The sequence below is a fragment of the Dryobates pubescens genome, chromosome 4 (assembly GCF_014839835.1).
Source record: "Dryobates pubescens isolate bDryPub1 chromosome 4, bDryPub1.pri, whole genome shotgun sequence".
Taxonomy (NCBI): domain Eukaryota; kingdom Metazoa; phylum Chordata; class Aves; order Piciformes; family Picidae; genus Dryobates; species Dryobates pubescens.
This window is the reverse complement of record NC_071615.1, coordinates 3,038,526-3,108,173: the sequence shown is the minus strand read 5'-3', so window position 1 is coordinate 3,108,173 and position 69,648 is coordinate 3,038,526. Positions and strand designations below refer to the sequence as shown.

The window sequence follows — 69,648 nt, the reverse complement described above, 5'->3', positions numbered from 1 at the left end:
CAGACACCCTGACCTGAAATAGTTCCAGGGATGGGGAACCTGCCACCTGTCTGAGCAGCCTGGGCCACTGTCTCACCACCCTCAGTGCAAAACATTTCTTCCTTCTATCTAGTCTGAATCTCCTTCTTTTAGTTTCAGACCATCATGCCTTGTCCTATCACAACAGGCTTTGCTTGCACCCCAGGTGTTACTGGCTGGAGGGGATGTTCCTGCCCTGGAGCCCTTGGAGGACCTGGGATAAGGTCCAGAGGGACTTTGAAGAAGGGATGATGATCTCTCTGGACTGTGACAGCAGGGCTGACCAGGCCATGCTCCTACACAGAGCTCAGAGGCTCCCAGTTCCAGCCTCTGAGTTTCCATCCCCAAGACCAACTTGACCCTCTCCAGACACCTTCACGCTGACATCCCTCACCACCAGCTCCAGCCAGAGCCCCCAGAGCACTGCAACCAGGGGATAGGGACAGCACCTCCCTCCCCTCCTCCCCAGTACCCCAGGCTCCCTGGGGTGGGGGTCCCAGGGGTGGTTCACAGTACCTCTGGGAAGACCAAAGAGCTGAAACCCTGCATTGAGGGAGAAAATGCACAAATTAGGAGTGGGGATAGGGATGGGGGGGGGGGGGGGGGGGGGGGGGAGGAGAGAGTTGTTTATCTGGAGCTGATTTTGATTTCCTTCTTTCAAACAGCAGCAGGATGCTGAGCCTCGCCTCATTATGCAAATAGAAGCAATTAGAGCTCACCCAGGCTCTGCCCACGTGAGGGGTTTATGGCACTCGCAGAAATCCTTCCTGCTACATGAGAGGAATAACAACAGCAGCCCTGCACCCGCTCCAGCCCCCCACGGCCGGGAGCCCACGATGGGCCAGGTAAGGGCAGCCCCTGAGCCAGGACAAGCCCGCCCCCCTCCCCCCACGACCCTGGCCCCTTCAAAGCCCTTGGAGAAGGACTTTCCTAAGGAAGAGTCTCCTACTCTTCCGTGGAGACACTAACCCCGCTGGCAGCAAGTCCTCTCCTGCAGCAAGTCCTCACCGGCTCTCGGGGTGGGATGGGAGAAGGAGATGGAGCAGGAGAGCACAGCTGGGAGCATCTCCAAGGCCTTTTCCTCAAGTCAGAAAGTCAGTCCCCGTCAGGACAGCGCCACGCTTCGGGACCGGTGCCCCCAGAGGATGTGCTTTGCTGAGCACCAGCGGCAAGAGGCGAAGCAGTAACACTGAAATCCCCTGAACTGGGCTTCAAAAGCAAAGCAAACTCACCCAGGCTCGCCACACCAGCCCCGCTCCCACCTCGGCTGCAGCAGGATGCTGGTGTGGGGAGCCCGTGGCAGGGGGGTGGCTGCGGTCCCCATCCTGCTCCTCGCCTGCCTGGGGGCACACACGGAACGGACCTGCAGGGACCAGACACGGAGCATAAATCAGGGACAACTCAGATAAATCCATCATCTTCCTCCTGATTTACTTCAAGGTAGCCAGGAGGATTTATTCCCAGTACCTGACTCGAGTTCCCTACCCCCAGGAAGTCTGGTAGAAAACCCAAGCCAGGCTCTTTTTGTATTGATCTTTCTCCTAAATCTTTTCTTCTTTTCTTTTCTCTTCTTTTTCCCCTTTTGGATGCAAATGGAGATTGATGAGCCCAGGCAGGCAGCTCTTCACCTCTGAAGGCAGTTTCTATCGGTGTTCCAGGTGGGGGGAATGAGCAGTGGGAAGCCTGCGAATCCTGCTCCAAAGAGACCATCACCCATGGCCGGGGGAGAGCTCCCAGGCACCTGGTTCAGCCCAGAAACTTCCTCATGGACCATTTCCCATCACGGCAGCAGCTAAACCAGCGAGCAACCCTGGCAGGCAACCCTGAGCCTGTGTCTCCATCCCCGCACAGGCAGCTCTTCCCAGGGCTTGTAGGTGGGAAGAGCACCCAGGGAGCCTTTCCCATCTCCCCCAGCTGGAGCTGCACAGGCTCACATCCTAAGGCAGCCTGAGGTCACCATGGAGAGATGTGTTTCTGCAGCCAGAGGGTGGTTTGGGAGCAAGATCCTCACACCTGAAGGATGCACGAGTGACCAAAGCTGTGACCCAGGCACCCAGCAGAGCGGCTGCAGCTGCCTCGGGACACCCCCATGCTGCCCTCCAAAAGTGGAACTCTTGCTCCGAGCTTCTCCACGCACTGAAAGCACTCAGCAGCACCAAATGTGACACCAGACACGCAGATGGGGACCCTCCCTGGTGCTACCAGCAGACGGCAGAGTCCTGCTCAGCCTTCAGCTGCAGCACTCTGGAGCTGAGCTGCCTTTTTCCTCAAGGATTTGATGCTTTCCAGACCTTCTCCCCCTAAGGTGCAGGCAGAGCCTGTGGGCAGGGACTGCAATAAGAGTTGGACACAGTGATCTTAAACATCTTTTGCAGTCTAAATTCTATGGTTCTAATCCTGCAGGCAGTCTGCTTCTCAGAGACTTGATGATCTTAAAGGTCATTTCCAACCTAAATGTTTCTCTGATTCTATGCTGCTGCCTGTACAGCCTTGCAAGACCCCATCTGAGCAATGCCTTCACCCCTTGATGGGACTCACATGAGGGCTTGGCCACACAGGGTGGCTCCAGCACAGCCAGAAAAGAGGAGCAAGATCTTAACCCCCCCCACTCATGGGTCCAGGGAGGAGATGGAAAACTGTGTAGGGCACAGGCCTTTAACTACCTGAAGGGAGGTTGTAGCCAGGTGGGGGCTGGTCTCTTCTCCCAGGCAACCAGCACCAGAACAAGAGGACACAGTCTCAAGCTGCACCAGGGGAGGTTTAGGCTGGATGTTAGGAACAAGTTATTCACAGAAAGAGGGATTGGCCATTGGAATGTGCTGCCCAGGGAGGTGGTGGAGTCACCATCACTGGAGGTGTTTAAGAGGAGACTGGATGGGGTGCTTGGTGCCATGGTTTAGTTGATTAGATGGGGCTGGGTGCTAGGTTGGACTGGATGATCTCAAAGGTCTTTTCCAACCTGCTCTGGTCTGGTCTATTCTATTCTATTCTACTCTATTCTATTCTACTCTATTCTACTCTACTCTACTCTACTCTATTCTACTCTACTCTACTCTACCCTACTCTTGCTTCCCTGCCAAACAGTGCATTCAAGGGGAGCTGCAGGCAACAGGAGCCAGGAGCCATGGGGAAAGGGCTGAGTCAGCACCAGGAGAGGACCTCCCCCTTCCCCCCCAGCCAGACCAGTAGGCAGGCAAAGGTTGGGCAGGAGCTTCTCCTCCATAGCAGGGCCGAGCAAATCATTCCTGGCAGATAAATAATTCAGCAGGAGTTTCGCCTTCCCCTGGCCGCGCGCTGCCAGCAATTACCTGCGATTATTTGCCACAACGAAGTTTTAGCTGAATTATTCAGGCAAGTCGTGGTTGGGCTGAGGAAAAGCCCGAGGAGAGGAGGCAATACCTGAAACAACAGGAAAGATCAGCATCAGGGTGATGGGGAGGTTATGATTATTTAGCATCTGTAGTGCAAGAAACAACCCAAGAGCTCCGGCGGGTTTTCTGCTTCCCACCAGCAAATTCATCTGCTGGGAGAGCTGCAGGAGAGGGTGCTGGGGGAAAAAGAGGGTGCTGGAGGAAAAAGAGGCTGCTGGAGGAAAAGAGGCTGCTGGAGGAAAAGAGGGTGCTGGAGGAAAAAGAGGGTGCTGGTGGAAAAAGAGGGTGCTGGAGGAAAAAGAGGGTGCTGGTGGAAAAAGAGGGTGCTGGAGGAAAAGAGGGTGCTGGAGGAAAAAGAGGGTGCCAGGGGAAAAAGAGTGTGCTGGAGGAAAAGAGGGTGCTGGAGAAAAAAGAGGGTGCTGGAGGAAAAGAGGCTGCTGGAGGAAAAGAGGCTGCTGGAGGAAAAGAGGCTGCTGGAGGAAAAAGAGGCTGCTGGAGGAAAAGAGGGTGCTGGAGGAAAAAGAGGCTGCTGGAGGAAAAGAGGGTGCTGGAGGAAAAAGAGGGTGCTGGAGGAAAAGAGGGTGCTGGAGGAAAAAGAGGGTGCTGGAGGAAAAAGAGGGTGCTGGAGGAAAAGAGGGTGCTGGAGGAAAAAGAGGGTGCTGGAGGAAAAAGAGGGTGCTGGAGGAAAAGAGGGTGCTGGAGGAAAAAGAGGTTGCTGGAGGAAAAAGAGGTTGCTGGAGGAAAAAGAGGTTGCTGGAGGAAAAAGAGGGTGCTGGAGGAAAAAGAGGGTGCTGGAGGAAAAGAGGGTGCTGGAGGAAAAAGAGGGTGCTGGAGGAAAAAGAGGCTGCTGGAGGAAAAGAGGCTGCTGGAGGAAAAAGACATGGCAAGCCAAAGGAATCCACGTTTTTGTTTGGATGAACATCTCCAGGACTGGTTTAATGAGATGTCTGCCTGCTTTGCTCAGCAGCAGGACTGCTCAGTGGCTCTTCCACAGCCCCAGGAGCCCGTGCCATGGGGATACCCACGCGAGCCTGAACTCATCCAGAGTCACCAGCCTGAGGGGTTGGTCGCTGCCTCCTGCGCACAGAGCAGAGCTGGCCTGCAAAGACACATGGAGATGAGCTTTGAGGGGGAGGGAAGAAAGCCACCCCCAATGTTCTCAATTCAAGTGAAAAACACTTTCTTGAAGGACAAAGCAATGCTTCCAGCAGAAGAGGAACAGGATTGCAGGGACACAGGGAATGAGAGCATCAACAACCAGCAGCAACAGCCTCAGGCTGGAGCTGCTCCTGGGGAGATTTGGCTCTTCCCCTTGCCCAGTGCAGAAGATCCTCCAGAGCAGTGATGGGACTGGCTTCTGACTCTTGCCCAGGCAGCTCCATCTGCCTTTTGCTCCTAGAAGAACAAGCTGGTGAAGGAGAAGATTCAAACCATGCAGGGCTGCCTGCCACCTTTACCCAAGATGCAGCCACGGATGCTCCGGTTGGGCTGGGATTGCTTTTCTACAACAAGAAGCAGCACTCCAGGCCTCTAAACATTCCAACTGCAGAGAAAAGCTTGGTAGGTGACTCCTGAAGGCACCCAGAGATACTCAGTGATCTAATATTAACAAACACAGCCTTCTAGTTGGGTTTTTTTAAGCCCATCTTGTGATTTTAAGGGTTATTGACTCCTCAGGGTTAGCAACCCAGCACACCAGGGCTGGTGGTGACTGTCCCAGCAGCACAACCAAGGGTCCTCATCCCTTCCCATAGTGGACAGCAGCTTTGGCAGAGCTGGTGGCTGCCTTCCCACTGCCACTGTGGGCACCACACAGTGTCCAGGAACTACATCAAACTCCTCTCCCAGCTCCCTCAGAGGGCTCCAGTCCACACTGCCACAGTGTCCACTCATAGAACCATGGAATCAATAAGGTTGGAAAAGACCTCAAAGTTCATCAAGTCCAACCTGTCACCCAACACCTCATGACTACTAAACCATGGCACCAAGTGCCACGTCCAGTCCCCTCTTGAACACCTCCAGGGATGGTGACTCCACCACCTCCCTGGGCAGCACATTCCAATGGCTAACAACTCTGAAGAAGAAGATCAACCCCCACCTGGCTACAACCTCCCTTCAGGGAGTTGTAGACAGCAATAAGGTCTCCCCTGAGCCTCCTCCAGGCTAAACAATCCCAGCTCCCTCAGCCTCCCCAGGTCAGGGCCTTTATTAAACTCCCATCCTCCCCAGACCAAGGCTTTGCAGGACTCTGAATTAAGCATCCTCACTCTCCCTGAGCCACCTGCTGTAGGCTCTGGATCAAGGGAATAGGCAAAAAGGAGAAAAGCAGCAGAAATCTGCACGACTGGCCCCTGCCGTTCCACCAGAGCAACACATCACCTCCAGCTGGGCTGAGAGCCTCATTTCTTCTCTTTTCTCTTCACTTGCTGGTCATGCATTTGAAATTATTTTATGAAGGGGGGAAAAAAGAAATAAAAGAGAAAGAACAAGAAGGGATCCCCCAGGGAGATGCTAACTCCAGTGCCACGGAGAGGCGTGCAGAGAAGGAGACACCAGACCAACACCTGCTGCTTGCTGGGCCGCCAGAGCCTATCCAAAGGAGGACAAAGCTCCACTAGAAGAAGGATGAAGCCCACAGGAGAGTTCTCCCTCTGCCTAGAAGGGACTTGCTAATGAGAGTCACACACTGCCTTCCTCCACTTCTTGTTTCTCATCCAGCTCCCCAGGATGTTCAGACAAGTGGTCCTCAGCCTGCAGGCATTTCCACCTCACCAGGGACAGCCCAGGCAGAAGGTCTTGCTGAGTTCTACACTCTTTCACCTACATTTGATGAGGCTGCCCAGGTGCCTTCAGGGGGCAGGGGCTGTGTGGGAAGGCTGCAGCTAGCAAAAGGCCATTGAGAACTAGGACAGGAAGACAGCAGGCAGGAAGGCTGTGTGGGGATGTTGGAGTCCCCCTGATTAGCTCACATCAAGCATTTCTTCAGTGGGACCCAAGTGGGCCACTGGGTCATGCCTCTCCAGTGCTGCTCCTTCCACAGCTACCCAAAGATGATCAATAAGGTTGGAAAAGACCTCAAAGATCATCAAGTCCCACCCATTTCTTGTCTTCCAAAACTACCATTCCTGCTCTTCCTCTCTCTGCAAGGCTCCCATTGCTCCTGCAGAGGCTCCTGGCACCCACTGGAACCACAATACCTGAGCCCAGGGTCTGAACACCTTCACCCAGATCAACCAGGCTTGGTGATCTTGCCCCATTGCTGGTTCTGGAAAGGCTGCTGGGTGCTAGGAAGGCTGCCCAGGAGTGAGGACAAAGTAGTGTGCTAAGATGTGACATCTGCCTGGGGAGAGGGTAGGGCAGAAGACCCAAAGTAACCACAGAAGCAACCTCAGCATCCATCCTATTGCCTCACCAGCTGAGCTAGAGGTGGCCTGGCTCAGCACTTTCCCAGGGCTGGGGTCTCCCCTGCAGACCTCTCCAGGCTGGAAGGTCCTGTTGATGCTGGGGGTTCCAAAGAATCTACTCAGCCACCTGAACAGAGCTGGGATGGGAGTCAGCACCTCTTCTGCTGAGGTCAGGCACTGGCATATGAATGCACCATCCTGGAAGGAGCCCACAGTGTATTGGGGAGCAGCCCACAGCCATCAGAAGACCTGCCCCATCCCATCCCATCCCATCCCATCCCATCCCATCCCATCCCATCCCATCCCATCCCATCCCATCCCATCCCAACCATGGGAGGCCAGCTCACCAGGAATGCCCTGTGTCAGCATTTTGCCACTGATAAATAAGGGAGGAATGTGGCAGCTCTGGCCCCCAGGATTTGACAGAGGAAAAACCAGGGCCCTGGAGGTGCTGGTGCCCTTGCCCCTGCCTCTGCCAACACCAGCCTGGGGGGTGACAGTGAGTGTGCCCAGAGCCCCTGCCCCTGCATGGCCCCAGGGAGCAGAATGATGCACAGCACAGCATCCTGTGACCTCCAGCATAGAGGGAGAAGCACAAACAAGAACAGCATGAGCTGTTATACCCAAAGCAGATACTTCCATGCCAGCTGATGTGCAAGGAGAGGAAAGGGAGGGGGGAGAGAAGCAGCAGCTGGGATCTTGGAGAACAATGTGGAGAGGAGAAGAAAGAAAGAAAGAAAGAGAGAGGAAGATGAGCGCGGTTGAGTCGCCTGCGGTTGCCAGCCCCTTCTGGGGGGAGGGCAGCAGGAAGGTTACTGATCAGCCAGATCTGAAGCCAGACAAACTATTTCCACATGCCAATAAAACCCCAAGCACGAGGGGCTTGCAGGGCTCTGGGGGCCCCATGCTGCCTCTAAAACAAAACAGAAGAGCCGGGAAGCTCACCCAGGCAGGAGCTGGCATGCGGAAGGGAGCACGGTGCTGGCATCTGACCTTTCCTTCCTCATCCTCCTCCTCAGCAGCTGCAGCTCATCCCTGCCAGCATTGCTTGGCCTGCATGCAATGGACACATGGAAAAGCACCTGGGCAGTGCAGCCTTGGCTCAGTGGGGTGGGTGATGCTCACGCCGAGATCTTGCCTCCCACGTGAGACTGAGAACCGAGAACCTCACACTCACCTTGCCCCTGTCTTTGGTAGGCTCCAGCAGGTCCAGGTCAGGGATCTAAGGCTGAAAGCATCCCCAGAGCCAGCCCTTCAGAGGGGCCAGGCTGAGGCAGCCCACTCCTCAGGGACACTGACAGCCCCAGCCCTCCCCATGCTGAGATGGGGACATTGCCCAAGCCACAGCTGACAGAGTCCTGTTCCCACCTGTGCCCTGTCACACAGAGACTTTGGCTGAGCCTCTGACTTGCCCAGGACTCACTCTCAGCAGCCACAAACACCACTGCAGTCACTGAGACCTCACTGGAGAGGAAAGCAGCTCTGTAACTCACCCAGACAAGGCACCCACCTCCCCAAACCAGAGTGGCTTGTCGGGGGAGGCCACAGCACCACCCAGCCCAGCTCAGCCCTTGTAGTGGCCACTTGGGTCCCCCACACTCCCATATCTCTGTGGGGAAAGGAGGAGGATGCCTGCTTAATATTAACTGCCCTGTGGCACTTGTGGATATACCAGAGGGGCAGAGGGCACCTGGTGTCTGCCAGGCTCCATGCCACCCAGTGCTCTCTCCCACACTCGGGGTGACCAACACCAGTTCCAGGCTGCCAGCAGAGCCCAGCAAGCTCTCAGCATGTCCCCAAGCCATCCATGTGCTGTCCCACAGTCCCAGAGCTGCGTCTGTCTCCATATCTCTGCCCTCTTCCTGCCATTTGGGGCAGTTGGAGAGTCAGGACTGGAGCCCCGTGCCTCAGCCTGCAGGAAATCTCTTCAGCCTTTGCCCATTTGCTCATCAAGCACAGGGACTGCATGACTGCAGCCTGCCCTGCTTTGTTGCAAGAGTTTCAGAAACTCTGAACCCCTCACTGCTGGGGAAACCTCCTGTTCTGCCCTGGGTGCAGGAACCAGGAGGGGAGGGCAGTGCTGCCATCCCCTCTGGACATGAGAGAAGGCCACTGAGGAAGACATCCAAGGACACACCAAGGTTCGTCCTTGTCTGCTTTGGGCAGATTTGGCAACTGAAGGGTTTCAGTTGAGAGGGCAGCCTGGAGGTCAGTGCCACACTGCTCTCTGCTCACCCACCACCAGTGCTCATGCCTCCAAGAAATGCTCCACCTTTGCTGTCTTAGTTAACAGTGCAGAAGGAAAACTGAGCAATGCCTTGCCCCCTCATCCCACCCCACCAGGGTAAAACCGTCAGGCTGGGCAGCTCCAGCTGCCCACAGCCGCTTCCCAGCCTTTGCCTTTCCGGGAAATCCACAGATTTCACCAGAAAGCCACAAAAATTCCTCTGCTCCGAGAGGCTGTCCCCTGGCCTCGGCTCCCACCCTGCCTCCCGCTTTCAGCACCGGCTGCTATTCTGCTCAGGTCCTCCTGGCGTGCTCCTCACCGCAGCATCCCAGCCGGCAGTGACTAACATCTGTCACATGTTTGCTCTCTCATCGTCGCCCGGAGGCAGGAAAGCTTCGGCGTGTGTGTGCACGCAGCCTTCCACATGCCAACGCAGAAGCCCCGGGTCGGAGCCCCCAGCTCGTTCTGGTGCAAGTCGAGGGGCTGGGAGGTGTTTGCAGCAAAGACAGAGCCTTGCCTGGAGAGCAGAAGGTGCTGTGGTCTGCAATCCCGAGGCAGTTTGTGCTCCTCCATCACCACAGAGCATCTGCAAACACCCAGGCTTGTGCAGTGTGGCATCCTGTAGGCCAAGCAGCACCCAGCACATGCCTCCAGCCCCCCTCTCCATGCTGTCCTGACCAGCACTGGCACACAGGGCTCACCATGACACAGCCTGCCAGCATGCTTCATCCTGCCTGATCCAGGTACTGGGTGATGCTGGTGTCAGCAGGGCTGCAAGCAAGGAAGGAGAAGGTGAATGTGGTGCTCCCAGAGGACCAGAGCTGTGGAGAGACCCTGAACATCTTGGGGCTTCTTGGAGAAGAACAGCTCCTGACAATGTAAGGAGAGACCATGTGCTGCTGCCAGGAGGTGAGGGCTGCCCACACCACCCTCATGCCAGGCTGCTGTAACTCAGGCACCCTTAAAGCTTTCTCCAAGCCTTTCAATGTTTGCTCTTTTTCAATCCAGGGCTGCAAACAGAGCTGGATTCCAATGGTCACACTCTCACCACACTCAGTGGTCCTCACCTCCCACCCAGACAGACTTAGTGGTGTGCTGCACCCAACCTGGAAGAGCTGGGAGGCTGGAGACACACAAAAGACCTCTTCATCATCACCTACCACCAGGAAAGTGGTTTGTGGAGCTCAGCAGGGCTTACATCTCCCCAGCCCCACCGAGGCCATGGGCTTCTGAGAAGGTCTGATCCCAGAAGGGGCATCAGGAAGCCACCCAGCTCCATCCACACCGTGGCAGGACCTGGTGCAGCCCAGGCTCTGCTGTCAGGGAAGTGCTGGCAGGTAAAGCCACGCTGAGCACAGCCATCCTGCACGGTCACTGCTCCCCTCCAGGGAATGGGAACCACAGCAGGGTTTTACGATGGCATTAAACTCGATGTTCCAAGCAGCTCTGGTACTGCAGGACCTCCTCAGAAGGGTTAGTCCAGCCTGAAGGGCAGATTTGCCAGCAACAAATCCAAATGAAGCCAGCAGCCACGGGGCTGTTTGCACACCTTCTGCCAAGAAACGCTGCAGCCTGCAGCATGAGAGGGGCATCAGTGTGGGGGTTTTATCCTCTCTCCTCTCTTTTTCCTTGTAAATTAATGACAATGGTAGCAAACTCCCCTTGGCTTTATCCTCCCCCACCAGAGCAGATTCAATTAGCAGCTTCTCTGAGTGGCAGAGGTGGGATTTACTCCCAGAACAGGAGGCATGAAGATGTAGGGCAGTGGGAAATTTCCATCTGCCCCCCCCAACCAAATTCCCCTCCCCAGCCATTCCCAGCACTGAGGATCAGATAAGCTTCCTGGCTTGGCTTCCGCACTAACAGGTTTGAGAGGCACAGCCTGTGGTTGGGATAAAGAAGCCCCAAACAGATGGTCACCTTGGGGAGCTCACACCAGATCCCTTTCTTTGTGCAAAGTGGATACCATCACCCATCCATGGGATGCTCTCTGAGTCTTAAGCATCCCTTGAAGCTGCCTTGGCACCCACTAGAGCTGGGTAAAAACTGACTGAATTGCTGCTGATGGCCAAAGTGCCCCAAAATATCCCAGGCTCAAAGTGAATTCCCATGCTACTGGTGGGCAGCTGAAACCTTAATAGGTCTTGTATCCAAAGGGCCAATCCCCAGCCCAGGACGGAGCTGCAGCCTTGGGGCATCCAAAGCATTCAGCTGGCTGGAGCAGCTGCAGCCACAGAACCCCAGCATGCTGGGGCTTGGAGAGGAACTTTGGAGATCTTTTGGTTCAAGCCCTGCTAAAGCAGGGCACCCACAGCAGGTTGCCCAGGGTCACAATGTCCAGGCAGGTTTGGAATCTCTCCAGAGAAGACAATTCCACAGCCTCACTGGGCAGCCTGCTCCAGGGCTCCAGCACCATCACAGCTTCAGGTGAAACCTCCTGGGTTCCAGTTTGTGTCCATTGCCCCTGCCGCTGGGCACCACTGAAAAGGAGTCTGACCCCATCCTCACGACATCAACACTTCAGATATTGATCAGCATTATCATCCTCATCCCAGCACCATGCCCCTCACAAGGGACCAGAGGACCCAACCCACCCCTGTATCACCCTGCTGCTGCTCTCAGGCAGCTTCCCAGCTCCAAGCTCCCAGTGAGGGCTGCTGTGGCCACACAGACTCTCAGAATCAACCAGGTTGGAAAAGACCTCAGAGCTCAGCAAGTCCAACCCATGACCTAATCCCTAACACCTCCTGACAACTCAACCATGGCTCCAAGTGCCACATCCAAGCCTTTGTTAACACCTCCAGGGACGGTGACTCCACCACCTCCCCGGGCAGCACATCCCAATGGCCAATTACTCCTTCTGTGAAGAACTTTCTCCTCACAAAGGAGAGGCAATGATGCACCACCAAGCCCTCCCTGTCCTGCAACTGCTATTTGGTTCCCTTTTAAAGGGGCTGCAGCGTGGGGCGAGTTTATCCTTCACACCAGTCTGTTTGTGGAATTGCCAAAAAGAGGGAAGAAACAAATAAAAGAGGGAAGGGGAAAAATAAAAGAGGCAGGGGGGGGGAAAAGAGGCGGGGGGGGAAAAAGAGGCGGGGGGGGAAAAAGAGGCAGGGGGGGGGAAAAGAGGCAGGGGGGGGGAAAGAGGCAGGGGGAAAAAAAGAGGCAGGGGGAAAAAAAGAGGCGGGGGAAAAAAAGAGGCGGGGGGGGAAAAGAGGCAGGGGGGGGAAAAGAGGCAGGGGGGGAAAAAAGAGGCAGGGGGGGAAAAAGAGGCAGGGGGGGAAAAAGAGGCGGGGGGGAAAAAGAGGCAGGGGGGGAAAAAGAGGCAGGGGGGGGGAAGAGGCAGGGGGGGGAAAGAGGCAGGGGGGGGAAAAGAGGCAGGGGGGGGAAAAAGAGGCAGGGGGGGGAAAAAGAGGCAGGGGGGGGAAAAAGAGGCAGGGGGGAAGAAAAAGAGGCAGGGGGGAAGAAAAAGAGGCGGGGGGGGAAGAAAAAGAGGCAGGGGGGGGGAAAAGAGGCAGGGGGGGGAAAAGAGGCAGGGGGGAAGAAAAAGAGGCAGGGGGGAAGAAAAAGAGGCAGGGGGGAAGAAAAAGAGGCAGGGGGGAAGAAAAAGAGGCAGGGGGGAAGAAAAAGAGGCAGGGGGGGAAAAGAGGAAAGTAAAAATTAAAAGAGGTAAGAAAAAAAAATAAGAAGCAAGAGAGAAAAGCCACCAAGCCCCCCTGCTACAATGACTAATTAGCTGGCTCCTGCCTCCTACCCTGTAAACAAATGTATTTGTAACCAATTTGCAAGCACTTTGCATAAGGGGCCCAGAACACTCGTGCCTGTTTGATGCATTTTGACATTAATTTGATAATAGCAGCTTAACAAGGAATCCAGGCTCCCCAGCTATAAATATGCTGCTTTTCCACTTCCTTTTATCTGCACAGTGAAATAATGTTGTTTTTCCCCCTGCTGCAGTAACCACCATCCAACCCTTTCATGAATGCCCTTTATGTCCTTTAGCATTTTCAAGGCTTCTTTTTTTGCCTTTCCTCCCCCCCCCCCCCCTTATTTCCCCCCCTCCTTCTCCTCCTGCTGGAGAAAGTAAAAAGAGGTTTATTAGTTGTATTTTTAATTCCTGTTGGTCAGGGGGGAAAGCAGAGGAGAGGACAGAGATGGTGCTCTGATAATGCTGCTTCCAGGAGACAGGGATGAGAGACTTGTTTGTTCAGAAAGCTTTCTCCATCCCTTTGAGGAGAAAGCAAGCTTGTCCTCCTCCTCTCCTCCACTCACAGGACCACAGGCTCACAGGAGGACGTCAGGGGTTGGAAGGGACCTCCAGAGATCATCCAGTCCAACCCCCCTGCCAGAGCAGGGCCATAGCATCCAGCACAGGTCACACAGGAACACATCCAGGTGGGTCTGGAAAGCCTCCAGAGAAGGAGACTCCACAACCTCTCTGGGCAGCCTGCTCCAGTGCTCTGTGACTCACAGACAAGGAGTTCCTCCTGGTGTTGAGCTGGAACCTGCTGTGCTGGAGTGTACATCCATTCCTCCTTGTCCTATGCCAGGGTATAGCTGAGCAGAGCCTGTCCTCCACTGGCACACCAGAAAGCAAATCCAAGCACAGTGAAGTGGGGACAGGACACTGGAGTCCACTCTGAATGCCAACCAGCAAAGCACCATGGCCCCCAGCTCCAAGGAGTGGCACTATAGGACCACTCTACTAAAGCTCTGCTTGAAGGGACAGGTCCACATCCACCACAGGGGAACAGCACAGAAAGGGCTGGATCACAGGGACTGAAGTGGGGCTACAGCTTGTCCATGCCCTGACAACACCTCTCTCTTCCTCCTCTCTTCCTGCTCCCTCCCAGGACTTCCTCCCTACCACCACACCAGATCCTCATTCACATGCAAGTTCTCACTCATCCATGTGTCCTCCATCTCTGTTTCTCTTGTCAGCCCCCAGGGAGAGGCTGTCTTTGGGGCCTGGGAAGTAGCAAGCACAAACTCAGCACCTTGGAAATTGGCAGCTGCATCCTGGGGCCACAGGAGAAACCTTTGGGAGATGGAGTAATTTGGCCTCTCCCCACCATACTTCCTTCTCCTTAGCCTCCACCTTGGAGTCAGCAATGCACAAGCAGATCCCAAATTGATCCCAGGGCTCAGAGGTAACACTCAGAGTGTTCCTCCTGCCAACCCAGGCCTAGAGACCTCCCAGACAAGGTCTCAGCAGATGGCAAACAAGTGTTCACTGCTGTAGGCTGTGAGGGTGTGGGAGATGTTTTAGTCAGCACCCTGCAGACCTGCCTCCTCTGAGGTGCTCTCACCCAAGACACATCAAATGCTGAAGAGCAGCTGGTGAGAGATAAGGACAATGCAAAACAGATCAGATGGAGCAGCCCAGAGAGCAGCACTGGTGCTCATCCACACTTCCCATTTTGACCTGCAGTGCTCAGGTATCTGGTAGCAAAAGACCCTGCAAAATGAGAAGAGGACTCAGTCTCCAGGCAGAAGAGAACTGCATCATCTGCTCCATCTAATTGTCCTCCCCAAGCCCTTAACAATAACCAGCTTACTTCTTTCCATGGCTAGAGATGCTGTTAAAGATGCTTCACCCCTTCCTCCTCACTGTATCTCCAGGACTTCACACCCTGGGAGCATCAGCCCCAGCACAAAGAAGCTTCACCCCTTCCTCCTCACCGTGCCTGGAGGACTTCTCCACACCCTGGGTGCATCAGCCCCAGCACTGACCCTTCTCTGCCCAACACAGGCAGGCTGCAGAGCTGCAGTTAGTAGGAACCTGCTGCTTTCCCAGCAGGCTGGTACTTGCTGCCCAGCAAGCCCAGTTAAATCAGGCAGCAAAAAGCCAGCTGGGCAGAAAGCAGAGGCAGAGAGGTGGGGAAGGGAGGAGAGGACAGCCACAGCCCCACTGTGAGGTTCCTTGGTGGGCAGGGGAATCATTGATGGCCCAGACCTCCATGTACAAAGTCTCCTTTCCCCCTCACACAGCACAAGCTTTCTTCTCCACCATGCCTTGACAGCACTGTTTCTCCCCTCCTCATGGTGCCCCCCAAGACTTTCCACCTATCCCTGTGGACAGAACCTTCCTCACACATTGGTTCTCACTTCTGCATCCTTCACCTCTGTCTTGTGTTCTTCCCTCTTCCCACAGCTGGGTCTAGAGGACAACAGGGGTCTGGGAATGGTCTTCTGCACATCCACACACTGCTGTGAGCCCAAAGATCTCTCACAGCCCAGGGGCCAGAGAGCATCTCCAGAGCTGAAGGGCTCCAGCCCTGTGGTCATCCACCCCCATCAGGAGATGGGTAGGAAAGGAGAGAGAAAATCCACAGAGCAGGCCAGCAGCCTTCCCAATGTCATTTTTCCCTTCCCTTTAGAAACATCTTGGATTGCCATGATCTAATTTGAGGCACTTGCCCAGCCTCCTCCTTCCCCACAGCAAGCAGAAGTGCCTCTCACCCCTTCTCCCTGACTCTCCTCAGAGATCAATACTCCATTTGCTCACATAATGGCTGCAAGGGTGAGGGCAAAACCAGAAACACACTGAGACATCCAAGTGGTTGCAGGAAGCTCTCTCCCAATGCCAAGGCCAGCTCTTCACCCTCATGCCTTCACTCCAGTCCCCTCTTCTGGACAACGAGTTGTCTCCCTCCTCTCCAACACATAAGCTGGCAGAGAGCACAAAATCAGCACCAAATGGGGAGAGGCTTGTTCCATCCAGCCTTCCCCAGGTCACCTCCCATCAGTGTCCTATCCACCCTGGCCCTCTCAACCGTTTCCCCCTTAAGTCCTTCCCCCTTAAGTCCTTCCCTGGGATGGTTAATGCCAAAACCCCAAGGCAAGTCCTAGAGATAAGCTGGAGGCTTAGCAGAGTCCCAGAGCACATTCTTTCCTCAGCCTCCTCCCTCCTTATCTCTTCCCTCCCTCCCCTCACAACACATTTAGATAAAAGTTATTGGAACAATAAAAATCCATAACTTAAACACAAGCATAGGAAGGATGCAGGGAAGGTCTCTGCTCCATGCCCTGGTGAGCAGACCTGGCAGGACAGAAAAACAACAGAGGAGAGGCCATGAGCCTCTCCACAATAAAACCTGGTGCAGGACCTTGGCTCCCTGTGAGGTGAGATCACAGCCCTTGTGCTCTCCTGCAGTCCCACCATGAGCCCTGCAGGCTCACTTACCTTTAAAAGATGGATCACATCAATTGTGAGTGATCTCCTGCTGCTTCACCTGCCTGAGGTGAGCTGATGTGAGCACATGGGTGTTTGAGCAGGTACATCCTGTTCCCCTCCTCAGCCAGTTAGAGTCATCATCCCTGGAGGTGTTCCAGAAGCTGTAGATGTGGCACTTCAGGATGTCCTTCAGTGGCCAAGGCAGTTGGGTTATGGCTGGACTCAAGGATCTTAAAGGGTCTTTCCTAATCTCAATGATTCTCTGGTTGTTTTGTCCCCCAGCAGCACAGCTCACGGAGGAAGACTTTCCTAAACACCAGGGAGCTCCTTGAACACCCAGCTGAGCCACAGCCACGAGCACCAAGGTGCACAGAGCACCCCCTGCAAACCTCAGACCCGGGGGATTGAGGCTGTAAACTCCATGGGCACCAACCACCCCAGCACTCCCACAGCTCCCAGGCCAGCTGGGGCTACATCCCTGCCCACCCCCCCCTCCATCTCACATCCCTGCCCACCCCCCCCTCCATCTCACATCCCTGCCCACCCCCCCCTCCATCTCACATCCCTGCCCACCCCCCCCTCCATCTCACATCCCTGCCCACCCCCCCCTCCATCTCACATCCCTGCCCACCCCCCCTCCATCTCACATCCCTGCCCACCCCCACCTCCATCTCACATCCCTGCCCACCCCCCCCTCCATCTCACATCCCTGCCCACCCCCCACTCCATCTCACATCCCTGCCCACCCCCCCCTCCATCTCACATCCCTGCCCACCCCCCCCTCCATCTCACATCCCTGCCCACCCCCCACTCCATCTCACATCCCTGTCCACCCCCCCTCCATCTCACATCCCTGCCCACCCCCCCCTCCATCTCACATCCCTGCAGCTCCAAATGCCCCCCGAGAGGACGGCTTTGGGCCTTTGGTTTTCAAGGGAAATAGGAGGCAGGAGGCAAGGAGAGAGCCCTGGTTCCAGCTCAGTTTCACTCTTTATTTGAAGTTTTACATGCCACCAGCATACAGGAAAGTTGCACATTCAGAACTCGACTCACTACTAGCACAAAGGGCCAGATGCAAACACAAGTGGCAAACGAGTGCACAGATGGAGGAGCCCAAAGCCAGCAGCTTGTCGGTCTTTGGGACCAGGTTATGCCACATTCTGAGGGCACCCGAGGCGTCAGAGGTGAACCCCACAGTTCTGAGGGCCACCTCCCTGCAGGACCATGGTTGTGACCTGGGTCTTCTCTCCTGGTCTGGCACTGTTCTCTCCCAGCCAAGCTGAACCAGCAGTGTTGGGTACCCACCTCTAGCAGAACCGAGGGTGTTCGGAGACCGCCTGCCCGGGCGATGCTTTTCTGCACTGCCCCTGTCCGTGGATGCCAGCAGTCTCCACCAGGAGGAACAACTCCCACTGCTGTTCACAGGGGGAGATGACAGAACCAGGGACTCTTACACTGACATTTTCTTTTCAAAGAAAAAGTTTTGACAGAAACCCATTTCCCCCCCACCCCCACCCCCCCCTCCCCGGCAGCCTTGGGCAGGGACTTGCAGCTTCCACTTCAAAGGACAAACTTCAAACCCCAAATCCAGTGTCCTAATGGTTTTGTGCTACATTACTTAATTGTCATACAGCTAATTAGCAATGCCTGATTTCACATTCTCTGTGCAGAGATGAAGTCCACAAGAGAAGGGGAGGGCTACTTAAAACCATAAATAAAAACAAGGCACCAGGCAGCCAGGCTCTGACGGCATCAACATCAACCGTTACACTTGACCATTTAAAACCCAAAAAACAGTGAAATAACAACACCCCCCTGCCATGATTAAACCTGTATTGAGCTGGCCTCCTCCTTCAGATCTCAGAGCTCTGCAAGGGGGGCGGGGGGGAGGGAGAAGCCGAGGCAGGGCGCTGGGGGCTCGGCCGGCGCGGCCGCCTCTCGCCGGCGGGCGGCAGAGATCTTCACCGCTCTAATTATTTCCCTATCACCCAGCAAGATCAGGATCGATCGATGGTACAGGCTGACCCTTCTCCTCCAGTGGCAGGGGGAAATGACAGGAGGGAAGGGGAAAAAAAAAAATAAAGGGAGAAAAAAAAAACCCCAACCCCCGAAAGGGGGAGGGTGAAAGGAGAGCGTCAGAGGTCAATGCCACAAAACAATAGATATTGATGTCTCCATTCATTTCAAGCAGCGGAAAGGTCAATGCCTCCCTTGCTTCGTGTTTTATGGCTGAAATCCTGCTGCTAACAGCAACAATGTTAGTAGTCAGACCTCATCCATCCTGGTTTATTATTATGATTATTTCTAACCAGGTTAGCCATTTTGAAGACTGGAGGAAAGCTGGGGAGGCAGCAGCGGGAGGCAGGGCAGGGGGAGAAGAGGGGAAGCTGCCCTGGAAATCAAGGGCAGGGATGGTTCCCGTTGGTTTTTGAGCCAGCCTGTTTCCCCCACCCCCCAAACCTGTGCTCCAGTTTGTCCCTCACTGCCCCCTAAAAAATGAAGAGGGCCTGAGGCAGCATCCCTTCACTATTAATCATTATTCCCTGTACAACATCCCAATTGGTTTCTATGGAAATGATTCTCCTGCTAGAGTACCCTGCCTGCACATCTCATCAAAGAGGCAGGAGAGCTGCAGTGGAAGGAGATTTGCCTCTGCAGTGCCCAGCACGGCTCCTCTGGCTCCAGCACAGGTCTCCCTGCAGGCAGGGGAGAGGAGCCTTGGCTGGACACTCTCTGCTGTGACCAGCCATGGAGGGACAGCATCTCCCATCAGACACAACACTTCTGCACCCATCAACTCCACCAAGGGAAAGGCCTCAGGCCCCTGTGGCTGTGGAGGACACCCCATCCCACAGCACCCTGCACCTCTCAACTCACAGCCTGCTGCTGTATGCCTGTCATGCCTCTGAAGAGCAGCAAGTCAAAGGGATACATCCTGCCCTGCCAGACTCAGGTGCCTCAGCAGAGGAGGAGGTGGTCATGCAAGTTAAAGCCAGCAGGGTCACTGTCCTGGTCCCTCTCAACCTGCATTCACAGCCCCAGCCCTGCCCAATCCTCACACCTTGCCTGGAGGGGACAGTGTCTTGCACCCCTGCAAGCCCCCTCGGGCCAGGCAGGTGAGTCCTCCTCTCCTTCCACAGATGGGGAAACTGAGGCCAGTAGCAGTCACCAGTGTGTGCCTGGCTTCCAGTTCGAGGTCCCTGGCACAGTCCTGCCCTGCTTTCCTTTCACTCCCATCTCTTCTCCTGCTGAGCCACCTGCCCAGCTGACAAGCTACTGTAGTCCCAACCTGGCCACATCACACAGCCCCTCTCCAAAGCTGAGCAGTGGATTCACTGCCATTTCCTAAAGGGAGCCTGAAATCAGCTTTGCAGAACAGCTCAGGAAGCATCCTTCAACCTACAGTCCCTCCAACAAACCTCCTGAAACCCCAGTGTCAGCCCCCCCCCCCCCAAACCCATGACCACTCCTGAGAGCCTGCAGGCACCAGCCAAGCCTTTGGACATCAGCAGAGCAGCTTCTGATTGCCCACTCCCATGGCGTTCGTCCCAGAGCAGCCTTCTCCCAAAGGAGCAGGGACACCTCAGCGGTGGGCAAAGCAAAGGTCTCTTCTGCAGTCCCCCAAAGAGCAGAGGAGTGATTTGGAGCACAGCAAGAACCAGGCCAGCAGGGCCTGGGAATCCTGCAGAGGCTCTCCCTGCGAGAAGGGCACCTTCTGTAACCGCACTCGTTTATTGTGGGCAGTGGCACCAGCAGGCTCCCAGATCACCTCATCAGATGCTCACAGACAGCAGAAGGCAGGTTTCTGGGGAGAGAAGGGGGCAGAGACCAGGGGAGAGGAGGGGGGGAATTTCACATTCACTGAAAGGCAGGAACAAAACCTCCACCTCTCCATTCTTCTCTCCTCCTCCACCGCCGCAGAGCGGAGCCTGGGTGCTGAGCGGGCTCCGAGCCCCATCCACTGCTCGGCTCAGAACATATGGTGCTGTGTTTAATAGCCCAGCTCTGCCAATTGGGGACTATTAGGGTGGGTTCTTTTCCCAGTGTAAATGTTGCAGAATATAAATTGTAATTAACACCGATGCCAAAATAGCACTTAGAGAAAATAAGCACATTATTAACATCTGGTGGATCCTGCCTGGAGTGCAGAAGCAGCGGAAATTCGCACTCACCAGAAGAGGATCTGTAGTAGAGACGTGGAGCACTGGCCCGGGGTTGGGGGTGCAAGGAGGTTTTTTTAGCTCCTTCTCATTCCTTGGGGTACTGTCTGCATTACCTGTGGGTGACCTTTCCCAGCCCTGATTGTCACTGGGAGGATTTGCAGCAGGCCTTCTGAGCCGCTGGTGGGTGGTCAGGTGTCAGAACGTGGTACCCCAGGCACCAGAGCGACGGTGCCAGACAGCATGCCTGCTTGCCTGCCCTGAGCCAGCCAGGCTGGGGGCAGATGGGCATTGCTCTGCCAAGCAAGAGGTACAGCAGATTTCAGCAGGTGACTCCAGCACCAAGACCAAAGGCTTGACACCACTGTTAAGCAACTGGTGTTTTCTGTCCCCCATCACAGGTTTTCCAGCTGGGCAGGAACAGGTGAGTTGGCAGTTCTGCCAAACTCTTGCCTGTGCCACAGAGTGGATGTGGAGGGGAGGCCCCTGCTGAGGGTAGGGATGGCCTCACTCCTCTAGCACCAAGCTCTGGGATTCCTCCACAGGACAAAAAGGTCCCTGCAGGCATTAAGAGAGCTGCCTCCATCCCCTCAGCCTTCCCCCTAGCCCGCCTGGAGGCACAAGGAGGAGAAAGCAGCTTTGCTAATGCTTCAAGCAAGGAGGAGAAAGCAGCTTTGCCAACACTCACTGCCTAACCCTCACTATTCTAGGAAAGAAAGCCAGACAAAAACTAGGCAGAGCCGAAGTGGCCTGAACTGGACAGAGCAACGGCTCACGTTCCTGCCAGAGAGCACAGCTGATTCGCTGGAGCGAGGGAGGAGGAGGGAAGAAAGCTGCTGGAGAGGGAGGAAGGGATTCAAACAGACAAGTAATATGACAAGAGGTAGAAAGAACGACCTCGTTGGGAGAAGAGGAGAGAAAACAGTGGCAGGATGCCAAGAGCAGGGCACTGGCTCCCGGCGCTCGCCCGCCTGGTGCCTCACCTGAGGCAGAGTCTCCAACGCTTCAGGAGCGCTCGCGGCTCAGCCGCACCTGTGCCAGGACGAGCAAGACCCAGCAGCACCACCCTGTCACTGGCTGCAAACTGGAGACTGCTGCTATAGCCCTGTCCCAAGTGGGGACTGGAGAGAAGCTCAGGCACATGCCTGCAGGGGTCACTTTTGGCAACGCACAGACTTGTGCTTGTAGAAAGGCCGGCAGCAACCCGCTCGTCAACACCGTAACCTGCCCAAGCACCAGGCCTGCTGCAGCCGGGCTCAGGAATCACAGCAGCAAGACCGATTTCCAGGCAGGTTCACACCTGACTGAGGGAAAAGTAAGGAGGGAAAAATCCTCCAAAGCTGTAAGATGCATTTAGCTTTCTTCTATCCCATCAGACCAGGCTTTCTGTGGCCTGCTGATAGCAGAGCAGGGAGGTGGCACCTCGTGTAGCAAATGCCAACGAGGCTATGGGGACATCCCCTTTGGATGACACCGGGCCTGCCCCAGAACAGCACTGCTCAACACAGCAGCTGAGGTGGAGATGTCAGACAGCTCCAGCTGATGGCTGTTTTGCAGAAGATAGACCCAGTGTGCTACCACAAAGTACTCCAGCAGAAGGGAAATCCCACTGCCACCCAGAAACATAGCTCCAGGAATTCCTGCCTTGGCTTTTGGTACAGCTGTCTGATGCTTTCAAAAGTGCTCAGTAAATAAGGCAATATGAAAGTGATCCAGACCACTACTGATGCCTGAGGAAGATTCTGTGGAGCAGAGAAGCTGACTGAAATCACACACTGAAAATACTTCCTAACATCTCTAAAATTAGCAGGAGCTGAAGGCATGGGATCTAAGCACAGAGCCGGAACACCACATTCCCATCCACGCTGCAAGACGGACCGCATCCGAAGCTGGAGGAGGCATCACCTACCCTGGCACAAGGATTTCCAAACCAGCTGACAACTTCTCCCACCAGACTGATGGGACAGCACCAGCAAAGAACACACCATGGCTGAGGTGCTAATGACCTTGATTTGTTATTCACAAATATTAACTGCAAAACAAAGAGTCCTTGTGGTACCTCTCAATCAAAAGCAAAACCCTCCTTTAACCATCAGCAATTGTGGGACTGCCGAGGCCTACGTGCGACACAGAGGAGATGTGATGCACTTCAGCAGAGCAACACCTGTTTGTGCCTCTTCGCTGGCTCAGGCTTTCTACTTTGCCAACAACAGACTGAAGCAAAGAATGATGTCCACCAATATCACAAAGCACACTGCCAAAGTACACAGGGGCCCCTAGGAAACACACCAGGCGACACGGGGGGAAAGAGCATCGTTGAGTCAGCTGCTCTTACCTTTGACTTCAACAAAATAACAAACCCATTCATAATTAACTGCAAGGAAAATACCCATCAGATTGCAGAAGCCTTGGAGACAGGATTTTTCAGATGCAAGCAATATCCAGCAGACTTATCCCCACTGCAAAGGAGCAGCCTGTTTCATTTTGCAGTCACACCGGTGGGAAGTGATTGTACAGCGTCCATCGAGGCGGCCGGGACCTGACGGAGGGGAGCCCAGGCACGCCAGAAGCTGCTCCGCGTGCTCACGCCGTCCTTCCCATGCTGTGACAGTCACCACCACAGGTTGGGAGGTTCCTCAGCCACTCTGCTTTTAAACAAGGTAATTTCATCCAAGTGTCGCATGGGGACATCTCTGATGACCTCTGTCAAGTCCTCGTGAAGCAGAGGGAAAATGACGACATTTAACGCCGGGCGATCCGCCTGGAAACTGAACCAGACACAGGTTATTAGCTGAGGGAAAACACAGAGTCTCCAGTGCAAGAGAAGAGGATTGCAGGGCGGGGGGCATGGAGAAGCTGCTCAGCTGGAAGTCAAGATCTCCCACTCTCTTCTCCATGTGTCAGCAGGGAGTGCAGGCTGGGCTTGCAACTCTTTCCAGCGGGCCTCTTGAGCTGACACAAACCCAGACTGGGCCTGACGTGGGGAGAGAAAGTTTTCAAACATTAATACAACATCTTGGTATTCTCAGAGGACCAGAGATCCTAAGAACTCTGCCCAAGCTGGGCAAGATAACAACTCAAACCACCTACAAACCAGCAGCAAGTTGCAGAGCCATTAAGGAAATCAGGCCAGAGCAGTGCCAGGCATTCCCTGGGGGCTGAGCCTGGGATTATCGCTTCAGGCTGGGCTGTTCTGCACGCAGAGGCTGGGCTCTGCAATTAGAGCACAAGCAAGTTTAGAAAGCTCAGATCTGCAGATAAGCAGTAAGTGTGCACACACACACACACACACACACTGCAGCCTCCATATAAATCCAAACTGCAGAAAATCTCTCTTGGCACCACAGGAACTGGCCCCAGCAGAACCACACGTGAGTATCTCTGCTCCTCAGAATTTTGGGTTCCAGTTTCTCAGTCTACAAGCTCTTAGAGAAACCTATGCTCTCCCCTTACCCTCCCAGTTCTTCATGCCAGCATCACACCACTGGGTCTGCCTTCCTGCTTGTGAGCAGGAGGCCTGGTACGACAACATGAGAGAGGAGCAGCAGGGTTGTAACTACAGAGCAAGAGAAGAGCACAAGTTAAAGCCATTTATACAGGGTAAAAAGAGCTGAACAAAAAAAGCCCAGGTCCCCATCAGCAATACTCTAACTGATAGCAACCTGGTGAGTAAGAGAACATGGGGAGAGAGGAATAGTGTTACTCAGTGGAGCATAACAAGAGTTCAGTCTTTTAAAGCTGGAGGTAAAGGGAAGTTAGGCTACAGCTTAAGCTACACCCTTAAGATTAAAAGACTTGTGACTGTTAGCCCCATGCCACCAAGATGCTTTCTCCCAACCCTGTGACAAGGCCCAGTTCATTATCACTCTAAAGGAGGCAGAGTCAAACTGGCAGCATCAGTCCCTCGAGGCTGAGCCAAGTTGTGCCAGGTCAAAAGAGGAGTTCACTCCTCAGCACACTTCTCCTACACGGATGCATGCCTGGAAAATTCCCAGCCCATCTCTAGCACTGAAATGGCTGCAGATTCCTGGCAAATGGAGATGTGGCTGCTGGCAACACACATGGAAGCCCCAGGTAGCAGTACCACCAGCTGAAGAAAATGCCAGGAGACACTGGCACTTCCTGGGAGACAGAAAGGATGTTCCCATCCCACTGATGATTTGGAGCAGAGCTGCCAAAAATGTAGTGGAGAAACTCCCATTCCAGGGCTGGCTGCTTCGTTCTGGTGGGTTAAATTAATTTGCCTGAACCCAGGCAGTTGCAGGAGTCAGGATTTCCAGCAACAGAACTACCCAAGGGCAATTTTATCTCTTTCTGCATCGCAGCCCTGCCCTTCATGCCTCGTGCCTAAGGGCTGGCAGAAAAGGACACTGCTCCTCAAGTGGATCTGGGGGCTTGTGGAGGAGCCTACAAGAAATCAACCAGCAAATAACCACTGATCTGGGGAGGCAGTTGGTAAAGCCTGCAGTGAAATTACATAAAATACAGCAAATGTCTCTTTGATAGTCCCTCCTCTGCCTCAGCTCTTCAGGTTCCTTATCCAACACCACAGTCCTGCAGAGAAAATCGTGTTAATAGAGCAAGTTTACTGAAGTTCAGTGAGGAAGAAACAGCCATCTCCCCAAGGCAAAGAAACCTCTGCCTCTCTCTCTCTCTCTGCATTACATAGGCTCTCTCGAATCAGATCTGCATGCTGCTGCTTCTCACCGTACACCGAACTGCAGTTTATAAGCAGCCTTTCCACGCAGCTATAAAAAAAGCCCAGCACCTAGACAAGTTTAGATGACAATCTGCCACCACCACAGCTGGAGAACACACACCAAAAAAAGAAACAACCCCAAAACCCCCCAAAAACGACAAAACCCAACTGAAACACCCACCCCAAAACTCCAGCGCGGTAAACCCACCTCGCCAAGAGAGCCTGGGTTTAGAGGAGAGGTTTGCACTTGAGCTTATTCACAAATGAATAAATAAATTAAAGGAAAGCTTTGTAATTTTCTTCCCCCCCACCCCAACAGGAAGCTGTATGTTACTGCAAACCTTGTAAATTCCATACCCCAGCAAGTTGACGCCGGAGAATTCTTTCCATGTACAATTTGGGTGATTTAAGAAAGAGGGAGCTGGGGGCAGGGGGGTTGGGGGGGGGTGGAAATCCCAATCAAATGCACATGGCTCACCATTATTCTCAGCTAAACGTGCGTGCAAAGCCTCTCCTTTAACTGCCTCTCTAAAGAAACACCCTGATTTTTAACGAGCAGCTGTCACAACCTTCAGCTGGGATTAGCGGCTCCCCGAAAGCAGCCTCCCCCTCCACGCACTCCCTGCTCCTTCAGTCCTGCCCCCGGAAGGCAATTCCCTTCTTCATACACCTGTCCAGGTGGGCTAGATTAAGTGAGAAGCACTTAGAGCACCGGTTTGAAAGGCCCGGGGCACGGGGAGGAGGAGATAACAAGAAGGGGAAGAGATTGAGTTAATGAGTTGCAGAATAGCTCCTGTAATCTTCCTGACGGCTCTTTCCTCGTTCCACACCTGGATGGACTTCAAACTGGAGCTGGCTCTGCAAGCGCAGGGCTCGTAAAATTAAAACCCCAAGGACAGAGAAGGATGTCGACCTGGGGAGACAAAAGAGCTGCAGCTTCAGACATGAAACCCTGCTTTTTTGCCCCCTTTTTCTCCTACCTCCCCCCCCCCCGCCACCTCCCCAAGGGAAAGAAGCCAAGGACGTGCTTGCTTGCTCTCTCCTACCAAACCTCCAGACTAAACTCATCATGATTAATTAAAGGAAAGTAAGTTTTCTAAGGCAACTGACTAGCAGCCCCTTGAAAACAGATCCTTTAATCAGAAACAACCAGTGGGATAACAAAGAAAATGCCCCCTCCCCTCATCCCCCCCTTCATCCCCATGCACATATTTTCCAGCATAGCTTCTGGTCCAGCAGACTCAGCACCAAACCAACAACCACCCAGGGGGAACTTCCACACAGAGGTCTATGAAGTGTCCTGGTTTGGATGTGGACACGTCACAGGCCTGGCTTCAGCAGCTGGCTAGACTCGTGCATGGAGCTTGGAAATGCAAGCAGGGAGCACCCTGTGTCACAAATTCCCTCCCAGCAGCCAGGGAGGTTTCACCTCACTCTGCACTTCCATCTCCAAGGGGCTGTGCGTGGCCGAAAGGGTTAACGGTGCCTTGTTATTTGCCTCCAAAATGATCCCAGAGCAGGTGTGGACTGGACACAGAAAGGCTATTTTCAAGTGAACAGCTTGGTAAATAGCCTAACACTACGGTCTCAATTACTTCCAGCCAGCATGGCAGGATCCAATATGTAGGTCAGGGACAAAGTCAAAGAGAAAAAGTCTAAAGCAAGGCTGCACTTTGATCAGATTTCCTCGATTTTAGCAAGACAAAAGAGTCCCTCCCTGGAATGCAGTTATCTGCCGGCAAACATTCTCCCTGTGCGTTTTCAGACATACCTCCAGAGAGGCCACCAGGCCCCAGGACTCCACCTGCTGATAGAGCTAAAGGGCAGCTCAAAGCCATCAGAGAATCTCATCAGCCAGCCTGTAAGGATGGATTATGCCCCTCTGCATCTCTCTGCACCACAGACCACAGAAGACAACAGCTCCGCTGCGTTGGCTGCTGCTCAGACTTACCTTCCCTCACTTGTAAGGCAGCATTTGGGACTGAAGAATGCCTTTCCCCTTGAGATTTCCAGAGAAACCCAAGCCCTGTGCCAAAGTCAGATGTTTCAGCACGTCCCACTGCACAGATGCTGGCAAGCTGGGCTAAGGGAACACAGGGTGGTATAATTAAGCACTGGCAACAAAAGCAGCTAACACCAGATAAAACAAGGAAATGTGGTGTAGCAGGAGTGGATGAAGGCCAGAGCTTCTAGCTCCACAAACAGAGAGGAGCTTATGGGGAAAAGAGGCTCTAAAGAAAGAAGAGGTCCAGGAGAAGCTTAACTTGTGGGGGGAGCAGAGAGAGGATGGAGTAGGTGTGGACTGCAGTTTGCAGGACCAATATCTGCTGCAGCCATGCACCTTCCCCCGCCTCCATGTAGACTTTCCTCGGGCTGGTGAGCTGCCTCTGGAGAGGCACAAGCTTCCCAAGAAAGAATTCAGAGCAGCTCCCTTTTTGCCATGTACACAACTCTTCCAGCCACAGGCACAAAGCCCTGTTAATCCCCTGCCAGGCACAGCCTGAGTCTGTTTTCACTGGAAGGCTTGCCCACAGCTGAAAGTTCAAATGTGGCATCAGTCCTGAAAGCTTCCGCCAGCCTACCTGAGCCAGGCTGGAAACTCCCATCCCTGAAGCGTGGCATGGTGGAACAGAGGAAGTGCCAGGACAAGCTGGAACAGCTGACACTGGCATGACCCAACACACAGGCACACATTTTTCTCATCTCTCCACGGCAGGTCAGACAAACACCTCGGATGTGTTCCACTGCCCGTGCCCTGAACTCAGGACCAGGGAATGGCAAAGGCTCTCCTTGCTTACAGTGACAGCCAGAAGTGCAGAGCTTCTCCAGAGCATCTTCCAGACATGCTGAAGAAACTGTGGGGTGGACTTGATCTCTGGAAGTCCCTTCCAACCTCTAACATTCTGTGCTGCTGTGTGTAGGACCCTTGCACCCCAGTCATGCCCCAGAAACCTCTCACAAGGGGGCTGAAGCCTCCACACACTGACTCGGAAGCAGACCCAATCCTCAGTGCCATTCTCACTTCCATCCCTGCCAGAGTACCCAAGCTGAGCAGACTTCATTGCCTAACCTCCAAAACAGACTTCAAATGTTCTTGAGGAAAGCTGTTGTGATTCCTTCAGGCTGCTCTTAACTTCACACAATGAGAGATTTCCTCCGTGAAGTGCTTTCCTTTAAGGGTGTCTTCCACCCCCTCACTTCCACAGGGACAAAGTCGAGTCCTCCCAAGGCTTGCAAGTTCCCCTCACCTAAAGCCCCACGACTACAGCCTCCAGCCCCAGACAGAAGGGTGCACAAGGCACTCTGGAAGCCATTCACACACAACACTGCCAACTCTGCCACTACCTCCAACACGGCATCCTCTGCCACTGCATCATGTCACGGAGAAGGAGCAACACACATCAGACTCATCCCCAGCAAAGGCAAACTGCATCTCTCCGCTGTGGTTTCTCTCTGCAAGGCAGGAATGACACTCTGCTACTTCTCCTGTGAGCTGAGGTTTCCATCAAGCACGCTCACAGGCACAGCTTCTTCCCTTCTTTTGCCAGCTGAACTCTGCATCAGTCAAATGCGACCGGACAATTAGAGGGGGAGGGAACAAGAACCCAAAGAGCGATGCCAAGGCGCCCAGGACACGTCCTAGGGGAGTGCTCTGCCAGAGCAAGCTGAAAGTTATTTCCTAATCTCTTCCACAAATTAAAAAGCTACTGCAATAACTGCTCAATTAGATTTATTTTACTATGGAAATGCTTTAAAGCTGCAGTTAATGCTTCCGTTCAGCCTCTTACGCCCTCGTGAAGGGAAAGCACGACAGCACTATTCCAATGTTATTACTCAGCCAAGAGAGAGGAGAGGACACTCCTTGAAACCTATTTCATGCACAAACCAATCTGCCCACTGAGGAAGGACTCAGGACTGAATTCCCTGAGCCAGCAGTTAGAACATGCCATTTGGGTCAGCCACAGGAATGCATTTAAGAAGGGGCTGAGTGAGTAGCCCCTAAAGAAGATACACTAATGTGCCAAATGGGGGGAGGGTGGTCTCACAAGCTGTGCTGGCTTGTAAAATACTTGAAACACACCCCCACCCCCCCCAACCCCCCCATAAAGAACATCCCTGGCAGAAGCAAAGGTGTCCAGGCCACACCTCGAGCAAAGTCAGCCTTTGCCAAGCCCGCCAAGGAATTCTTGGGTAACACAAGCTGACAAGGATGCAGTTTGTTATTCAGTCTGTGACAGAATGATTCAGGGGTTTCCAAGAGCAGGAAATGAAACAGACAATGAAAGCTGGAACAGGATGCTAATGATTCACTACACCAGCCTAGTAATACATTAAATCTTCTGCAATCAGATGCAGGGCCCGAGCCCACAACATGCTTAGGCTAGTGGAGTGGGACTGGCAGCTACTGAGCTGGGACCCAGGGAAGCCAGTGGTGCACTCAGAGGGACTCTTTCAAGGTCAGAAGGAAGAGAAGGTGGTGAAGAAAATGCAAAAGCAGCTTGAAAAATCTCAGCTAAGCCCTAGGTGGTGATAGCAGCTTTCTGCAGTGTCACTACAATTGCAGCAAGGCAGGTGGGCAGCGTAGCAGGGACGCTGCAGGGCTTGGCTGGCTTCAAAGACCCATTCTGCACTCACTCACTGCCCTAACAGCCCCCTCCCACCCAGCCTAACAGGGAAAAGGATTACCCAAAAGGGCTTTTCTGAGCATGAGCCCACCATGAAAATCCAGGCAAGGAGACACATCCAAGGCAACAGCAGCACGGCTGAGGGGGAGAGGCTTAGCTCTGAAGTAAGCAAAAATTCATGTGTGATAGTTCAATCCTGTGCTGCATGCCAGCAGAGGGACTGGCTCACTCAGCACTTCCCAAACACTCAGCTTCACCCCCATGCTCCCACCTGAAAGCCCTGTTACTGCCAGTGAGGCCCAGGAAGGTGCTTCACCCCTCCAGCAAGCAGCGTGGCTCTCACGACCGCACAGGGCCACCTTTTAAGGAAAGGTAAGATCCAGCCAAGAGTTTCATGTTGAAAGAGGACAAGAACTAGGAGGGGAAAATTTAGGTAATGCCACAGAAGCTTGAATAGTGAGGTCTAATTCAGACCAAAATAGCTATTCCTGGAAAGTGGCAGGAGTCCTGTTGTGCAAGTCACTTCAAACTCAGCAGTGCTCACGCCTGACACAGGCAGGAGGAGGAAGGGTAAGTCAGTGTTCCTCCGGGCCCTGGATCCTCAGAATAGGCAGACTGGCCTAAAACTGTAAAAGCCTCTGCACTCCACAGCATTGGTTAACCCTCAGAGTCATACACTCAGTCTGCAAAGCCATTTGCTGGAGCCAGGCAGCCACTGTGGCTAGAGGAACAGCGGCAGAGTGCTTGAGCTAGGACTGCAAACTCCTTCCCCCAACCACAGCTCTCAAAGGATGCTGCACCAGCACCCCAGACAGCACCTTCCATACCATCTCCCAACAGCTATCAGACCTCAGGAGATGACAGCAGTGCTGGTGGATGAGAAGCTCAACATGAGCCACCAATGTGCACCTGCAGCCCAGAAAGTAATTCACATCCTGGGCTGCAGCAAGAGAAGCAGAGCCAGCAGGTCAAGGGAGGTGATTCTCCCCCTCTGCTCTGCTGAGACCCCACCTGGAGTACTGCCTCCAGTTCTGGAGCCTCTAGTACAGGAAGGATCTGGAGGTGCTGGAAAGTATCCAGAGAAGGGCCACAAGGATGAGCAGAGGGCTGGAGCTGCTCTGCTGTGAGGACAGACTGAGGGAGTTGGGGTTGTTCAGTCTGGAGAAAAGAAGGTTGTGAGGAGACCTAATTGTGGCCTTCCAGTATCTGAAGGAGGCTACAAGAAAGCTGGGGAGGGACTTTTGAGGGTGTCAGAGAGTGACAGGACTGGGGGGGGGGTGGAACAAAAATAGAAATGGGTAGATTCAGAGTGGCTGTTAGGAAGAAGTTCCTCCCCATGAGGCTGGTGAGAGACTGGCAGAGGTTGCCCAGGGAGGTGGTGGAAGCCTCACTCCTGGAGGTTTTTGCAGCCAGGCTGGATGTGGCTGTGAGCAACCTGCTGCAGTGTGAGGTGTCCCTGGCCATGGCAGGGACTTGGAACTGGCTGATCCTTGAGGTCCCTTCCAACTCTAAGAATTCTATGATTCTAACAGAGCTGCTGGGAGATGGAAGCAGCTGGGCCCAGCCAGCCAGCCAGCCACCTCCCAAAACACTTCAGCTGGACCTTGACCCATCCCTTCCTGACCATGATCTGTGCTGTGGCTGAGCCTGGAGTGCATTTCTGTAAACCACAACCCACCTCCACGCCTTGCTGCTTTCCCCCTGTGTAAGAAGAATCCCCAGGCTTTGGACTTGCTTTTTATTGCTGCTTTCCTGATCCTTTTCAAGGTGTTTACTCAAGGCCTTTTCAAAGGCTTGCATTCTCTGTGTTGTTTGTGAAGTCCTTGAGATCGTTCCAATGGTAGGAGCTATCCAAACGTTGAAGCTAAAATCGACCAAATTCTACCAGGAACCGCACTGGAAAAGCAAATCTGTCCTTGGGGCCAAGGGGATAGCTGCCAAAGCATTTCTCATCCCCTCTCTTCCAAGCCTGTTTTCTGCTGGTATGCTCCACCAGGAAAGCAACTTCTGCACGTTGGTGAGGTGCCCACTAACCAAAGCATGGAGCTGTGCGCTCCTGAAGTCATCCAAATTCCTCGCCCGCAGGATTTCTAGGGCAGAGCAACACCGCCGTACAAACGCCAGTACTTGGTATGCAAGGCACGGGCGAGCAGGGGGCCAGCTTCCATGGCTCACAGCTCCATCTACTGACTACTGCACAGCAGCACAGCCCTGCAAACCCTCGGGAAAGCTGCTGCTGGTCCCCCGGAGCAGCCTACGGACACACGGCTCCCGGCCAGCCTGTAGGAGTCCCAGCGCAGCAACTCAAAAAGGGAGAAGTAAAGTAGGTTGAGCAGGAGCCAGCGATGTGCTCTTGTGGCCAAGGCCGTTCTGGGGTGGATTAGGAGGGCTGTGGCTAGTAGGTCCAGAGAGATTCTCCTCCTCCTCCTCAACTGCATCTGGAATAGTGTGTCCAGTTCTGGGCCCCTCAGCTCAAGAAGGACCTCAGGGAACTGCTTGAAAGAGTCCAGAGCAGAGCCACAAAAGTGATGAAGGGAGTGGAACACCTTCCTTACGAGGAGAGGCTGAGGGAGCTGAGGGCTCTTCAGCTTGGAGAGGAGGAGCCTGAGGAGTGACTTCATTAATGTTTGTAAATATGTGACAGGTGAGTGCCCAGGGGCTGGAGCCAGGCTCTGCTGGGGGCTGCCCACTGCCAGCACAAGGGGCAGTGGGGGAAGCTGAGGCAGAGGAAGCTCCATGGAAACATGGGGAAAAAAGTTTTCCCTGTGAGGGTGATGGAACACTGGAACAGGCTGCCCATGCCCAGGTGGGGTGTAGAGTCTCCCTCTCTGGAGATATTCAGAGCCTGCCTGGATGAATTCCTGTGTGATCTGCTCTAGGTGATCCTGCTCTGGCAGGGGCTGGACTGGAGGAGCTCTCGAGGTCCCTTCCAGCCCCTAGCATTCTGTCAATCTGTGTGAAACGACCCTCTGCTGCAAAGAAGCCTCTCTGCACAGCCAACTGGTCTGGGCTGACAGTTGGACATACAGCCATGGGTCCACAAACTGTGCTAGTTTGGTGTTTCTGGGATTGCCATATCAGTGGTTTAAACAGAAGGGTTACTGAAACAAAGCAAACAGGCACCTGGAGCCAAGCACTCCGGCAAAGGCAGGGTCTGAGCAGAAAAGGGCAGACATTGCTGCTGGTTGGATCTGCTGCTGTCTGAAGGGTGGCAGCAGCTGAGCACCATGTGATAGGAAAAACGATTCTAAAAAGTCATTTTACAGCAAAACTGAGAGCAGACCACTGGTCACATGTGAAATCTGAGGAAGATCAGGGAAGTGGATGCAGATCACTCCAGCCACATCTCCTCCTCTAACCACCAGGCTCTTCTCTTATGCACAGAGCATCTCCCCCCAACCATAAAGGAGATCACCCCTCCCAATCACACAGAAGAAAGAAGAATAAAGAAAAAACACTGCAATGATTTATCTGCCCAGAGGGAAACAGTCTTCCCTAAAGCTCAGAGGAGACCTTGCCCTTGCAAGCCTCGTGTTTGCTGATGAGGGCTCCAGATGAGGGCTGCTCTGCTCGCTGTGTTGCCTTGCAAAAGAGGCAGAACTGAATCAAAGGCTTTTAATGACTTCAATACACAAACTAATCTGTCCCAAATAGCAGCAAACCTCAACCAGAAAACTGCCCAGGAGAAAACTGGAGACCCCAGGGCCTGGTTTAGAGCTGTCACAAGACTAACAGACAGGAAAACAACTCTCTTCTCAGGGCAGGAGAACAGAAATACATAATACAAACCTTATTTTCCAGTCAAGGGGAAGAGTTTGAGAATCACTTCAGGCTTTAAGCCACCAGTATGAGGCAAGAGATTTAATACCCAAGCTCCCATCACCACACCCTCTATACACATCATCTTCCAGTACTGCAGCAGAAACCAGTCTGTTCTCCCCAAATCAGTCCCAGCCTCTTCTGTCAGCTGCATCCTCCTGTGCACCCATGTCTGAAAAAGGACTGAACTGCACTAGATGGCATTCTCAAGTCCTCCCAGCTCTACCACTTGCACTTTCCACTCAACACTTCTCTTTTTAGAGGCCTTTGGAGAGAGGGAATCACTTTGGTCCCATCTCCCTGCTCAAAATCAGCAATCACCTGGCTGCTCTCAGCCTAAACAAGATCATCTCCATAACCCTTGCTGGGACTCAAGGAAAATGGATCAATTCCACAGAATCACAGAACTGTTTTGGTTGGAAATGACCTTTAAAGTCATCAAGTCCAACCACAGCCAGGTCACCACAGGCTTTGCAATCCCTCTGCAGGTGGGGACTCCACCACTGCTCTGGACAGCCCTTCTGAGGAAGAAATTGCTCTTCATGTCCAACTCAAACCTCTGCTGGCACAACTGGAGGCTGCTTCCTCTTGTCCTATCACTTGTTCCTTGGGAGAAGAGAATGATCTCACACTCAAGAAAGGAAGCAGAGAAAGGCTGATGACAGCCTTGCCTTCCCTCCTCTCACCTCCTCCTTCCCAGGCATTCTCTGTTTTTCCTGCACACATTCAACAAACAAACAAAACCAAAAACCCCACCCCACACCACCTTATTTCACTCTGGCACAAGGGCTGATCACTTCACACTTGCTGCCCAATGGGCTCTTCCAATTTAAAGCCTGGATTAGACCGACGCTGGCAGCTCATTTCTAGAGGAAGCCATGCTGTGTGCTTCAGTGCCCTACCCATAGGTTTAAGCCATGAACTAGCTCACACACAGGTTCTACTGCACAGCTCTCTGCCCTTGGAGTAGCAGACAAAATGCAGCCAGGAGAAAGCCAGTTGCTGACCCCTGTCCAAAGGCAGATTTGTGCAAGGATGAGGATGGGATCACTAGGAAAAGTCTCGTGGCTGAAGACTCACTGATGGCTCGTGGAGGACTCCAGGCTTTGCTTGCCCATCATTTTGTGTACTTGGTTCCTTCCATTTTATTACTAGAGACAGTTGCATGAGAACTGGATCTCTGCTGCTCAGGAGAGCATCTGCTCCCCCTGCTTATCCTCCTCCTGAAGTCGTAATCTTACGTGACACCAAAATCGTTTCCAGAGCCACCGATTACAATGTCACAGAGGATTATGACTTCAGGTGTAGAGTTGGCAAGGGGAGCAGCAGATGCTCTCTTCAGAAAGGCAAAAAAAAACCCCAACCCCCCTTCAAAAGAGCCTGTTTTTCCTACAAATGTCTCTATTAATAAAACACAAAAGAAGAAAAAATAGCCTGACAGCCAGAAATATAAAAATAGGGGGGGGGGAACATTTCCAGGAGGCATCAGCTGCTCTTTGGAGAGTTCCCAGGGTTTGAATTATTAAGAGGTACAGAATGGAGTGAGAATCCAACCACAATGGGAGGTGAAAAATAAGAAGAGGGAGAAAAGACCACAGGAGAGCCTATTTCTGCTCAGTCAGTGGACATCAGCATCCTGGCCAGCACTGCAGTGGCATCTCAGAGGGGAGAGCTAAACAAACACACAAACAACACAACCCAGGAGCTGCAGGGCTTGGGTTCTTTCTAAGGATCCCTGAAGCACAACTGCAATCAACCAAGGCATGTGTTTCCAAGATGGGAAGCTCTGTGAGAAAGAAACTCCCAAGCAGCCCTCACGACATCACAAGGAATACACTTGGCTGTTTCCAACAGCCACTGCCCCCCAGCAGGACACAAGAGCCTTTCAGAGGCAGCAAACTGTCTGGTGTGTGGTTTGGTAGGTAGCTAATATAGTCATAGGCCCTTCTGGATTTGATCCGTGGAAAGAAGCCAAATGTAATAAGTCAGTTTGAAGCTGGAGAAAAGGCTGGGGGGAAGTGGGGGTGGGAGGAGCAACCCTTTAGGATGCAGGAATAATGCTGTGTGATTTGAAATTTTTATTAGAGCTTAACAGAGCAAAGAAACAGTAGGTGACAAAAGGAAAACAGACTGAAGGCAGAGAAAAAGCCTTACAGGGAAGGGGGGGGGGGGGTGGGAAAAAAAAGCCCAACCAAAACCAAAACAACAAAAAAACCCCACACCAACAAACCAGCCAGTGATGGAAAGTCTGTTGCATGGGAAATGTTTTGTAAGATGACTGCCACTATTAGGAGGTTTCAAAATGCCAGGAGTCATTAAAAGCTCTCTTTTCAAATGCAGTTCACGGCTCACACACAAACGTTCCCCACCACGTGAGCCTCAGAACACTGCAAGGGGCCAAGCAACATGCACTTAAGAACTGCCAAACGTGCAAAGGCAGTTTGTAGTGATTCTACCCCCCCTCCCCACCTCCTCACACACTTCCCACCCCCACCAAGAAGAACCCTTCACAACAACCCTTTAAAGGCTTTGAATTGTGCTGCCGGGGGGCGGGGGGGGGGGGGGGGGGGGATTGTCAGTAAGTGACATTTACAAGTGATTAGAGGACAGAGCATTATCTTAGTCACTTGTGAGCAAGGAGGGAAGCTTCAAGGTCAAATCTCTCCGTACTTAAAATGTCGGCAGATGTTTTGTTTGGGCAAAAAGCGTCCCTCGATTTACGATGGAGCTCTGCCTCCAGATCTTCCACTCGGGCCAACAGAGCTGCAGAGAACACGGGTGGGAATGGAATCAACAAATCCACAGAATACCTTCCAACATTTCACTGATTCACTCTTGTTAAAGCAAGAGGCTGGTTCACGTGCCAAGTGGTTACACCGTACCTCTGAGCTCCCTGGAAGGAGCGCCGCGAGCCACACCAACCTTGGCCAGCAGGGAGAGGGAGATAAATCTCCCACAGCTCCAGAAACTCCACATCAGCCTCTTTCTGCACTCACCTCCGCACAATGGACTGCTGGAGATTTCTGCAAGCAGTAAGAGATTCTCCCATAAACATGTGGCACATGATGACCTCAAGGCAGCTGGCCATGAATGACATCACTGCGTCAGACTGCAGAGTCCCGCTCCGGGAGACGATGCAAAGCCGCTGGAGAGAGGAGCAGTGACTCAGTGCCTGGAAGAACTGGGCACCTGCACAGAAGTAGGGCTGCTCCAGCCTGCAGGAACAAAGAAAGACAAGTCAATGGGCAAGCCACTCTTGGGCTGCTTCCAGACAAGGGAGAAGGCAGGCAGCACCTTCATGGAGGGCTGGAGAATGGAGCGGATAGGATAGGGTAGGATAGTAGGATAGGATAGAGTAGGATAGGATAGGATAGGATAGACCAAAACAAACCAGGTTGGAAAAGACCTTTGAGATCGAGTCCAACCTATCACCCAACAGCATCTGATCAACTAAACCATGGCACCAAGTGCCTCATCCAGGCTCTTCCTAAACACCTCCAGTGATGGTGACTCCACCACCTCCCTGGGCAGCACATTTCAATGGCCAATCTCTCTTGATGGGAAGAACTTCTTCCTAGCATCCAGCCTAAACCTCCCCTGGTGCAGCTTGAGGCTGTGTCCTCTTGTTCTGGTGCTGGTTGCCTGGAAGAAGAGACCAACCCCCACCTGGCTACAACCTCCCTTCAGAGAGTTGGAGACAGCAATGAGGTCTCCTCTGAGCCTCCTCTTCTCCAGGCTAAGCAACCCCAGCTCCCTCAGCCTCTCCTCACAGGGCTGTGCTCCAGACCCCTCCCCAGCTTTGCTGCCCTTCTCTGGACACCTTCCAGCAACTCAACATCTTTCTTAAACTCAGGAGCCCAGAACTGGACACAGGACTCAAGGTGTGGCCTAACCAGTGCTGAGTACAGGGACAGAATGACTTCCCTGCTCTTCCTGGCCACACTATTCCTGATACAGGCCAGGATGCCATTGGCCTTCTTGGCCAGCTGGGCACACTGCTGGTGTCTCCCCCCCCATCACCTGTTTCACTTACAAGTGATAACATTCTACCTGCTTGTGCCAGCAGCATGGCCAAGCAAACCCAACAGTGCCAGCTCAGAACTCTTGCTTCTAGCTGCTCTTGAGTGGGGTGTGCTAAAGGGACAAGGACACAAAGAGGCAGGAAGGCCCTGAACTGCAGAATGCCAGTGCCTGCTGGGAGCAAGCCTCATTCTGCACAAAGGACACTGGGTAAGATGAGCCTTAGGTCTGACCAGCAGATGAGAGCACAGCCTGGCTTTGCTATCTGCCATACAGAATACAATACAGAACAAACCAGGTTGGAAAAGACCTTTGAGATCATCAAGTCCAACCTATCACCCACCACCATCTAATCAACCAAACCATGGCACTAAGTGCCTCATCCAGGCTCTTTTGAAACACTTCCAGGGCCATCCACCAAGCAGCTGATGTGGATACAGGGACTTACTGCTCCAGTGCACCAAACTGGTTATCTTCAGTTTACTGCCCAGAGAGAAGCAGGGATATAAAATCCACACCACACACACATGGTGATTGTAGAACTTGGGTCTCTGAGGCAAAGGTGACCACAATCAGTGCTCCCCAGTCAGAAGGTGGCAAGGGATCTCCCACAGGAGAACCAATCCCATCATCAGTTCAACTTTTATCTGAAACACCCAGCCCCGAGGAGGGAGACAGGATCCTCTATCACGGCTATCCACAGCCCAAAGCAGGGCAAGGAAATGACATGGTGAAGCCATGCCTGACCAGCAAGCTGGAGTTCTGAGCTGGCACTGTTGGGTTTGCTTGGCCATACTGCTGGCACAAGCAGGTAGAAGGCTATCACTTGTAAGTGAAACAGGTGGTGGGGGACACCATTTGCTCCATCCTCCAGCCCCCCCCATCTTAACCAGCAGCGTAACCAGACAGCTCCTTCACACAAACCAGTCTGCAGGAAGCAGAAGCTGCTCGGGGCTGGTGCCACCAGGAGAACACATCTGCTTAGTGCAGATTTACTACAGAGCCTCAGAGCACTTGGGAATCCCAGTCATTGGGTCAGCAAGGCTAAGAGCTCCAAGAAGGTTAATCCATTAGGTGGTAAGAAGCTGTCGGCCCCAGCCCGATCTGGATAATCTCTGTGCAGGCTTTCGTAGTACCCAGGGGTGTCTCACCAATTTAATCCTGTTAATTGATAAATTCTGGTTTAGGCTCTCAGCCTGTGACTGTTGGTCAGGTAGCACTGCCTGAGGAGATCCTAACAGCCCCTGAGCACTTTCAATAGCTTTACATTAAGATAAAGGAAAGGAGAAGCCTCCCCAGTTTTCCAACGGTGTTATGAGTCCACTGCAGACTCAGAAAAGCAGAGAACCTCCTGGAACCTGGCAGCAGGTTTCTAGGTTAATCTCAGAGACAGGACAGCCACACTTGCAGTACTGCCTCTCACTCACTAGATGACAATGTTGCTTTGGAATAGCCTCTGAAGCTCATTTCTCAGCGTGGAAAATGGAGAAGGGGGGAAAAAAGGGCAGAAGCAGCAGAGCATCAGTCACATGAAAAGGAAACTACACTATGGGGAGGAAGTGCTAAACGTTAAAACCCTCTTAAACCCATATAAAACCTGAGACTTGACTCAAGAAAGAACAATGACAGCTTGTGTGGCAACACCTGGCTGTGAGGAGGAGAGATCCTTGTCCATCCTTTCTGCAAGGCTCCATGCTGCCTCCCATCTTTATCACTCCTGGCCTCCATTTCAAAGCCCCTGGAAACTACAGGGTTTAGACTGAGCGAAGGAACTCTGCAGACCCAAACTTCCTTCCCCAGATCTTAGCTCCTCCATAGCTATTTAGCCTCCTGAAGGAGAAAGAGACATAACCCAAGCCACCAAACAACTGAATTTCCAACAGGTGCCATCCATTGGATGAGAGGCCAGCACGCTCCTTCCCCCTTAGAAATGGGAAGCAGTGGACAATGAAAACTCTCCTGAAGTGTTTCAGTCACCCCTGGCTCCCTTCCCCATGGCAGTGCATCAGGAATATGCACACAGAGAGACTTGTCTCAGCTGACAAGCAATGATTTTAGTCACACTGCCTCTGTGAGCACAGGAGTGACCTTGCTGGTACTGCTGTTAGGCGTTTCAGACCCCTTTGTGAACAGATGATGACAGGGGGACTGACAAGTCCAGCAGTTTCACCAACAGAAGCTGATGGAAAGGGGTGGGGAGGGGAATAAGAAAGAAAAAAGGAAGGAAAGAAATAAGAAGGGGGAAAAAAAGGCATCTTTCTCAAGTAGCAACATTTGTGTTCATATGCACTGGTGCATGGAAACCATCACAGTTCCCTGTGCCCTTTGCTTTCATAAGCACACTCTGGCTACTGTAAAGCACCTTTGTGCACCTTTCAGAATCAGACCTTTGGCAGGATCCTTCAAATCCTAACAGGACAGAAACATCCAAGAGGACAGACCCTCAAGCTGGGATGGTGTCAATCTATTCTCTAGAAAAGAAAATAAACCAGAAAAATAATAACAAAAAAGAGAGGCAAGATTTTAATACAAACCAAAGGGAGAGGAGGATCTCACTGGGAAACCTAAGGAGAGCTCTGCATTATCTGGACATTGGAGGAGTCTCTTCCTTCCTGGAAGTTTAAGAGATGTGCATGCACACAGAGCCACAAAAGCAGCTAGAGTACATAAGCAAAGGCTGCTAGCTCCTCAATGTGCAGCATCCACTCTTCCTTATCTAAAAGGAAGGCAGTTGCAGCACAGGGGCTTTATGCTCTTAAAACACTGGTTAAAGGGCATACCCTGAGCCTTTGCCTTCCTGCCCTCCACAAGTCAGGAAGGAAAGCACCCAGTTTTCAAGCCACTGCAACTCCTTGTGACCAGAACAGGGACACAAGCAGTTTTAACACCAGCTAAAACAAACCAGGCACTGCATTTCTATAAAGCCATGAACACGACGGAGATGTGAAACAGCAGCCCCTCACCTGAGATCTCTCAAGCACTTGCAGTGTTTCAGCATGTCCATGAGAGCAGACATGTAGCCCACCTTCCCCATCATGCCCAGGTTGGCCAAGGAGAGAGTCCGCAACTGCTGGCACTGCAATCCGATGCTAACGAGCCCGGAGCCAGTGAGGATATTTGGCAGCTGTGCTAAGGTGAGGCTCTGCAAGTAAGTCAATTGGCTAATGGCAGCCACCTCTGAATCCCCCACGCTCTGCGCCCTGACACAAGGAGGCAACGAGTTGCGAATGGCTGGCTCGTTGCGGGGCATGGCGGAGGAGAAACTGGACCCAATGATTTCCAAGGTTTCCAAGAACCGGAGGCTTCCCATCAGAGCCCAGAACACCGAGGACTCTATCTTCTGATTGGCCTGCTCTGCCAAGTTCCTCGGACACGTCTGTATCCCAATGCGAACCTTCCTTCCCAACGCCTGGGGCACCAAACTGGAGGCCGCGGGAGGCTTTTCCACGTTCGCAGCAACGTTTGTGATGGAGCAGACCGGCAGTGCTAAGGAGAGCAGGTGCTTCAGGCGGGACAGAAGCTGGCACAAGTGATTCCCTATGCTCTCTGAGCTGTGGTGGTGAGCTGCAGAGAGGTTGAGGTGTCTCAGGTTGCAGCAAGACACCACCAGGCTCTCCAGAATGCTGCTGTCAATGTCGTCCTCTGCTTTGCGAAACAGGGACTCCGGAGCCAGACAGTGAACACAGCCACTGAGGTTCAAACTGGTCAGGCTTTTAAGATCCTTCCCACCGTTAATAACCCTCTGGATCAGGTGCCCACCGGACAAGGTGCATCGGCTAAAGCTGAAGTAGAAAGGGTTGTTGAACTTCAAGTGTTGCAGGAGCCCAGAGCCATTAATCCAGGCTTTGGGCAATTGTAAAGCATCCAGACGTGCATTTCGAGCCATAGAGTCCAGGAGGTTTTTAGTGGCCCCTGTCTCTGCAAAGCTACCAGGGGCAGAGATGAGGAAGGCGTGGAGGTTCTCAGGTGTCCGATCACTCAGCACAGCCAAGTACAGCCTCACCACCTCCTGATTAACGTAGCCAGGAGCCAGCCTGGCGTAGAAGACACGGAGGTTCTGGTAATGAGGCACATTGCTCTCACCTACCATCAGCTGCCCAGAGAGCATAAAACCTTCTCGGGATCGATCGAGGATCTCAAAGTAAAGCAGCAGCTTCTCCAGGCTCGTGCAGCAGGGGACGACGCCGTAGGAGGGCGTGAAGAGGGTTTGCTTCAGCTCCGAGACGCGGCTGAGAGTGGCTTTGCACTCACTGCTGAGCTGGCTGGCATCGAAGCCTGGATTCACGTCTATGGCCAGGGAGCGCAGGTGCTGCAGCGTGGACAGCATCTTGGAGAGACGCAGGGAGGTGACGTGGCACCCAGACAGGTTCAGCTTGACCAGGTTCTTGCATCGTGTTACGTGGTCAATAGTGGAGCTGGGCAGCCAGTAGCACCCAGCCATGTTCAGCTGGTAAATCTCCTTCCCGATATCCCTCATCAGTTGCTTCACTTTGTCTTTGTTTACCTGTACTCAAACAAAAAACCCACATGCAATCAGACATATGGCAGTGACTCCGTTTCCCACCTGAAAAGTGGTTAGCACTGAGATTACATGGCTCATACAAAGGTTTCAGGGTCCCTAGCACAGTCTGAGAATTATCATCCTGCTGGGAGCTGGCTTAGCCTGCCATGCTTTGGACTCTTAAGATTACACTTCCTTTAGCTGCTTAGCCTGTGCAGTTCTGCATTACTGACTGTGAGGCCAAATCTGTTCAGCAACTGATAGTCGAATGGAGGAGCAGCTCCATTTTCTAACACTCAAAGCTGTTCCAGCAGGACTAGCTATCTGCAGACTGAAGAAAGAACATTCCCATCTCCCTTCATCTAGTTTCCTCTTTGGGAAATGAGGAAGAGAGGCTTCCCCTCTCCTGCACTTGGTGATACAGTCCTTCTAAAACTTATCAGTCTTCATTCCCAAGCTTTATCTTTGTTATAACACACATGCAGTTGCTGGCTTGAGCTGACTGCATGCCTGACAGCCCTACGCACAAAGATTTTCCTGCACAACAACATGGGAGATGTATTTTGAGAACTCTGCACAGCCACGGCGACAAGTGGAAAGTCACATTTCCTGTCATTTTAGCTTCCAGAAAGACAGAGAAGCCAGTTTTCACTGACAGTATTTCATACAGCTGAGGGAACACAGAGCTGCTCCAACAAAGCATTCTGGAAAACAAATGCTTTTATAAAACAGCTTATTGTTTATTTGATTTCAGAGTTCAAGAGCATTTCATTTATGCAAACACACTGGAACCTTCCACTTGCTGGCATGGTTTTTTTTTTTCCCCCAGCAGTCAGTTTTGTCTTCCCAGCTAACAGAAGCAGCAAGCTACTCTCCCCACCTTATAGTCTTTCTGAAGTAAAACTGTATGGGTCAGGCTCTTGTCAAGGCAAAGCGTTGCGAGTTTCCTGCAGGTTCTCCTGACGTTCAGGACGAGGTCAGTGGAAGGAACGTAACTGAGGATGTGCAAAAGGATCTCATCTGAGAAATCCATCAAGTTGACACCATTGTTTTCCTCTTCACTGTCCCCACTTACAATCTCCTGAGGAGCATAAAAGGGAAATAAAAAATGAAAAGAAAAGAAAAGCTACTGGCTCAGAAATCTCATCAAAGCTTTGGAGAAAGCAGATACTCCAAGTCTTGTAAGGATTTACAAAGTGAGACAAAACAGAAAGACTTCAATCTTTAAGTACCTCCACCTGCACAAAGAAACTAAAAGCATTCCCCTTAGAAGGCAATAAGGAGGTAGAGCAAAACTTCACACAAAGCCACAGTGCCTTCACTTACTCTTTTGCTGCTGGCTGCTTCAGAATGAGGGGAAAAAGCAACCATGTTTTTGCTCATTCCACTTCTGCCACTTACTGTGCAACTGGAAAAGTGACCGCTCCTGATTCATTCTCAATAGAACACAGCAGCCTCTTTCTACGTCCTTCCTCTAAGTGCCATCCATTTCACTCCCCTTAGGAGTTATATAACCATATACAGAGCTAGATAGGTAGATAGGCAGAGATCCACCCAAACAAAACTGCAGTCCAGCATCAGATCACCCGCAGCTCCTCTGCAACAGGCATAAATCTTAACCACATGAAGCCTGACAGCTGGGCTCCAAGAAACCCTTTGCTCCTCCACCCCACTTCCTTCCTTCCACACTGGGGTGACAAGAGGCACCCTAAACTCACCGGTACCACCTTGGCAACAAGGTAACAGCGTGCACACAGCCTTGTGGCAACACGACACGGCCCCCATCTTTAAGAGCACCACCTTTAATGAAGCTCCAATTGGCATTAACGCCATGGCGCTCCCTGAAGGGAAGGGGGGAGCTGGCCCCGCTTCACAATTCCTGTAACCGTCCGCCCCCCCCCCGAAAGGCACCCCAGAGGAGGGGGCGATTTCGGTGTCTGTACCCAGACCCGCTAGACGGCGGCAGGGCCGCCTCAGGGACCGGCTCCCCGAGGCCTCCCCACGCCAAGCTTCGCAGGGATGAGTGGCATCGGAACGTCCCGGTCGCACCGCCACCATCCGAGTCCCCTCGCCTCCCCCGGGTCCGGCTCCAGCCCTCTCGCCTCCCCTGCATCCCGGAGTGGGGCTCGCCTCCCCCCCAGCCCCAGTCCGGGGAGACGCCGGCGGAGGACGAGTCCCGATTAGCGGCTCTCCGAGGGGTCGGGACAGAAAGGGAAGGTGAGTGCGACAAGAAGCACCCCTCGCCCCCGCAGCCCGCCCCGGCTCACCTCTCCACAGCGGAACATGGCGGCGGCTGCGCGGTCCTGCCGCCACCGCCGCCGCCTTCCCCGGGTACCGCTCAAACCAGCCGCGTCCCGGCCTGGCTCCCCGCCGGCCCGGCCACCGCACGGCTCTTCCGGCGCTGCCATGACCCAGCTTCCGCGGCTCGCCACACCCCCGCCGCCCCTTCAGCCGCCCCGCGCCGCCATCTTGAGCGTGGCCCTTCGCGCGGCGGGAGGCTGCTCGGCGCCATCTTGAGAGCGGCGCCGCCATGATGGGAGTGGCGAGGCCATGTTGGGCCGTCCCTCGGCTCACAGGGCGGCTGTCTCTGGCGGAGTCCTCATCTTGGGGGCGGCAGTGATCTGCGGAGAGGAAACCTTAATTTTCAGCCGCCAGCACTCCTCTGCCCCGAGGCCGCCAGTGCTGAGGTGTCAGAGACGGCAAGAGCAAAGCGAGCGGCTGCTCGGCCTTCTCCGCCCTCGGCAACTCCCAGCCGCGGGCACGGTGCCACCCTGACAGCTGACTCACGCCGGGCCCTCGCCCCGCAAATCTCTGAGTCGGCTCCCAATGTGTAAATCCGCCCTGCCAGGAGCCGCGGGGTACGGCAGTGACTCAGCGGGCGAGCCGGGGCCAGAGGGAGCCCCACCGGTTTGGTGGGACCCTGTCCCTGGGCTGCTGTGCAGCCCTCGGGGTGCTGGCAGGGTTGGCACCTTGGTGTTCCGAGGAGGTGAATTGGATGCCGTGGCCTGGCCACAAAGCGATCCAAGGGCTGGAACCCTTCTGCTGTGAGGACAGGCTGAGAGGGCTGGCGGTGTTCATCCCACACAAAAGGACACTCCTGTGGCGTTGCAGTACTTAAAGAGGTTTCTGAGCAAGATGGGGACAGGCTCTCTGGCGGTGCCTGCTGCAGCACGACAGGGACTGAAGGTTCTAAGCCAAGAGAGGCAGATTCAGGCTGTGCAGGAGGAAAACGTTTTTTACACTGAAAGTAATGAGACACTGGCCTGGGCTGCCCAGAGAGGTGGCAGATGCCCCATTCCAGGTCAGGCTGGACAGGGCTCTGAGCAGCCTGCTCTCGTCCCTGCTGCCTGCACAGGGGTTGGACTTGATTGCTTTTAAAGGTCCCTCCCGACCCAAACCACTCTGTGATTCACTGAAGCAGCCAGCACAAGGAAGGCAGCACCACACTCTGAAGACAACAGCACACGTGAACAAGTTGGTGCCAACAAGGGGTCACATGTGTCACCCCATCCCAAGAGAAGCCTGAATACAAACCTGTCAGCTCCAGGTTGTCATGTCAGCAACAATCACCTCTCTAGGGTCTAACCAGGCCAAGTGTTCTAACTTTGGCTGTGAGATATGGTCCTGCACTTTGCTGATGCACAGAGGGCTGTGCAGAAGTCACCCAGGGCTGCTGTGAGCACAGCCATTGCACACAGCCATGTCCAAGCTGCCTCAGCACTCAGCTCCTCGTCCCAAATCTCAAGTGTGGACAGGGCTGGAGGGCTGGAATTTCCAGTTACATGTATGCTGGGGGAATTTTGCTCATAGAAAATGTATTTTAAAGATGACCCACAAAGGAAGATGAATAGGTTGCTGCTTTCTCCCTGTTTGTTTCTTGCTGTTTAAGGCCATGGATTAGATTGGGGTGGACTGGGGGGTGTGCTTAGGAATAGCAAGTGTCTCAAGTCTTGATGACCTGTTTTGCTTCTAGGCCTGTGAGAAGGCTCTGAAGTTGAAGAGGAAACCCCCTCTTAGCCCTTAGATGAGAGAGAGCCTCACTAAGAGAATCTGTACCTGCTTTGTTTGTCATGTTTCACTTAACTAGGAGGTGATGACATTAAATCCGGAGGCCCTTTAGTCAAGACTGACTCATTTGACATCTGGGGAAAATACCAACCTGCCACATTTGCAGTCATCAGAGAGAGCAGAAACCACGGTGGAGGAGATCTGCATTTCCAATGCAAATGTAAATAAAGACATCAAGGCCCCTAAGAGGCATAAAAGCCCTGCCCAGAGACCCAGATGGAGCAGGCTGAGTTTGGATTAGCCACAGGTTCCCTCCAGCCCTGGGGTGAACATGGACCAGACAGCAGCTGACAGCCCTGAATAAGAACTGTGAAGAGTGATAGGTACGAGAACCTCCCAAGGAGAAAGCAGGTTTGCAGCAGATCAATAAGTGGAGCTGCTCTTGAACTCAAGATCCACCAAATAGATGAGCAATGTGGTGGGGTAGATAAAACCTGGAGGCTGAGCACAAGGCAGCAACAGGACATCAGATGAGTGGTAAATGAACAACTACACCAAACTGTGCCACTTCTCTGGGAAGTGGGCAGCCAGTGAGAGGAGAAACCCTCCCTGCTGCACCTCACTTCAGGAACACTCTTCTCAGTGTGGGCATTTGGGAGCCACCTGTAAAGAGGGGCTCAGTTCCAGGCTGGGCCATCCCAGGGCAGACTTTGTTTGGTTTATGACTAAGAGAGTTTTCTCAGGCCAAGGAAGGCAGACACATCTCATGCTGTCACAGTCCAGAAGGGCAAACAAACAAATAGTAGGATCAGGATATTTTGCTTTGTGTAAAACAAATTCTCTTAACTGTTCAAGGCCAGCCTGACCTGGGGATCCCCCTCTAAAAAGTCATTTCTCTCTTCTGATTCTTAAGACTGATACAGTCTGGACATGTCATCTCTTTGTCAGCATGGCTAAAGCCCAGCTGGACTGCAGTGGCCAGAGCCCTTGGTATGCTTGAGCAGACTGCTAGCTCCACCACTGGAAGTGATTTTGAATATTTGACATGGTTTAATACCTTAAGGCTGGCTAAAGCAGATTACAGATGGGTATAACACAAGTCAGGGCAGGCTCCAGAGCAGCAATCCCTCTGCAAAGACCAGCTTCAAAGACCAGGACTCCTCCTGCCCCAAGCACAGCTGATAGCCACAGTCCCATCCCTGGGCTTGGGGAGCCCATTGTCTGAAGCTGACACTTTGCATCCTCAGAGGGGATTTCTGTGAGGAGATCACTTCTGTTCAGGTGCTCCTGAGACTGTTGTGGGCAGCCAGCTGGCAGCTCTCCTGAAGAAGCACACACTCAATAAGGAGAGGATGGGACCCCCCCCCACAGCCACAGAGCATTCTGAGACACTGAGGCCCTTCAGGGCTAAAGCCCCAGAGCCACAACAGTCTCCTTTGCCAAGGACGTCACTAATTCCTGGCGGTGGCTTGACTCCATAAGCAGCTCAATGAGGTGACTTTCCAGGTCACTTCTTAATTGCAGGTGAAGTGCCAGTGACTGTCTCTAGCAAGAGGGAAAGTTGAGAGCTCTGGGGGAAGAAAGGGTGTAAAACATGCTTGCTCAGCTCCTTATAGCTGAGCCAGCTGCCCCTGGGCAGCTAAAGGGAGGCAAGAAAGGACTGGATGCTTGCAAGGATTTCCAGCCAAGTTCTGCTGCCTCTGCAGTCTGGGAAATTCCTGTAGGTCACCACTGCTGAGCCAGGCAGGGGGGACATGCTCAGCCTGGCCCATGGGTGGCCCTCTGGTCCTCCAATAGTGCCCTGCTATCTGTGTGCTGGAGAGGAGGAGGTGGCCAGGGGACTGTTGATTCCCTATACATCTCCTTGAAGTCTTGTCCATAGCTGGTTGTGGTGGGCTGAAATTTCCATCCCCCCAGCATTAACTGGTGGCTTCAAGAGCCAGGATAATGGCTTAACCAACTCTTCTACCACCCTTCCTGTGACATGTCCCTCAGCATCTCCCCTCCTCTGTGAAACAGCAAGGGCAGAGCTGAGCACCCTATAACACAGTGACAGAGAAACTGTGGTTGAAAAAAAAACCCCAAAACCCTCTTCCAGTGCCTGCTGTTCCTGGGAGGAAACCACCCCAAGTTCCCCCCTGCTCACCAGAGTTGGGAGCAGTGAGTAATGCTCACAGACTTCCTTGCACGGCTCCAAATTCTTTTCTCCAGCATGTAATGGCCCAGAGGAGGAATAAACCAATCCTTGCTGGAGCAGCCTGCAGAGGAGCTGTGCAGGCCACAGCCTCGCAGTGGAGAGGCATTGAGAAGGGTTGTGCCTCATTTTATCGAGGGCTGGTGGCCTGGAACAGCAAGTGAAATGAGAGGAGAAAAAAATCACCCTGCAAAGCATTAACTGACAGCAAACCTCAGCTGCTGTGCTCTGAAGCAGGAAAATCATCCCAAATCCCCTGTGCCCAGCCACCAGCACCAGCCCATTGCTCACACCCTCCCTGTGCCCACACCTCTGCCCGCCTGAGCTGCTCTTGGCTGTGGCATTTTGCTGCCCTGTGGTTTCTCCTCATGGCCACCATACTCTCTTCTCTTGTGTCTCAACACATTTTTCCAGTGGTCAGTGACCATGCTGAGGAATGCTGAAGAAAGGTGCCTCATTTACCTGTTACCATCATCCCTTCTTGCCTCCTGGCCCTTTTCCTGCTCCACTCCCACCATCCCTCTCCCCAGGAGCTGCCATTGCCTCCTCTTTACCCCATTTCCCAAAGACCTCAGGTTGTGAGGCCCAGGTTGGGCCTTGCTCCAACTTGTTTCACCTCCCCTTTTGCAAACTGGTGCTTCCAGTAGGACGTCTGCCCAGCCCAATGTCTGCACCTACAGCCCTGCCAGGCTCCTACTGCACCTGGAGTGGAGGCTGGGGAGATGAAGGGCAGAAACCGGCAGGTCCACTCCGAACACAGCAGGATGCTGGAGCAGGATCAGGCCAGGCAGAGGATTAAAGAGCCAATGGAACCTGTTCCTTGCCTTTCATCTGCTGGGAGCATGACACAATCCCAGCCATTAGCTCTTCAAAGAGAGGCTGGAAGAGCCCTGGTCAGCCAGCACAGCTGTGAGCAAAGCTCCAAGGTCTGCTCTGCCCAAGCGGCAATCCTTAGTCTCACCTGACTTGATTCTCCTTGGTTCCTGACCTGGCAGCTTTGGTCCTCTCCATCTCCTCCCTTCCACAGCAGCAGCTCCAGCTTCTGGGATGCACAGGTTTTGCTGTGCCGAAGTCTTGACTCCCAGCACAGCTCTGTGAGGATCCCCACTCCGGCTGCTTATCGTGAAACAAAAGACTGACCCATCAAAAAGGGCTGCAGCTTCCCAGGAAATTCAGGAGCCCAGCTGGGGAAAGAACCAAGAAGCCATCCATGCAAACCTCTTTGTTGGGAGAGGCTGTTAGAGGCAGGTACCTGCACTGCCCAAGGGGAATCCTAGAGATGTGTCACTCTCAAGCAAGAGCTTCCTCCCTCTTCACACCCTTTTCCCAGCCCCACCCTGCCCAGCTGGATCTAATAGCCCAGTGGCCCTGGTCTCTGAAGTCCATGTGCTCCACCTCTCTCAAGACTTTCTCTTGTTTTCACCTGAAAGCTGCTCCACCCAGCAAGCAGTCTGCCAGAACTTAACTCTTCCCCCAGCCTGAACCTAGGACTCCCTCCAGGACCAAAAGCCAGCCAGAGCAGTGAGCTCAAGCACCTGATACAGGGACAAAGAAGACTGCTCCATGGGCCAGAGACAAACCCAAGAAGCCTTGGCTGAGGGAGAAAGCAGTTGTGCATGGTTAGGGTACCAGCACCACTTAATTTCATTGAGCCAAAGCTGGTCACACTGCACTAAGACATTTCAAGAAGTGCCAGTGGATGCCCACAAAACCCAGCTCCTCATTGCACACAGGTTGGTATCTAGAGCTCCACAGCCCAGGGCAGCCTTGGAGACATGCAGGCTTGGCAAGCTCAGCTCTTCACCATTGTATCACCAGCCATCTGGCTTGGACAGCAGACAGCACCAGTAACCACCCCCAGATAGCCAACCTGTGCAGCCTGGCAAAGTGAGATCAGAGCAGAGAGTAACTGTCAAGAAGCAAGACAATGACGAGCCAACACCAGTCGAGCCTCTATGGTGTGCACTTTTATTTGAACTGGTCTTAAAGTCAGTGTACAGGTAGCCCCTCCCTCCCCCACGTACTGGCACCACTTCTCCTAGACCCTGCAGGGGGACTGTAAAGCCTTCATTCACATCTATCACTGGGGAACAGAGCCTGCTTTGCTTGAACGAATTGAAGAGAGAGGAAAAACAAAAGAGAAGAGAAGAGGATCGAGTGTGGTTTGTTTCGTTTTGTTTCTTTAAGGCGGAAAGATACAAAAAAGACACTTGTTGGGTTACATAATTTACAGACAAGCAAGTATAACCTAACACCAGTGACTGGCATCGGCTCCCTCCGAGCGTGGGCTGCTGCCTTCACAGAGGCGAGTTCACTTCCTGTAACAATGCATTAGGAACAATATTTGGAATGACTATTAATAAAAAAAAAAAAAGAGGAAAAAAAAAAACCCCAAAAGAAACAAATGTACAATCAAAGTCCTCAGATGCATTGTAGAACTTTGGGGGGGGGAGCTGGGGGGGCGGGGTGGGGGCGTTCGCTCCGACAGGTTTCGTTTCAAGACTGTTGCTGACACCTTCGCCGTTCCAGTTTTTTAATCCTGAGTCAAGCGCCAAAAACAAAACAAAAGAACAACAGATAAAGCCATGCCAATCTCGTCTCGGTTTATGAGCATTTATGGGGTTCGTTTCGTCACGAGGGCGCGGGTGGTGTTGGTAACAGTCCGGTTTAGAAGCATTTGCGGTGGACGATGGAGGGTCCGGATTCGTCGTACTCCTGCTTGCTGATCCACATCTGCTGGAAGGTGGAGAGGGAGGCCAGGATGGAGCCTCCGATCCAGACAGAGTACTTGCGCTCAGGGGGGGCAATGATCTGCGGCAGAGAGGAGGAACGGGTCAGAAAGGCGGCGTCCTTCCGCGCTTGCTACCCACGCGTGGCCTCGCAGGGCCGAGCCGTCTAGTTCTTTATCTAGCCTTGGCCAAGATACCGTGAAGTCCAAACTGGCTTAAAGACAACCTCGCAGCCCCGCCACCTCCCCGCCTTGCAGCCAGCCTTTACACTAATCCCATTATTCAGGGGGTTGGGCGGATGCCATCTTGTCGAGGCAAGGCCATTAAGGCCGCGCCAGACAGCAGCAGGGCTTCTAGCTCTCCTAGCAGGAGCTGAGCTTAACCCCCTCCCACCCGCTCTGCTTTTCAGCATTAAAAGGGGTGCCAAGAGGCTCCCCTGGCTCCATCCTACCTTGATTTTCATTGTGCTGGGTGCCAGGGCTGTGATCTCCTTCTGCATCCTGTCAGCAATGCCAGGGTACATTGTGGTACCACCAGACAGCACTGTGTTGGCGTACAGGTCCTTACGGATATCCACATCACACTTCATGATGGAGTTGAAGGTAGTTTCATGGATACCACAGGACTCCATACCTGTGAGGAAGAAGCAGGATCAAGTCAGGAAAGGCTCAACCAACCAAAGAAGCCTGAGGAGCTACTGTGGGCAACCAAGAAACCATCAGCCCTTTCAGGGGTAACGCTCTACAAAACCACAGCTCTTGACAGGCTGGAGCTGAGGCTAACTGAGGAGACAACAAAAACCTTTCTACAGACCAGCAGTAACACAGAACTGGCTGACACGGTCTCCAGGTCACCCTTTACAGAAAGGAACCCTTAAGAGTTAACTTACCCAAGAAAGATGGCTGGAAGAGGGCCTCAGGGCACCTGAACCTCTCATTGCCAATGGTGATGACCTGGCCATCAGGGAGTTCATAGCTCTTCTCCAGGGAAGAGCTAGAGGCAGCTGTGGCCATCTCCTGCTCGAAATCCAGGGCAACGTAGCACAGCTTCTCCTTGATGTCACGCACAATTTCCCTCTCGGCTGTGGTGGTGAAGCTGTAGCCTCTCTCTGTCAGGATCTTCATGAGGTAGTCCGTCAGGTCACGGCCAGCCAGATCCAGACGGAGGATGGCATGGGGGAGGGCGTAGCCTTCATAGATGGGCACAGTGTGGGTAACACCATCACCAGAGTCCATCACAATACCAGTGGTACGACCAGAGGCATACAGGGACAGCACAGCCTGGATGGCTACATACATGGCTGGGGTGTTAAAGGTCTCAAACATGATCTAAGGAGATAAAGAGAAAGGGTTGAGTCAACAGCAGGAAAAAAGAGACTTCTTGCTACAGGTCTATACCAAGTCCATGCTTTTGTCCCTAGATAAGAGACTTTACACCCCCCTCAAAGTCCATGCTTATCTTGCCTGGTCTCCACCCACACCTGCCAGGTCAGAACCCAAGCAGGAACACCACCACAGACCCATCCATGTGTCACAGCAAGGAACAAAACAAATGCCAAGTAACTAAAGTAGTCACTCAAGGCTGGTAAATGGATTAGTGTCTAGTCAGAAACAGCAGTTAGACAGTTGCTAGTTTGGTCTCAGAGAAAGCCAGCTTAGAAGAGCAAACAAAACCTGTCAAGGTCCAGCAAAGAGGAGACTCAGGTCAGGAAAGGAAAACCCTGTAAAGATGGCAAAAAGGGAGAATAGTGGTGAAGGAGGAGAGAGGACAACATAGATGAGGAGAGCTGGCCTGCAGCAGCATCTGCTGTAGCTCCAAGCTCTAGTTTTACACACCTGTGTCATCTTCTCTCTGTTGGCTTTGGGGTTCAGGGGAGCCTCTGTGAGCAGCACTGGGTGCTCCTCGGGGGCTACTCTCAGCTCATTGTAGAAAGTGTGGTGCCAAATCTTCTCCATGTCATCCCAGTTGGTGACAATACCGTGTTCAATGGGGTACTTCAGGGTCAGGATACCTCTTTTGCTCTGGGCTTCATCACCAACATAGCTGTCTTTCTGGCCCATACCAACCATCACACCCTGCACAACAAAGGACAAGCAGTAAGTACATCTGAAGGAAAAGCCCCACTGGATGGATAACCTGTTTCTCCCAGAGCTGGGTCCCCAGTCACTCTCCCACTCCATCAAGAAAGGCATCCAGGCAGCAAGTGCTTGACACACCCTGCACAACAGCTCTGCAGGAGGCTGCATTCCCCACCCATTGTGCTGCAGCACAGAAGCTTCTTTTGTTATAAAGCCAAATTAAAAAGCTTCTGGAAAGTCAGTGCCCCTAGGACAACCACCCCCACCAAAATCCCCTCTTTTCTGTCCAGTTACAAGCACGCTAGCCACCTACCTGATGCCTGGGGCGACCCACGATGGATGGGAAGACAGCACGGGGAGCATCGTCCCCGGCAAACCCGGCCTTGCACATACCGGAACCATTGTCAACAACGAGCGCGGCAATATCGTCATCCATGGCTGGCTGCCGAAGAAGAGAGAAGGGGACATCAGCATCCCCGGTCACCCAGCCCCGTCCCCGCGGCAGCAGGCAGGGAACGGGAAGGTGATGCCGCCAGGCCTTCCCCACCCATTTCCTTCCTGCCGCCTCGGCACCGCTTCGCCCTCCGCCCGCTAGAGGGGGCGACGCCTTCCCGGCTGCGGCGCGGAGGGATTTGGGACAAAGGAAGTGCCCGCGCCCCTCGCGCTGTGACCATAAAAGGCAATGGCTGGAGCACGCCGCGCCTCGCCCGCCGCCAGCCCTCGCTGGGGGGGGGCGGGTGGGTACCGGCGGCCCCACCCACCGGGGCCAGCAGGGCGCGGCTGCCACGCCCCAGCGCCCCGCCGTGTGCCAGCCAGCCGGGCTCGACGCCTCTGTCCGCGCCGCTCCCCTGCGGGGTGCTCGTCCCGCTGCAGAGCGGCTCGGGGAGATGGAGAGCCACGAAAGCCCCGCAGAGAGCCCCCTTCGCGAGGAGCCACCTCGCCGAGCCCGCCAGCCAAGCGCCGGCAGAGCTCTGCCCCGTCAGGCGGCGGCAGCGCGCTGGGATTAAAGCCCGGCTCTTATGCAATGACCGCCTGCCCCGAGCAGGGCGAGCTCAGTGCCGGCGCCTCCGACAGCACCGGTTTAATCCGTTGCTAAGGCGGAGGGAGGAGGGGAGATGATAAGATTGTGTGGCAGGGGCCGGCATATGAACCAGCCCCGCACGGGGCAGCCTGGGAAGTGTAGGCGCTGCCCGGAGCGGCTAGCTTGGCTGCACAAGGGAGGCGCAGGGAGGGGGGGCTTCTCTTCTTCCCCCACACCCCCTGCATGCAGCTTTTGTTCCGATGCAACCACCTCGCCCTGAGAGGTGGTGCCGCTGCCTCCCCCTTCCCTTGCAAAGAAAAAGCCACACCGGTTGTGCCCAGCTAATAGGGGAACCGCGCCCCTTCCCGGCGGGGAACAACGCCCCCAGGCCCAGCCGCGCCTTGGGCCCCTCAACCCCCCCCCATCCCTCACCAGCAGCTGCGGAAGGAGGGGTTAGAGGGGGACCGCGTCGCACAGACAAAGCCCCGCGTCCCATTCCCCCCTACCGGGCACACAATAGCCGAGCCGCCCGCTCCCCCCCCCGGCCGCCAGCAATCCTCTTAGGAGGCGGATTAACCCCACGGGCAGCAAGGGTGCGACCCTCCCCCCCCTACTACAAGCAACAGTCCTCAAGCAACCACTAAATCAACGTCTCCTTCCATGCCCCTCCAAAATACCGCAGCGCACGGCGGGCCAGGCGCACTCATCAAACAAAAGGGCGCCGCGAGAGCGGGCACGCCATCTTCTACCAAGCTTAATTAAGCTAACATAAAAACAACAGCTATTAAGCGCTGGAGGAAAGCTACTCCTCCCTTAAAACCACCCATTCTCGCTCACCTTCGGGGAGTTCGGTGGTCGGAGCCGGAGCGGGCGGCGGCGTGCAGCGACAGCGGCGGCGGGAGCTAAAGGGGAGGGGCGGGCGCGCGCGGGAAGGCAGGCAAGAGAGCTCGCGGCGGCTCCCGCCCGCCGCCTCGCGCCGCCTTTTATTGGGCCGCCGCCGCCGCCGCCTCGCCATAAAAGGAAACTTTCGGAGCGCGCCGTTCTGATTGGCCCCCCGCCGCGCCTCCCCGCCTCGTTCCGCCCCGCCCCCGGCCCCGCCCCGCCCCGCCGCGCGCGGCTGCGACCCCCCCCCCCCCTCACACCCCCCCTTCCCTCCAACACACCCCCCGCCCTGCCAAGAGAAAAAAATACTCGGGGGGGAAGGGGGGCGCTCTGTGAGGCACATCGGGGTGTGGGTATTGTAGGGGCAACACAGCACCACCGCAGTTTCACTCTGCTTGGCTGGGGAAGGGGCTTGTTGGCCCCCAGTGCTTTCCCCCCCAACACCGGGGGTCGCGGGGGTCCGGTTAGTCCCATGCAGCGCGCACACACACACCCAAAGTAACCCTCACACAAAGCCCCGTGGCTGGGGCAGCACCGGCCCCTTCGCTCCCGGGCTGTGCTGCAGACCCCCCAGGAGAGGAAAGGGGGTACCCCGGCAGCACCGTGCTGCAGGATCCCCCCGAGGAGGGGTGGAGTTGGCCGCTGCCTGCCCCTGGCTGCAGCGCTGTCCCTCGCCCTGGCCACAGTGAGGGTCAGTGGCCTGCACCCCCTTGCCACCTGGGGCAAACACCAGTATCCCCCCCAGTAGGTCCCAGCACAGGGCAGGATGCAGGGCCAAGTTCACTGCTGATGTCAGCAGGCAGCGGCGACAGGGCTCCTGCCAGCCTGCTGCCAGGCCTTTGGCCCTTGAACCCAGCTGGGAACGCCGCAGCCACCTCCGGGCACCGTTAGAGGCACTGTCCCTGCGGCAGTGGCGATACCCAGGGGAAGGAAATGCTCCACCGGCTCGAGTCAAGCAGGGGGCCCCGGTCCCCATCCCGTCCCGGGGCTGGCTGGGGGGTACTGTGGGAGCAGCGATTTGGTCAGATTTGGGCACTATTTGTTTCTGTCCTCTTTAATCCCAAAGCTTGTCGGAACGGGAGACGTGGCCGCTGCTGCCCGAGCTGCAATTCCCTCCTTGGCTCGTTCCCATCAAATACTGGTTGGAAATAAAGGCGAGGGCAGCATCCGCGGAGCAGCAGGCAGCAGCGACAAGAAGGCTTTGCGTCTCCAGAGCGCTGTGCAAACGCGGGCTGATTAATCAAGTTAATTAAACAGCCCTGTAAGTAAAGTACAGAAGCCACTCGCAATCTGTTGCCGGTTGGAAGCGCCCAGACTTTGGTGTGGGGACCTCGAGTGTGTAATCTCAGTGCTCTGTAAAGAGCAATGACAGGGAAAAAGATTAAAAACTCCTGGAAAGGAATAAAAATGGTAAAAACGAGCTCTTCTTTATGGGACACCCCTCGCCTGGCATCGTGGTGGGGGGAGCCAGCTTTGACACCAGGATCTTGTGGTCCACTCCAGCAAGCTCTTTGTCACCAGGGAGCCGTGGAGATCACAGTGAGGATGATGGGGTCTGGAGGATAGATTTCCTTCCCTAAACCACCAACTTCCCTCCCCAGCGTATGGTCTGGCCGAGGTGTGAGACCCAGGTGTTATTTCCCCCACTCCCCAGCATTGCTCCCTGCTGTGTGACAAACAAAGGAGAAGAGCAGCAGGATGAACCTGCAAAAGCCTGCTGAGATTTGCAATTAACTCGGGGGGATGGGAGGAGATGGGGCACTAGGTATGGATGGGAACACAGAGATCAATACTTTTCCTCTTCCCCAGGAGTGCCTTGTCCAGGACCTGGTGCAGGTGCCCCAAAACCCAGCACCATGGCTGCTCCCAGATGGGTGCCTCAGAAGGGATGATGTGGAGAGAACAGAGAAGAGCCTTAGGGACTGCTGGGCCATTTCAGGGCCATGCCACATTCCTCAGGGCAGAGATGGCCATGGTGATAGACACACCCTGCCAGGCCACCTTGGGACCCTGCAATCCCCTCCACTCACTCTGGGGATGGCATGGTGATGGAGCAGAGACACCCCAGAGCACAGGTACTGTCCCAACAGAAAGCCCCTGGTGGAAGGAGCTGCAGCCTGGGCAAGCCAGGATTTCTGCAGGGCCATGCCAGAGCAGAGGTGCCTCAGCATGGTCATTCCCCTGCCACCTTGGCTGGATCGTGCAAGCTCTCTGTGTCGCTGCTCCTCCTGCAGTAAAACGGGAGTCATGGCTGTTAATTACCTACCTCACAGAGAATTAATTAATGTTTGTGCTCCACTTTGAAAGGGCTGATTATTAATTAGAGGATTAAACGTCAAATAAGGGGAGCCACAAGGCACAGGTACGGCTGCCGGCCCTTGCAGGTGTAAAGTGTGGTCCACACATGGTCTGGTAAGAGGTCTGCAGAGCACAGCAGCAGGGAAATGTCCTACAGTAGCACTGAGGTGATGGCTTTGCACAGGGAGCCTCAGGAGGAGGTCACAGCCAGGTGGGGGAGGCCACCATGGCTCATGGAGGGTCTTGGTCAGCTGGATGGGGCATGGGCCAGAGCAATGGGATGCTCCACTGCTTCCTGGTGAGCTGGTTGGGTGGAGTGGGGCTGGGGAGCCACAGATAAGAGACAGACCATTAGGCAGAGGTGGGGGGTGGGGGGAAGTACGGGCAATTAGCATCTCTTGATTATGGCACTGAATCAGAAAGCAATCAACCTGCAAGCATCCGGCGGGAAGAAGCGCCGGGCCCGCATCTCCTGGCTTTCAGGGCAGGAGGATTTGGCGTCGCTGGAGGTGGCAGGATGTGGCCTGCAGCACACAGCTGCTGCCACAGCTTCCTCCTGCCACGGAGATGTTTGATAGCAAAGCCACCAGCCAGTCACCGTGCTCACCACCCTGCACAGTTTGGTGAACCGAGCCGGCTCCACTGGCCTGGGCTCAGGGCTCTCCTCCCGGCGGCTCCTGGGATGTCGCAAGAGCAGAGAGGAGTGAAAGGGGAACCGAGCAAAGAGCTCCTCAGCCATTGTGTTACCCTTGGGCAGACATTGCAGGCTCCCAAGTTTCCCTGTTTTGCTTCATTTCTCCCTGCTTGTCCTTGGCACTCGTCTCCCCCCAGCTCTGGACAAAACTGTCTGGGGGAGGATCCTGCTGCCCTTCGCTGGCTGATACAGCCAGGCTTGAATTTCTGCACTTGTGGGACAACATGTGAGCTCTCCTTTCCACTCACTTCTTCCAGCCCTTCCCCTGGAGCAGTCTCTTTGCTCATGCAGGGACAGCAACTACTGCACATTTGGGGAGAGGAAAGTCAAGGAGGGGGAGAACAATTCCAGCTGCTTTGGGGCTGGTCTGAATTTCTGCATGTCCTCTTCAGCTCCTCCATTGCTGCCCTCACCCTGTGCTCAGGTCTCCATTCTCTCCCTCTTGCTGTTGTGACAATGAGAAAAGGGGTGGAAACTCCTGGAATCATCCCAGTCACTTCAGATCAAAAATCCTGGAGGTTTTTCAGAGCACTGCCTTTCCCCTCCTGTCCCACTCCCCAAGGGGAAGAAGGAAGGGCACTGCCCACATCCCCTATTTCACAGGCAAGGCAACAATCCCAGCACCTTCCTCTTTTTCAATTCACTCCTTACAGCACCAGCTGCAATGGGAATGTGCAGGAGGTAAAATCTGAGCAGGATTCCCCAGGCCCACCTCCCCTGTTGGAGATGTTCAGAGGCCTCAGCACAGCCTCCACCTCTCTCAGTGTTAAAACCTGAAGCAAACCAGCCCCTGACATTTTTCTGATTCACTGCATTGCATCCCTGATGCAAGCTCATCTCCAATGAGCTGCAGACCCTCCTCTCCCACACATCCCTCCCTGAGGTTCCTGCTCCTTTGTATTGATCCTCCAGCTCTCTCCAATTTATCACTGCCTTTTACCAGGGGAGATGAATGCCTTTCCCTCTGCAGACCTCCTTGTCCAAGGGACCATTCTCCCCCAGTCCACAGGGACAGGCTGTCGGTGCATCAAGCATCAATCCTATCCACAATGGAAGCAAATCATTATATCATATCCCACTGGAAAACTGGATGAATTCACCACTTTCCATCATCAGGGCACCAACAGACAGCCTGTGCCAGGTTTTGCTGAGGCTGCTGGATAGGGCACAGCCCTGCTCAGGTAGCAGAGGTGGCAGATGGGGCCACATGCCTGCTTTACAGCCTGCTGTCCCTGAGAACAGGACTTTGCTGGAGGGGTTGAAGCCCTGAACAGCGCTTTTCTCCACCCATTTCCCCAGCCATGCCTGTCCTTGATGCCTCCAGCACCATTTCTTCATGTCCCCATGCCTTCCCCAGCCCCTTCATCGCTGATCCCTGCACCAGCATTTCCAGATCGTGATGCTGGCCCCAGGGTTCTCCAGCCCACGCCAGCAGCAGGAGCTCAGGACTTTGTTCCCAGCCCTGCAGGCAGCCGGGTAAGCAGCTGGCAGCCAGTGCCTAGGCTGGGCATCTTCTGCCCAGCTCCTTCCTGATCCTCAGCAGCCATACCATGCTCCCAATCTCCCTGGGCCAGGCTGGCTCAGCTGGAGCAGAGCAAAACCCTCCCTTCCCCCACCAGTTAAACGTGCTGCTGGTGTGATCTTGGTTGACCTTGACAGCGAGAGTCGCTGAGGCCCAAGCACTGAATTGTTTTCAGCCCAAGGTCACTCCCCAGCACATCATGCTTAGACTGGCACAGCCAGACCCCAGGGCAATGCTGGCCAGGCTCCCAGACTCAGCCCTGCTGGCCACCCCATGCATCTTTGGGGTCCACTTCTCGCACAACAATGGGACAGCTATAAGCTAAAACCCTACGCTGGCCTCCTTGCATAGGAGAGGACCTTCCCTGAAGGGTTTGAGACCAGCCAGGGCAGCTCCTTCCCCTCCAGCCAGAACTTGCATCAGCTTTGGGGAATATTTCCTCCAGCTAAAAGCAAAAGGGGAAGAGAAAAGGCTGATTGTCCCTGCGAGGCTCAGTCCTCTGGTCCCACATCATTTCCCAAATGCCACTGAATGACCTCCTCCATTGTGACACAGCCCCAGGGGGGACTTTCCCCAGAGGATGCTCGCCTGGGTTTGGTTCCTTGGCACACCAAAAGGCTCCTACACGTGTTACCCAGCACTCCACCAAGCTCTGTGGTGTATTTTCAGCTGCTTCTTCATTACTCTGAGAATTGATTTCTCTTGGTCACTGAGGAAGGAGGCAGGGAGGCAGCTGGATGGAGTTTTCTGCGTGTACTGTACCTAGGAAATGAAAGAGACCCTGGGCTACCCAAGCATACCAGGAAACTGCCTTTGATCTCTGCTGAGCTAAAGGCACTTTCCATCTGAGGGATTCAAGCCTTTGGAAGAAGTGACCTGTTCCACCTCAGAGAGGAAAGCAAGAGCTCTGCCTTTGTTTTCCATGTGGGAAGTGGAGGAGAGGGAGTGGAGCTGCTGGCAGAGACCAGTTGGGACAGCTCTGCCACCCAGGCCAAGTAATTAAGAGCACTTCTGACTCTGCAAGCAATTCTGCTTTGGTTTTGGGGTGTAATCCCCGTTTATCTCTAGCAATTGAGGGTCACTTTGACTTAGAGGCTAACTGGAAGGGAAGTCTGGGACAGCTGTGCTACGGTGGCTGGGGCAGCCCTGAACACCCCCACAAACAAGAACCCTCACCCCTCTGTCAGCCCCAGACCTGCACCCAGTTCCTCCACCCGAGGGCATGGGCATGCTCAGGGAACAGGTAGGCAAGGGAGGGTTTGCCCATTCCTAGAAGGAGGGATGTGGTGCCACTTTGGACCCCAGCCCAGCCCACGCTGGCCCCCGGCTGTGTTTGCGCAGCCAGTGCCGAGCCCTGACATAAGCAGCTCGCCCCAGGCAGGGAGTCATCGATGGAGGAGTGGGACCTGTTCTTATCAATGCCCCATCCACTCCCCGTGCTCCTCTGGGTTAAAACAAACCCTCAGGGGTGATCCAGCCTGTACAGAACACTCAGGCCTTTCACAAGAGCCACCAAAAATGAAACCCAGCTGACGTCTGTCCTCCCACCTTGGTTCCTCACTGGGGAGCAGGTGTAGGGGGAGGAGGATTGGGAGGTTTTCATCCAATGCCAAGCAGAGCAGGCTGGTTTCTGCTCTCCATGGCAGGGATAACAGTGGGGTAGACAGGTGGACAGGGAAGGAGAGAGCCTGTGTGACCCACAGGGTGATGCAGCTTCCAATTAGCCCCTGTGGTTCGGCTCTCAGTGAGATCTGCAGCAAAGCCAGGGGCAAGCCAGAAAGCTTGCAATGAGACCAAGCCTCCATTATCACCCAGAGACCATTCCACACACAAACTGGGGATGAAAAGACACTACCACCACCAAGCCCCTGTGCAGAGGCACCATCCCCACTGCATTTTACTACCTTCTCACCCCACTGCCCCTGAAGTTTCCATCCCTCACTCAAGACAGTATTTCCACGTGTGCTTTGTTTGGCTCATTTCACACATTCCAGCTGGCACCAGATAAGATCTCAAGAGAAAGGCAAACAAAAGCAGTAGGTGCCATGAGCTGACTGTCACTCCCCTGACTAAGGTACTCTGCAACCTCCTCACCAGCTCTGACCTGAAAGTGAGGACATCCCAGGCTTCATCCCACCGTGGGCTAGTCTGTGGGAGGGAAATCTGGCAAAAGAAAGTGTGATGGTTTTGTGAGTTGTCAGCTCCCTCCTTCTCCCAAAGAGGGGGTCATCAGACCTCTTGCCTGGCACCAGGGTCCCTTTGCCACCCTTAGGTGCCCTCTTTGCTGTGCCACGTGGGCACTGTGTGCCTGTGCAGGTGTTGAGCCCCTCCAGGCTGGTGGAGCTGGTATCAGCTCAGAGAACATTTGAAAAATGCACTTAAGTCCCATTGAAACCTCAAGGGCTGGCAGCTCACAGGTGGCACTCACTGGCACCACCCCTGGGACTCCCCACCTGCCCTGGCCCAGGAATCCCCCAAGGGCCCCCATGCTGGCATGTGCAGAATGGTGTATGAACACCTCTGCCTGCTCCAGCCCTTCGTGGTAGATAGGCTCAAGAATTCCACATTCCTCTTCTCTTCCCTTCTCCATGCCAGAGCTGGAGCCACGTGAGGGTTGCAGAGGTGACTTCCAGACCTCTCCACTCATGGGCAGCAGAACAGCAGAGGAAGCCAAGCAAATCCAGGAGCCACCAGGTCCACAGCAGGGCTCAGGCAGAAAACAGGCTGAGACATGAAAGGTGGCTGCTGTCTCTATGGCTCCTCAGCCCCATGAAGAGGCAAGCCACCCACAGAACACCAGGGAGTGATTTTCCTGTGGGGACTTTGCAGAAGCCCCTTTGGTCCCAATACCACTACCATGGCTGTGAGATGGCTGCAAATCACCTTTCACTTTCTGGGAGCCCTAGTTCTTGTTTTGCAAGAGCTCAAGGCAGGACCAGCAAGAGGAAGATGCAGCAGGAATGAGGAAGCACTGAGCATGGGGCAGCTCTGGCCTCAACACAGCCTGGGCTTGGTCCTGGCAACAGTCTGGCAGAGAATAGTGTCCCTGCTTCACCTGAGTGTCAGCTGATTCAGGCTCCTTGCTCAGGGCTAGCTTGGTGGGCAGGAGGCTGCTTACCCAGCCCCGTGAGACCACAGCCCCCTACCCAGATCCAGCAGCTTCTAAGACCAGGAAAGGTTTTCTCCTGCCCATGCAGCATGGGGTATACCACTGCAACCAAACCCAGATCCCTTCCCTGGGCTTCTTCCTCTGCTGTGGAGGTGGGTGACAGGAGATATGGGAAGGGGAGAGGAAGGGATGGCGACAGACCCCCTTCTCTCCAACAAGCACCCACCTCTCTCTGCACACATGTAATGAGTGTAGAGTGCTCAAGGGATGCACCTACCCAGCAGCTCTGAGCACATCCCTCAGCCTGGAGAAATCAGCCTTAAATGGCAAAACCTGACCCAGTCTCTGCATAACCAGCTGGAGAAAGAGGCAGTGGAACCAGAAACCAGCGAGCAGCTGAGGCCTGCCACCCACCACCCACTCCATCACCTCACAAACCTTAAAGTCACCTGGAATGCCCCACCAGATGGGTGTCCTGGGTCACCCTGCACCCCTATTCCCAGGGCAGGCAAACTGTGTGTCAGTTTGAGGAACAGCAATGGACAAGAACCTCCTCGAGCCCCTGTTTTAGCTTTGTCTGTTAACTTCCAGAAGATGCCAGGGCATGAGCTGCTGAAGTGCTGCAGGCCTGTGCTTGCTTCTGAGAGAACTCTGTGCTCAGCAGTGAAAACATTTCTGAGCTCCCAGAGTCTCCCTGGACTGAGATGGAAAAGAGCTTGAACGCTCACTCATCTCCTTGGGTTTTGGAGGTGTCCTCTTGAGCCCAGGTGCCTGTAAAGCAGAACCAGTGATGATCTGCCACCAGCCTGAGCTCCTCTGCAAGGCTGATGTTCTTCATTGGCTTGTGGGCAAGGGGGGAGCCTTACAGCACAGGACAAGCCCACCAGCATCATGAATTTCCTCCCATAAGTCACCAGTCCTATTTAATGAACCCTGCACTGGTGCCCAGCATGCCAGGAGCTCCCAAGATTTGTCTTGCCTGGTTTGTTGGCCATCCCATTTCTGCTTGGCTGAGCATCTCTCTTACACTGGCTCTAATCACATCCTGACAGTAGCAAGCTGTTCCTGGTTGATGCTGGGGGTGCAGAGCAAGGTACTTCACCCACCTGCTCCCATGGATTCAGGTCTCTGGGATGGAACAGGACAGCCTGGAAAGCTGCACCATCCCAATTCCAAGAGTTGCTGTGTTCCCAGTTCCCAGCACTTCCCTCCATCAGGGCTGTGCCAGCAGACATCTCATTGAGGCAGCCATCCTTGGGGGAATTGGCTTGTGCACAGGAGGGCTGGTTTTGGCCTTGCCCTTTCCCTCCCCATCTTCAGATGGGAGCAAGGACCGAGCAGTGGGAGAAGACACATCCCTTGGGATACAGGCAGCAACTCCCCTTGCTGCAAGGGACCTTCTGCAAAGGGAAAGTCAGAGGGAGAAGTCTGCACACATCAAAAAGAAACAATCTCAGCAAAGTCATGATTATTTCAAAGCTGTGCAGACAAGTCACCTCCCCACAGCCCTCCCTGAGCCTGCAAAGGAGATGGCTTTCTCCTGTGCCAGGACCGGTTTCCAAGCTTGCCAACCCAGTGGAGGTGAAGCTTCTCCTGCCAGTCCAGCTCTGTCACAGGGTCCCCACCCTGGCTGGCTGGGGGATGGGGAGTTGCAGCACCCACAGCCCCTGGACTGGGAGCATTTCCTCCTGGAGAAGAAGTATGGAAAAGACCTGGAAACTGGCTCTGGGTGGATTTAATCCTGTTTGATTTCCTCTTCTGTGAGCTTCAACCAAGTCTTTTGAAACTGTTTCCACTCCACTCCTAAAGGAGTGATGTTTCCATCATGGGACATGCTCTTCTTCATCAAACAGTGTTATAAATGCAGTAGTGGTTTGGGAAGCACCAGCCCCTTCATCTGCCTCTGCTACAAAAGTCCTGAGACTTCAATTAAATAGGACACAACCATCCCTGCTGGGAAGGGACCCAAATCCCCTAAGTCTAACCCAAAATTTAAACAACAAAATGGGACTGTTGGAGGCTAGCAGAGCAACCAAACCCTGCAGCCATCCAACACTTTGCTGTCCAGGGTGGTTGTTTTCACCATTAAAGGGGATGCTACCTCCACCAGCAGTTGGCTGTTGTCCTGCATCACCAGGTCACCTCTGAGCTGCTTCCCATTGCTCAGTCTTGCAGGAAACTCACATGAAATCAGGCTCTGGGGACAGACACCCCACAATCTGCATGGGAAGGGCTCCCTCACCTCTAGCCTGTGTCTCTGCTGCTGCTGGTTCAGCCCAGAATTTCTGCCATTGGTCACTGTGCCCCCAGAGAACAAAGTGGTTGCTTCCTCTCCACCTGGTCGTGTTGTGTCTCCTCTGACTTCTTTCCTCCACACACTGCTGCTAGCAGCGTCCCAGCACCCCAAGCACTGGGGATGATTCTGAGGCAGGGGAGGCTTTTTCCATCCCATCACAGCTGAGTCTGGAGCTCAGGTCTCCCAGCCCACCTCCAGCCTGCTTTAGTTCTGCTATTTCCCACGCTGGGGGTGGGGGTTGAGCACGGCCAACTCAGCAAGGAGAAAAACAAAGATGAAAGAGTTTTTCAACCCCCTTCACCCTACCTTTTTTTTTTTTTCAAGCCTCAGAGAAGCTGAGCCCCTCTCAGCATGAGCTCCTGATCCCAGGAGGACCTCATTATCCCTCCAATGCAAGCCGCAGAACCAAGCCATAAACCCCCCTCTGAGCCCCTGCTCCATGGTTTTATTTTCCTGTGGGCAGCTGCCAGGAGCAGTCATGCTGCTCAAGGAGGTCGGGCAGCGTTTTGTCCCCATGGGTTGTCTTGACCCAGGGTTGAGCGAGCCCTGCCCTCTGGCCAAACCCAGCTGCCAGCAGCCGCAGCCGAGCCGGTTGCCCGCGGGGCTGCGGGGACCGTCCTCCGTCACACCGTTCCCACAGTCCCAGCCCTCGAAGGTTTCACCTCCTCGGAGGCGGAGCGGTGCCTAATGACAAGCGAAGGATGGTGCCACACCTGCAGAAAGCCATTTTTGGAAGGACACCTGGGGAAGAAATGATTCCCATGTTGCTGCTCTGTAATTAGCATTAATTACTGGGGCTTGTGAAACCTCATCCCATTTACTCCAGGCAGCACCTGACGGAAACTGTGGGAATCCCGTCTGGCTGAGTCAGCCGGGAGCTGGGGAGGGGATGATGAATCCTTGGGGTCCCTCTCTCTGCCCCCCCAGCCCACAGGGATGGAGGTTTGGCGGGGGGTGTGCTGCAGGATTGGTTAATACACCGAAGGACAGCCAAGGCTCATTCATTTCACCCTTCCCCAAGGAGTTCCCAAGGTCCTTCCCCACTCTGGTGACAACCTAGCATGTCCCAAGTCTGAGGGGCTCTCATCTGCTCCTCTTTAAAGCACCTTCACTCCCCAGCCCTGCCTTGCACAGCAGAGCAGCACATGGCCTTGGGGAGCTGCCTCTTCCCCAGCTTGTTGCCTTCAGCAACCCCCTCGAGGTGTTGTTATAGACAGGAGGGGGAAATCCATCCCAAAAGCCTAACCCCAAGCAGCCACTCCATCAGCACCAAATGGCAGGGTCCTGCTGCTTGACTCACTTCTCCTTTATTCTTTTTTTTAGTATTAATGATTCAAGTGAATCAGGACATTTCATCATTCAGAGTCATCTCACCCTGCCCCAGTGACTCCTTGGTGGCCTGGGGCTGGGGTCACATCCATCCTCCTCTCCCTTATCCACTTCCTCTCCCTGAGGGGGCCCAGCTGCTGCAGCCTCACCCCCAAACCAGCAGTGTTTGCCTTCCAAACAAAGCGAGAGGGGACCCCTCACCTCACCCATCAGGGCTGTTTTCTCCCCAGCTCCTTGCTCAGAGTGCTCCAGCATCCACCCCAACCACTACCCTGGGTGGGGGGCCCAGTGGTAAAGGGAATCACAGTGATGGTCCTAGGGGTATTGTCTGGGCGTCCTTCGACTTTCCACACACCACCACTGCTGTCACCCCCAGGGGTGACCATGGCCCCAGTTCCCCACATGGGATCTCTGTCCCTCCCCAGGGACCCAAGAGTCCCCTCATCCTCCCACTTGACCTAACCTCCTGTCCATAAATGGAGAGGTTTGAGAGCCGTCCCCGGGGTGGAGGAGGAGGAGAAAAAAAAGAGAATAATGCCAAGAATGCAGGATACAACTGAGGAGCCCAGTCTCGGCCCCCCGGAACGTGCTGGGGACTACCGGGCTGGTCGCCGTGGGTGCTGGGGAGCCCAGCCGAAGCTTGGTCCTCACCCCATCAGCCACCCCATCTGCTGGCAGGAGAGCTGCTGCCTTTATGTCTCTGCATTCCCCGGTGCTGGGGACTTTCCCAGCCTGGGCTGCCCCATTTCCACCTCAGCCCCACGGCGCAGCCCAGGTGTGCAAAGCAGCACCGACCCCCAGGGCTGTCCCTTTGCAGCGACCTGTCCCCTGCAACGCTGTCAGCCTGCAGCAACCTGTGTGTCCCTGTGCAGGCGACGTCCCCGTCCCTGCAGCAGCGTGTTCCCCTGCAGAGACACGTCCCTCCGGGTCCTCTCTCGCCCCTTCACCCCAGCGTGGCTTTCCTGCAGGACCCCCAGCCTGCAGGAAAGCCACACTGGATGGAGGGGTGGCCTCAAAAGCAGGCAGCAGGGAGAGTGCCAGCAGCTGTGCGTCCTGGCTGGCACCACGGGCCAAGCCTCCGCTCGGGGCCAGCAGCCAGCTCCTTAAAATAGAAAGTGAAAACATTTGGGTGCCCTGTCCGGATAGGGAGTGTGTGGGGGGGTCCATCCCCGCCTCCACCAGCCGCACGCTGCCTCAGCATCTCGCCACACACCCTGCTCCCCAGCCACCCTGTCCCCAGCCCAGCCGTGGCCGTCCCTACGGTCAGGGTGGATCCCTTTGGGTTCTCTGGGAGAATTGCTCCAGTGGCTCACTCGAATCCTCCATAAAAGGAAAAACAGCCGGCAGGTAGCACTGCCAAACTTAGTCATCCCCAGTCCGGCAGCGCTTGCAGCTCCGTCAGCAGCAATTTCCTCCCCGCGTTCCCCTCTGCGCGGGGGGGACAGGGCGGAGCGGCTCTGCCTTGGCAAACGCCCTGCCAAGCGCACCCTGCGCTGGCCACGACGTGCCCGCCTCGGCCAGGGGCCGCTGCTGGGCTCGGGGAGGTCCTGCCGCGATCCCGCGCAGGATCCAGTGGGGAAAAGCACAGCCTGGGGAGAGCAGAGAGCTTGGCACCTGGCGCGGCGGTGCTGTAACCCAGCGGGCGCCCACATCTCTCCCTCTGCAAGGAATTTGGTCCAGAGGCACCAAAACGTGAATGCACCTGGGAGCACCTTGAAGCACCCGACGTCTGGGGGGTGAAGCCTGTTTGCTGCCCATGGGACAGGCATCACAGAATCATGGAATGCTTTGGGTTGGGTAGGACCTTAATGATGATCTAGCTCCAAGCCCCTGCCATGGGCAGAGACACCTTCCACTAGACCAGATTGCTCAGGGTCCTGTCCAGCCTGGCCTTGAACACTTCCAGAGCTCAGCAATAACATAAAGGACCTCCAGCCCATCCAGAGCACAGATCCTGGTCCCATCCCAGCACCAGGCTGGCTTCAAGGGTGACCTTTGAGCGAGCCTATCCCTTCTCCAGCCATGCCCAGAGTGGGACATGAAGCATCCCTGGGTGTACCTCATGTCACCTCCTACAGACCTGGCTCTGCCTTGATGCCTGCTCCAACCTGGGGTGATTTAACAAGCCCTTGAGCTGTGGCCAGGGCTCAAGGCCACCACAGCTTGGCTCGTGGCTGCCAGGGATTGCCCACATGACGCATTCAGCCAGGATTACATCACAGGAGCAAACGCCCATGGGCACAAGAGAGCAAACAACATTTTCTGCCATAGCCCCAGGAGACAGCCCAGGTGGCCCTGTCACCTGCACACCCCTTGTCAGCTCAGCACAGGCATGTGGGAGCACTGTGCAGTTCAGAGACTTCCCCTAGCTGGGGGGGCTGGAAGGAGATCAGAGTGGTGCCATCCCCACCTGCCCCACAGGGCAAATACCCCAAAACACTCAGGGGGAGGCCAAAGCAGAAAAGGGACAACAGCCCACCCTGTGATTGCCCCAGCAGTGCCATCTCAGCTGGGTTCCCACCTAAGCTGTCCCACCCTGGATGGGCAGCCCCAGCTAGCAGTGATCTTGGCCATGCATCCACCATCTGTCCCCTAATTTCCCCTTTTGCAACCAGTTCCTGGCAGAGCAGAAAGGAGCTGATGCTGACCCCCTCAGCTCACAGCTTCACTCAGGAAGCCAGAGCCCCCTATCCTGACTGTGCCCAGCTGGCACTGACTGTTGTGGGCAGCCTGCCCGTGCTGGTAAATGATTCACTCACACGATAAAAGACTGAGGAAATGCTGTGGTGATGTCCCACAGCACGGAAGGCGCGTGTGGGGTCATGGGGTATTCAGTGTCCCATGGGTGAAAGGAGCCCTGAGGGGTGGCCAGGGCTGCTTTGGGGTAGTTGTGGTTTTCTGGTGGTGTTTTCCTGCATGCTTTGGGGAATAGTGACCTAGTCTGTGCCATAGCATGTCCCTTCCTAGTGCCACCAGGCACAGGCAGCAGCAGTGGGCACGATGCTGAGAGCATCACGTGGGGGGAGGGTCTATGGGACCACAGCCTCTCTTGTCCCTGCACCAGGTACCACGATCTGGATCAGGCTGTGATGGGGTAAGCAGTTACACCATCCCTGTGAAATCCCCACACAAGACAATCAGTCTGAGTGACCAGGCTGGAGTCTGCTGCCAGTGGCACCGAGCCTCTGGCTTCACCAGTGGGGATCAGCTGGTGCTGGGGCACCCGGCTCCCCTCGCTGTGATTCTCCCTCCCACCCTGGTCTCAAATCCTGCAGCTCCAGCTGCCAGACTGCTGCAGAGTCCTGCTCTGTGTTCACAAGTGATGCACAGGAGCAGGAGATCTGCTGCGGGAGCGGCGCAGCATCCCTAGAGGAGATCGGAGGCACTCCGGTGGGCCCCGAGCCGGCGGCACCGCTCCGCGCTCCTTCCCCTGCGCTGCTTTGTTCTGCTCCCTGCTGTACACCCTG

The 69,648-nt window shown here is 54.3% G+C and overlaps 2 protein-coding genes across 2 annotated transcripts; both read right to left on the bottom strand.

Moving 5' to 3' along the window:
• Positions 1-22,463: 22,463 nt before the first annotated feature.
• Positions 22,464-44,393, bottom strand: FBXL18 (F-box and leucine rich repeat protein 18). Its single transcript, XM_054180314.1, has 5 exons — positions 44,289-44,393; positions 42,902-43,102; positions 40,484-42,024; positions 36,497-36,715; positions 22,464-23,125 (listed from the first exon to the last, which is right to left on the bottom strand). The coding sequence occupies exons 1-5, from the start codon at positions 44,304-44,306 to the stop codon at positions 22,969-22,971; spliced, it is 2,136 nt and encodes a 711-aa protein (XP_054036289.1). The 5' UTR covers positions 44,307-44,393; the 3' UTR covers positions 22,464-22,968.
• Positions 44,394-50,677: 6,284 nt separating this feature from the next.
• ACTB (actin beta) lies at positions 50,678-55,010 on the bottom strand. Its single transcript, XM_054180315.1, has 6 exons — positions 54,889-55,010; positions 53,344-53,472; positions 52,788-53,027; positions 51,842-52,280; positions 51,404-51,585; positions 50,678-51,034 (listed from the first exon to the last, which is right to left on the bottom strand). Exons 2-6 carry the CDS (start codon positions 53,464-53,466, stop codon positions 50,891-50,893), a joined length of 1,128 nt encoding a protein of 375 aa, XP_054036290.1. The 5' UTR covers positions 53,467-53,472; positions 54,889-55,010; the 3' UTR covers positions 50,678-50,890.
• Between the last annotated feature and the right edge of the window lie 14,638 nt (positions 55,011-69,648).

Coding starts and splice junctions, on each gene's coding strand:
- FBXL18 (XM_054180314.1), bottom strand. Junction 36,716..40,483: donor AAGTGCTTGAGAGATCTCAG/GTGAGGGGCTGC, acceptor TTGTTCCTGCAG/GCTGGAGCAGCCCTACTTCT. Junction 23,126..36,496: donor CAGCAGTCCATTGTGCGGAG/GTGAGTGCAGAA, acceptor TGTCTGGTTCAG/TTTCCAGGCGGATCGCCCGG.
- ACTB (XM_054180315.1), bottom strand. CDS start 53,466: ATGGATGACGATATTGCCGCGCTCGTTGTTGACAATGGTTCCGGTATG. Junction 53,028..53,343: donor TGGGTCGCCCCAGGCATCAG/GTAGGTGGCTAG, acceptor TTTGTTGTGCAG/GGTGTGATGGTTGGTATGGG. Junction 51,586..51,841: donor CTTCCAGCCATCTTTCTTGG/GTAAGTTAACTC, acceptor TCTTCCTCACAG/GTATGGAGTCCTGTGGTATC.